The sequence below is a fragment of the Echiichthys vipera genome (genome assembly GCF_963691815.1).
Source record: "Echiichthys vipera genome assembly, chromosome: 15".
NCBI classification, from domain to species: Eukaryota; Metazoa; Chordata; class Actinopteri; order Perciformes; family Trachinidae; genus Echiichthys; species Echiichthys vipera.
This window is the reverse complement of record NC_139840.1, coordinates 1,390,818-1,462,706: the sequence shown is the minus strand read 5'-3', so window position 1 is coordinate 1,462,706 and position 71,889 is coordinate 1,390,818. Positions and strand designations below refer to the sequence as shown.

Sequence of the window (71,889 nt, the reverse complement as noted above, 5' to 3'; positions counted from 1 at the left end):
ACGGGGGGTTTTTGCGCTGGAATCAGACTTTAGATAGATAGAACGATAGATAGATAGAACGATAGATAGATAGACAGAGAGAGAGAGAGAGAGAGAGAGAGAGAGAGAGAGAGAGAGAGAGAGAGAGAGAGAGAGAGAGAGAGAGAGAGAGAGAGAGAGAGAGAGAGAGAGAGATAGATAGATAGATAGATAGATAGATAGATAGATAGATAGATAGATAGATAGATAGATAGATAGATAGATAGATAGATAGATAGATAGATAGATAGATAGAACGATAGATAGATAGAACGATAGATAGATAGACAGAGAGAGAGAGAGAGAGAGAGAGAGAGAGAGAGAGAGAGAGAGAGAGAGAGAGAGAGAGAGAGAGAGAGATAGATAGAAGGATAGATAGATAGATAGATAGATAGAACGATGGATAGACGGATGGATAGATGGATAGATAATGGATGGATGGATAGATGGATAGATGGATAGATTGATGGATGAGTCTGCTGCTGAAGCTGCTCTGAAGCTCGTCCAGGGTTTCATGGAGGGGATGAGAGACATCGTCCGTGGTCACCAGCAGTTTTGCATCCTGTGCTCCACCACCTCCTCCAGGGTGACGAGCACAGACCCGGCCTTCTTTATGAGTTTGTTCAGTGTGTTCGCGTCTTTTGCTTTGATGCCCGCCCCCCAGGACACCACAGAAGAAGAAGAAGATGGTGCTCACGACAACAGACAATAAATATATCGGTGGTTTCTGGGCTGGGTGGAAACATCGTATTGAATCATCGCTGAGGCCGAACCGGAATCCTTCAGGTCTGCGAAGAGACAGTTTCCAAACGCATCAGATGAGCCTGCGTCCTCTAATGCAACCTGCCCCTCCCCCACCCTGCGACCACTGAGGCACTCAAACAACAACACAAAAAGAGGCTGAGGCAGACGGGAAGAACCGCAGGCCGTTTGCTTTCTCTATGTTCGGAGGCAGCTTTTAGCCTCTCTCCACTTTGTCCTCTTGTCAGAGTTAAAGGTTAAAGTCTGAGTCAAAGTGTCGGGAGAGGAACCGGGCTCAAACAGACGCAGGTGATCCGTCTGTACAGCTGCAGATGCAACAACCACAAACCTGCTTCATCCTCCTCCTCCTCCTCCTCCTCCTCCTCCTCCTCCTCCTCCCCCTCCGTGAATCAGCCTCTTCAGTTCCCTCCACCCCCGCAGACCACTGAGTAATCTGCATAATTACATCCTCACAACTTCTTACAGTGTAATGTGTCTCAATTTGGTGACGGACAGCGAGTGAAATCTGCAGCGAGGGAGCTCAAAGGCTGATGGAGTGTTTGTGTCGGGGCGGAGGCTGTGGAGGTCGACCATCTGACTCCTGAAGCAAAACAGCAGCTTCAACTTTCTCTTACGTTCTGAGATCCGACGAGGAGCGTGTCAAGATATCACGGGATACCAAGCGTCTATCATTTTTTTATACCAGCGTCTGGAGGTCAGTCTCCACTCTCTACTGGTGGAACAGGAAGCTGCTGTGAAACACTGCACGCATGCAGCACTTCTGGGTGCCGAGCAATCGGCCCACTCAGACCAGGCTCTGCACTAAGGGCGCACTCTAGTTCCTTTGATCAGTGTGAGTGCAACCGTACCGCGTCTAGGAGCGGCACGCTTGCCGTCCACGGCCCGTTTGGGAGAGGTGGGCTTTAGTAAAGCACGTTTGCACGTGTACGAGCACGAGCGTGCGCACGTGTACGAGCACGAGGCCTACGGCGGTTCTGAGGTCATTTCCTGTGCGCCTGTTGGGACGTAGAAAAAAGAAGGAGGGACCATGCGCGGACATTTCAAACAATGGCGGTGAAAGGTTCACGTTGGTGTGATGCGGAGGTGGAGTGTTTACTGCAGATTTGGTCGATGAAAAGATTCAAAAACAGTCGACAAGACGCACAAAAACTCTGAGGTCTACGGAAAGATCTGGAAACAAAGCCACGCATCGCCATGACGTCATCAATGCGTGTGACGTGTTACGGCGTGATGATGTATAGGCAGCAAGAAGCATTCTCCGAGGCCCAGGTAGTGTGAGTACAAACAGGCCTGGAGGGGGGGACAAGGACCCTAAAGCACGGGGCACGGTACGCACGCACAGTGGGAGGGCGCCCTTAGATTCAGAAGTGCGTGCATCCTTCACGGCGTATTTCCAGTGTGAGGTGATTCACTTCGACCAACACAACTAAAGTAAGGACTACTGGATAATGAACACAGAGTATTTATTGATGTATTTTATAAATAGCGTTGTTAGCCATGCCAGTTTACTGACGGGACTTATTTCATTTCATCAGAAAACACCAAACATTATAAATCTACATGCCTTGATGGCGTCATATCAATAGTTTCTAAGCTCCGTAAACAGATGATATTCGAACGTGGGAATTCGTCCCTTTTGTCCGCACGTTGAACTCTTCCAGGACTCGTGGAGCGCCACCGATCTGTTAATGGAATCATTGATATGCAAAAGGGTGTTAATGAATTTTACGGCTATAGTTATTAAGACTCTGGTGTAAAAATGGGGTTTAATGGAATACTAATCTTGTGGATTATAACTGGCTCGGCCCCCGTGTTAATTATCACTTTGACTTCACTAAACGGTTCGAGTCCCCGGCTGCAGGCTGCGGACTCATCTGGCCCGTCACTGTGATTTCCCTGCAGTAAATCTGTGTTGTTTTTGTGGTGAAGTGCGGCGTCTTCACTGTGGAAGGCTCTTCAGAGGGTCTGCACACGGAGCCAAACACTCTGAGAGAGGCTTTTGTCCTCCTCCAGGCGTTTCTCACAGACTCTTTACGGCCTCTCTGCATGTTGGGACTGTTTATGAGCCCCGTGGACGCCGCTGTCAGGACGCCACGAGCACGCAACAGCCCTGTCACAACCTCCCACTGTTCCACCTCAGATACAAAGACTCATTCAGCTCCGCGGCCGGAACAATGCATTTAAAAACTTTAATTATAAAATCGATGCTTTTGGTTTAACCTGACAGCCTCTTTGTTTTCTACGGATCTTCTCGCATTTGCATTTTCAATTCCTAGCTCTTTATTTCCTCCTCCAGCTTCTCCTCTTTAATGAGCCTTTAACCTCATCCTCTCCTAACCCGAGCAAACGCATCAATCTCACCACCGCTGCTCTTAACGGCGCTGCGGAGAGGGAACGTTTCTCAGCGCGGTATTGATTCTGAAGCGGTGTCACAGGACGCTGTTCGATTAGATTTTACAGCTCTAGTTTGACGCGAGGCGGAGCCGTCTCCTCTGGAGGACCAGAGAGAGATTGAGCTCTCAGATGCCCCGGACTGAAACTGTCCCGCTGCGGTCGGGCTGCTGCTGCTGCTGCTGCTGCTGCTGCTGCTGCTGCTGCTGCTGCTGCTGCTGCTGCTGCTGCTGCTGCTGCTGCTGCTGCTGCTGCTGCTGCTGCAGGGATCAAACCTCAGTGGAGAAGCTCATTTGCAGTGATAAACAAACGGCAAAGTGCAAACAGACAGACGCAGTGAAGAAAGCCGAGGCCCAGACGGGAAAAGCTTTAAGTGTAACAGTGAGATCTACAGATAAACAGTCTGAAGCAATGTGCAGTGATGACGACGCTTCGGACTTTCAGATTGATGCCAATCTCATGCAAAGAGCCACAGTGACTATGAAAAGTGTATGAATGCATGAGTGTGAATATAATCAATGTTAACAAGACGCTATGCTAACAAAGCAATAGTGCTGTTTGGAAGGATTTAGCATACGAGGCTAACGACCAGGAGAAGGCCGAGCTGACGGAGCGTCTTAAAGATGGACGCCGGCGCTCTTTACAGTGGATTTAGAGTCAGTGAAGTTCTCGTTTTGACAACATTAAAGTATCAAACGGTTACGTCTGTACAGTTATCATTAAACAGGTGCTCCGCCACACGCTGTTGTTGTTATGCTAACTGAAGCCTGGAGGAGGCGTCTGTTTCTGCAAGAGGTCGTGATTTGTTGTCATAGCCACGTCCAAATATCTACGTTTATAGTTTATACATCGTGCCTCGACGGCTTATCTGATGAACGTAAGTGTCCTAAAAGACCATGGGATGATTTTAAGCTGGAGTTACACTTTAAAGCATCAATGAAAACTGTTGTGAGTGGCAGGTTAAAGTTAATGAGAATGAGGAACACGTTCAAACGCTGTGGTGAGTCTGCGGGAAAAAGCTCTTCTAACGTCCTTTACACGCCGTAAACATTCAGCCTTGGTCAAACCTGCTCATCTTAATCATCTGGATCCCAAACTCTGAGCCAACGCAGCGACAGATTTATGTTTGAGGGACTTTCAGAGCCTCCCGGCAGCTCCTCCCCCCTCCTGCCTTGTTGCTGCATTGAATGGACTCTCCCAAAGAGTCTGTGATGCGAGACTAATCAGGTCCCATTTCAATTCTGGGCACAGCAGAGGACACCAGACCCCCCCCCCCCCCCCCCCCCCCCGCCCCCCTCCCCTCCCCTCCCACAGCAGGTGATTTGCACTTGATGCATTTTAATTGGTGCAGATGCAGAGCTGTGAGTCTGCAGCTCCTGAAGCAGAGAGGTAACAGGAGCCTTCAGAGACGCACCCGAGTCCACCCCGGGCGGCTCCAGGCTCTTTGTCAGTCCGCGATCAATGAGAAGGGGGAAGCTAACCCCGAGAGCTGCGGCGGCTAATGGCTCCAACAACCAACCCTGCAGAGAATCTGAGCTCCTGAGGCTCCCAGGGACAAAGGCCGGGCAGAATAAAAGAAGCTGCAGACGTGCATACCAACACAGCGCAGTAAGGGTGATGTACGACGGCCGCAGAATTAAAACGCAGCAGCACTGAATTATGGATCAACTCCAGGCGTGAAAATATTGGCTCAATCAATTCCTGCAGAATAAATAAATGTATAACTCGGCCTCAGCGGGTTATTTTGTCATGAAGAATTCATCACCATCAGCGAGAAGCGGCTCTTTATCCCGAGGCCAATAACAAGAGTGACGGGACATAAAGACGGCGTTCAGTCTTCAGGACGGACTGCAGACGCTTCTTTACAGCCGCCGTATATTTTCATCAGGAACAAGAAATGTTCACGGTTCGATCTGGTTCTTAAGTCTGACGTTAAACTCCTTCAAAACTCTATTTCTGCTCCGTCGAACAAACAACAACGGCCGAACCTGTGAACCTTTCCCTTCTTCAGTGAGAGACCTTAACGACACATAACTTTGATCTGTTCAAACAACAGGAACACGTCACTGCAGCACCGCAGGAGTATGAGGCGTTGGACTTTTAAAGGGCGCTACGTCACCACTTTAAGACCCGATAGAGATGTGGTAGAGATTTAAGGCCTTTGTACACAAAGACCCTGTTTTAAAATTAAATCCGTGTCACCTTGTATCACGTTTACACGCCGACTCTGAAACATTTGTCCGTCATTAAAGTTTCCAGAACAGGTTTGAATTTCTGCGTTTTTTGGATGCGTCAAAAGCCGTTTGACCCCCCAGCTCCAGCGCAGACGCTAAACCCTCAGATAAACGACTGATTCCCTTTGTCTCTTTGAAACATTTTAAAACAAAGAGATGCAGAGTTAAAGGTATCATTTCATTACTCTTTGTGTTTTCAATTCATCAAACTTGATTGGATCATTTTGGTCACATATGAAATGTCTTCATCAGCATTAGGTTAGTGTTAGCTAGCTAGGGTTAGCGGGTAACTTAAGGGAAACTGCAGATCGCAGCTACCTGACTCACACCAGCCGGTTCAAAAATCATTAGTGTGTCTTTTTAGCTTTTAGCTTAGCGTCATATAAACGACAGATATAAACAGTCTGAAGCTGCTTAGCGCTTCTCCCCAGCTCCGCCTTCTTCTGAAAATATGGTTCAGAAAAACCAAGATGGTGACGGAGAAAATGACAAACTTGTGGCTTCAAAACGGCCGTCCACAAACCAACGGGTGACGTCACGTGGCTACGTCCATCTCTTATATACAGTCTGCGGGCCAATGGATACCAATAGAAACCAATGGATACCAATAGTTACCAATAGATACCAATAGTTACCAATAGATACAAATGGATACCAATAGATTTCAATAGATACCAATAGATACCAATAGATACAAATGGATACCAATGGATACCAATGGATACCAATAGATTTCAATAGATACCAATAGATACCAATAGATACCAATAGATTTCAATAGATACCAATGGATACCAATGGTTATCAATAGATACCAATAGATACAAATGGCTACCAATGGCTACCAATAGATACCAATGGATACCAATAGATTTCAATAGATACCAATGGATACCAATGGATACCAATAGATACCAATAGATACCAATGGATACCAATAGATACCAATGGATACCAATAGATACCAATAGATACCAATGGATACCAATGGATACCAATAGATACCAATGGATACCAATGGATACCAATAGATACCAATAGATACCAATGGATACCAATGGATACCAATAGTTACCAATAGATACCAATAGATACCAATGGATACCAATGGCTACCAATGGCTACCAATAGTTACTAGGGATGGGCGTGATTACTGGAGTACCTGAGTGCTCGTTGAAGTCACTGATCACGCTGCGTACGCTTTGACAGAGTGAGCCCTTTAAACACGATACTCTGGAAAAACTCTGTTCTCTCCACAGAGGTGAGGAGCAGCTGTTCCTAATCAGCCCTCAGTGAGCGCTTGTTGCTGTATGATCCATATACAATACATACACCTGTGTATAAATATATATATGTAACATATATGTATTATATATGTATCCTATCTGTCTGCACAGGAGCAGTCGGAGCGCCGTAAAACAGAGTGTCCGTAAACTCTGTTTTAATCGGTTTCCTTTGTGCTTGGAGGCGTTTTAGGGAGAGAAACTCATTAAAACCAGCCTTTAAATCACTTTTAAAGCTCTTTAATGGTTCTGATCTTTGCTCAGGTTGGAGGGAATATCTAAGAGCCAGCGTTTAAGGGGTTTAAGGAACAAAGGTCCATGAAAAATCTAATTTCTTTCAATCAAGTACAAATGTTCATCACGTTTTTTGGAAAATAGATTGTAATTCAAAAATTATAATGGGATTTATGCACTTTATACTACGTGTTAAAATGTATGAAAGGTTGGGCAAATAAAGGTAATAAGGATCTTTGAAAGTACAAATGTTCAACTATGGGTTTCTAAGGGCGCACTCACACTGTGCCTCCGTCCCGTGCCCAACAGGTTCCACGGCTAAAGTCTGGTTCCTTTGACCAGTGTGAGTGCAACCGTACCACGTCTAGGAGCGGCACGCTTGCCGTCCACGGCCCGTTTGGGAGAGGTGGGCTTTAGTAAAGCATGTTTGCACGTGTACGAGCACGAGCGTGCGCATGTGTACGAGCACGAGGCCTACGGCGGTTCTGAGGTCATTTCCTGTGCGCCTGTTGGGACGTAGAGAAAAGAAGGAGGGACCATGCGCGGACATTTCAAACAATGGCGGTGAAAGGTTCACGTTGGTGTGATGCGGAGGTGGAGTGTTTACTGCAGATTTGGTCGATGAAAAGATTCAAAAACAGTCGACAAGACGCACAAAAACTCAGAGGTCTACGGAAAGATCTGGAAACAAAGCCACGCATCGCCATGACGTCATCAATGCGTGTGACGTGTTACGGCGTGATGACGTATAGGCAGCAAGAAGCATTCTCCGAGGCCCAGGTAGTGTGAGTACAAACGGGCCTGGAGGGGGGGACAAGGACCCTAAAGCACGGGGCACGGGACGGAGGCACAGTGGGAGGGCGCCCTGAGAGGAGAACAAATCATTTAAAAGTCATGGATGATGATGTATTAAGGCTTGAGTTGGTTTGCACGATGGTTTAATGGGTTTAAGTGGTGAAAAATATCCAAAACATTAAAACAAAGTCCCGTCTGCACTGAAGCTTAACTCAGACGTGAGGCCCCTTGAGGGTGAATGTTCCGTTGGTGGTGTTTTATAAATGAATGCATTAAATCATGGACTTCAATAATAAGACGTTTATAATTGTCTCTCCATGTGGTTGAGGTTGAGCAGTAACGTCACGCCTGGCTGTAATTAAACTGCTTAAAACACTTATGACAGATTAAAGCGTTTTATATGAAACCATAAACATTGAAGCCACACCTGGACGTGAACGTGAAGCTCAAGGAACACATTAAAGAATAAAACACAACCGTCTGTGGGATTTTCCTCTGCACAGATTTAATGAGAAAGAGCGATAACTGCTTTTTCATTTTGTGTTGTCACTGATTCGTCAAGATAAGAATCCTCACATGATCTCAGTCTGCGGATATTTAGGAAGTCTTTAATGAGCCTCAGTGAACGGACTAAAGAACGCCGCCTGTTCCCGGGCTGATTCCAGAGGACGGGTTCTACAGACGGAGGAAACGCAGCGTGGAGCCCCGGAGCAGAACATGAGGTCGCGGTTTCGTGAGACGGGAAAACTGATAAACACAGAAAACGAGTTCCTTTAAACGCCCTCAGGACGAGCTGGAGCTTCCCTCAACAGACGGGGCGCTGAGCGTCTCATTAGATCAGTGCTTCTTACATTTAGAGCTGCACTGACCCGTCATTTTATTTCCTCTGCCAGGAGGTCGTGGCTTTGCTTTGTTTGTTTGTTTGTTTGTTTGTTTGTTTGTTTGTTTGCTGAATTACAGAAAAACTAGCTGCCCTGTTCTCATGAAACTGGTTGGACACTTGAAGCATTAACTCAGAATAACTAAATGAAACCTTGGAGTGGGTCCGAGCTACAGGACGGACACTAGAGCTCGACTGATAGAGGATTATGAAACGGCCGATAGAATAAAGACAGTTTTTTTCTGTAACTATTAAGGTAGAAATCCAGGAGAGATGCTAACAGCCGGACATGGCTAACAGTGATTAGCTCGGGGCAGCACGGTGAAGGCATTCAAAGGTCTTTTTTAACCACTAATGCTGCTGAAAATAACAGCAAACCTCTGCAGCAGCATGAGAAGAGTCCCTACACACACAACAAAGCAGTCCATCCAAAATTGTTGTTTTGACGGCTTAAATAGTTGTTTTTAGGCTAAAATTGTTGTTTAGTTGGTTAAAGTTGTTGTTTTGTTGGTTAATTCGTTGTTTTGTTGTTTAAAATCGTTAGCGTTAGCTGTCAATCTGGAGACACAGTTCTATTAGACAGAACCATGACACTGCCAAGATGGCGGCGGCTGGACTCATTTTGGCTCTTCAGAAACGACTAAATCCAGATGCTAACGGGCGCCTCAGTGCGTCGCACGTCGTTGTACACAAACCTCCTGAGAGGAAGCTCCTGATTCGACTGTTCGAGTTTAAAACTGAGGAACAAGAGGACGACTCTCTCCTGATCTTCCTCAGGGAGGCGCACGTCCCTCCTGACACCGGCTGAACTAACTGGACCCGTAAATGCTGCAGGAGCCGACTCAACGCGCTTCATCTGGAAGGTCAAACAAAGTCAGAGGAGCTGCAGTCAGAATAAATATCCTCTGGCAAACAGAGAGGATCCCCACGTATGGAGCAGACCACCTAATGTGAAGAGACGCAGCTGCAGCACACACCGCCTCGTCTGCGTGCACCCGCATCTGACACCAGACCTGCTCCCTACGCTCTCTTTGTGTTCGTCCTGACGCACAGACTCAGCTGAAAGGGACTCGCTAAAGTCTTTATTTGTTCCGACTCTCCTCGGAAATTATAATCCATGAAATGCAAAGCAGAAACAGAACCGCGTTTCCTCTGCGCCTCTGGTCCCAGAGGAGTTCGTCACCACTGCTTCCTGCAGCTGCTCCAACACAACAAACCTCTGGATTCACCGAAACCACGAAAAACATGCCGTTTGTTTACATTTGCTCTCAGCGGGAAGAGAGGAGTCACACACATCACACACAGCTGACGGGTCCACAGCTGCCGGGGGGCGGAGTCAGAGAGAGGAGGCTGAAAAGGTCGTTGTGTTTGTACCAAAGCCCAAGGAGGCCGAGGAGGCCGAGGAGCCGAGGAGACGAGGAAGCCGAGGAGGGCGGGGAGGCCGAGGAGGCGAGGAGCCCGAGGAGGATGAGGAGGCCGAGGAGCCTGAGGAGGGCGAGGAGGGCGAGGAGGATGAGGAGGGCAGGGAGGGCGAGGAGGCCGAGGAGGATGAGGAGCCTGCGGAGCCCGAGGAGGGCGAGGAGGATGAGGAGGGCAGGGAGGGCGAGGAGGCCGAGGAGGATGAGGAGCCTGCGGAGCCCGAGGAGGGCGAGGAGGATGAGGAGGGCAGGGAGGGCGAGGAGGCCGAGGAGGATGAGGAGCCTGCGGAGCCCGAGGAGGCAGAGGAGGGCGAGGAGCCCGAGGTGGGCGAGGAGGCTGAGGAGGGCGAGGAGGCAGAGGAGGCCGCGGAGCCCGAGGAGGCCGAGGAGGCCGCAGAGCCCGAGGAGGGCGAGGAGCCCGAGGAGGGCGAGGAGGGCGAGGAGCCCGAGGAGCCCGAGGAGGCCGCGGAGGGGGAGGACCCGAGGAGGACGAGGAGGGTGAGGAGGGCGAGGAACCTGGGTTTAATGAAAGGGGCACGGGAGGGACGCACACAGGCACAAGTTGTGTCTCCAAATGGATCCTAATGAGTCCAGAACCTTCAGACCATGGGGTCTGCACTTTCCCTCGGACACCACTGCAGACAAAGAGGACAAGACGTCCGACCAAAGACCATTTTACTGCAGAGACGTGCTGCTCCAAGAGTGGACACACTAATGCTAAGCTAATGATATCAGCTAAAGTGACCTGTGTGTGTTGATGTGCATCAGTCGCTCCACATCAAAGTACAGCAGGAGAACGGAAACTTCTCCATCCTTCCTTCATCCAGGAGAACGAGAGTTCAATTCCCGTCCGTACTAAACACATCCACGGCCTTTTCCAACCCTAACCAAGTGTTTTTCATGCCGCACCCTAACCGTCACATTGTGTTAGCTAAAATCCTTTTTATGTTGGCTAAAGTTGTTGTTTTATGGCTTAAATTGTTGTTTTTTGGCTAAAATTGTTGTTTTGTAGGGTAAAATTGTTGTTTTGACGGGTTAAATAGTTGTTTTGTAGGCTGTAAAGTCATGGGTTTGTCGGCTAAGCTAATGCTATTAGCTAAGTGACGGTGTTGACCTGCATCAGTGGCTGCGCACCAAAGCACGGTAGGTGAACGGAGACACAGACGCTGGTGAGACCAGCGTGAAACATGATGAATAAACTGGTTTCTGCTGCTGCAGAGTCATAAACTGTCGCTACATTTGTCCTTCAGTGGACAAACAAACTCTCTTAGTGGACGGGTGTTGTGTGTGTGTGTGTGTGTGTGTGTGTGTGTGTGTGTGTGTGTGTGTGTGTGTGTGTGTGTGTGTGTGTGTGTGCAGGTCCAGCTGGTTCACAGCGTTCAGACCGCAGATCCACTCAACACTGACACAAAAACATCAGCATCGACCGCAACGCCTCGATCTGGACCCTCTCCAGGTCACAATCGATATTAAAGTTCTGCTGTTTGTCTGTGGAGTCCTGAACTGGCTCTCTGCCCTTTACGTCACAGACCTCCTGACCCCCGCCTCCACCTCCAGGTCCCACCAGGTCCCACCAGGTCCCTGCAGGTGGGCGGACCCGGGGCTCAGGGGTGACCCTCCCTCTCAGACCCCACGGGCCTGACACCGGTCTGTGCATCTGTGCAGCATGTTTTTAAACGTGCTTTAGAAACACATTTGACATGATTTGACATGTTATAAACCATGTTTTCCAGCTGTTGATCTCCATAAACCAGTGAACTCTGTTGTGTTTTACTCTCAGATCAGTTTGGAAACGCACAGCAGAGAAAATCTGGAGACGTTTGAGCAGTTTGAACCACTCAGCGTTGGTTTGGAGGCGGATTTAAGTGATGAAACGCACGCAAACCCGACCTGATCCAGATACATTACAGCGGTAGCTCTAATTCTGTTAGCCGCTCACTAACTCTCTGTTCTATGGACCGGGCTTCTGAAACTGGGCCTTTGGCTCCTAGAGGACACTTTAACACACGTTTATGCTCCTAGAGGACACTTTAACACACGTTTATGCTCCTAGAGGACACTTAAGCACACGTTTATGCTCCTAGAGGACACTTTAACACACGTTTATGCTCCTAGAGGACACTTTAACACACGTTTATGCTCCTAGAGGACACTTTAGCACACGTTTATGCTCCTAGAGGACACTTTAACACACGTTTATGCTCCTAGAGGACACTTTAACACACGTTTATGCTCCTAGAGGACACTTTAGCGCACGTTTATGCTCCTAGAGGACACTTTAACACACGTTTATGCTCCTAGAGGACACTTTAGCAGACAGATGGTTTATCCAATCAGGAACCAGGATTTTCACCCCTTCACAAAGATCTTTAAACCAGAGTTCGGATGGATCTGAGACCATGAGAACCTGGAGACTCAACCATCTGGAGTCAGGTTAGAAACAAACAAACATGCTTAATTTTGCAGATTTTTGTAAATTTGTCAATAATTATGAGTTGTTTTTTGTGATTTAGTTGAATTATTGCCACTTTTGAGGTGTTTTACATCTTGCAGAATGTGTTGTAACATGAAGGGAAGTGCTAATACTTTCTATCCTGAGGTGTTTTTAGATTTATTTTCTATTTCATCTTCAAACACGGACGATTTTCGGAAGTGACGCCATTTGTGATGAGACCAACCACGATGTGTCAGTGCACACGGATCCTGTGGTGTTGTTTTTACTTTCCTCTTTTTATCGTTTTACATACAAAACCAGAAGAACAGCTCTCCGTCTTTGTCGTGTTCACCTTGTTTTCCCTCGGGGATGTTGTGATGAACTGTTGTGATGAACTGTTGTGAGGAACTGTTGTGATGAACTGTTGTTCATTGATTTTGTGGAAGTTGAACAGATTTCTATAATTTGGAAGAAAATGATTTTCCTCCGTAATTAAATATTTCCCATCTTGGATCCTAGAAAAATTAAATGTTTTTAATTAGGGACTAAAGACAGAGCATCGTTCCAGTGTGTGTGTGTGTCTGTGTGTGTGTGTGTGTGTGTGTGTGTGTGTGCCACCAAGACTAATGATTTTACCGTCACCACACTCCGGATATAAAGTGATTCTGCCTCCGTGGAAACACACTCTGCTGTTCAATGTGTGTCGATGTAGACCGATGCTACACACACACACACACACGCACGCGCACACACACACACACGCCCGCACACACACACACACACACACACACACACACGTATTTAGCATTTTAATGAGCCTATTTCTTTAATCAGGCCTGAGAAACCCGGAGCAGCGCGGCGACCAAGCTGCTCTAAATGTGACAAACGAGGCCTCTGCCACTTCCCTGCCTTCATAAAACTGCCATTCACTCCTAATCTGCGGAGCCATCGACGCGTGCAGGCTTCCCCCCGGCCCGCGCATTAAACCAATGTCACTGAAATCATTTTCCCGCTCTCAGCGAGGGGGCGGAGGCTGTCTCCCAAACTTAATCGTTCCTTTGGTGTGACGCCCAAAACGTCCAGGGAGATTAAGACGCGTTCAGGGACCGACGGGTCTGCAGACGCTGTTGGGACGTGTTTGTGTTCTCACCGCGTGCGTATGTGGGCTGTTGCCACACACACACACACACACACACACACACACACACACACACGAGACGTCCTGAGAGGTCCTGTCAGGTGTGATGTCTGCAGACGCGTTCAGGTGACGCAGCGCCCTCTGGAACCCTCAGGACACAGGTGTCGACACTGGAGGGGACACGTTATTTCTGCATTCAGGGAGATTTAAATGCACCAGGGTAGGCTGTTGTTGGGTGCAGCTACTGTAGGCTGGTTGCCAGGGTTGTCTGTTGTTGGGTGCAGCTACTGTAGGCTGGCACTGGGTGAAATGGAGTTAGCCAATCGTGCAGCTGCTTGGGAGCCTCAGTGAAGGGGGCGTTCTTTGTCCCAGCAGCTGAGTGAGCGGAGACGGGCAACAACCAGAGTCACTATAGGCCGAGCATTCACTCCATGGACTGAGAGAAAGGAGAGGAACGCCATTCAAACGCACGCCCACATGGCTACGCTGCGCCTGGATGCTAACATCACTTTCATCTGCACTTAGCTGGAACGGCTAACGCTAACAGCTAACGCTAACTGTCAGTCAAACTCCTCTAATCTTTGTTTTGATGCTGTGGTTTTCTGGAGGGGACGGGTTCAAACAGGCTCAAACAGACTCTGGTCTCCTGGAGCTACTGGGCCGGGTCTGACCAACCTGGCAACCCCACTGCTGGACTTCTTTTTTGTTGTTGAGACGATCTGGAGACTCTAGATGGATGCACCCTTCTAGTATTTTTGATTCTTGCTCTAATTTGCGGCTGATTTTGCAGCTTTTGACGTGTTAAGTCATCAAAGCGGCGCCTCAACATCTTCTTTCTGTGTTATTGCAGATTTAAACCGTTGCCTCTGACTTCACCAGAGGACTGCTGCGTCTGTGAGTCACGTTCTTGCGGATATTTCAAATCAAAGTCCTCAGTTCCATGTTTTCATTGGTGGAGACATGAAGTAAATGCGTTTGTCACCAGAGATGATGCCGAACCGTTTATACGTTAGCAGTTTGGGATGGAAACTGGGTTCAGAACTAAAAATCGTGATCGTGACTCATTAAGAACCAGAACCGTAACTGTGGTTAGAGTCAATAACTCTGAGTTCTGACATCAAACAATGATTCAAGACATCGAAACCTTAAAATAGAGGATCTTGGTGAGATGTGACGTTCTGTACATTTCACTTTGGTGTCACGGCGCTGGATGAAACAGAAACATTTATCCAGACTGAGAGCAGAAGAGTCGGCTCTGACGTGACGCAACAGCCTTTCCAGTTATTAAGCAACGACCTCAGAGGAAACACAAACTCAGAGAGGAGAGAAGCGGACCAGCTGCAGGTCAGTGGAGCCGAACCGCGCTGCTGCTGCCACTGCTGCTGCTGCCGCAGCCGCTGCTGCCGCTGTGGGAAACCTGGGGGCGTCTCCTGGCAACTTGTTGCAACACTTGGCAGCATCAAACCTGCAACCAGACCTGCAGAACGGCCTGCTGGGTAAAAAACGACCATGGCACTGGTCTGCTCTTGAGTAGAAGAAGAAGAAGAAGAAGGAGTCTCAACATGAGACAGGAAGAGGAACTGACTCCTCGCTTTACGGCACAGAAGAAGAGGAGAGCTCCAGAGTTTGGTCTTTATCATGAAGGTAATAAAACAAAAACGCGGTGGAACTGCAGTGGAACCAAGACGGCAAAGTAACCCTTTCTTCGTTGTCAGTGACAGCTTCCTTCCGTCTGCACGTGTTACTTGATGAGTGTGCACGTTTCGACTCTCGTGCACGTGCATGTACCGCAAAATTTTCGCTCAGCCCAAAGTTTGGCCAGAAAAAACCTGCATTTACGCGAGTCTCTCGAGCGTCCGTTTTTCTCCCCTGACAGAATCCCGGCTGCTCATTGGACGGAGCTCTCAGCAGGATGTGACGTGTGGTCGAACAGACGCCACAACAACACGGTGAAGTAGAGCCGACACTTTTATCCAGTGGAGAAGAAGAACGCAGCACAGAAAATGACCCGTGCACGGTCAACACACACTTTCACAGCGCCCAGAATCTTTAAGGTGGACTGTTTTCTTTCCTATTACTTGTACGTAAGTTGAGGTTGTGAATCATAGGTTCCACCTTAAATCAGACTGACACTATTCTGTATTTCTCACTTTGGTAAAGCCGCGATCCAAACCCGTTCAGAGCGACCCGTCACCTCTGGAGTCTCTAAATCCCTCTGGGGCCTTTTGTTTGAGAGGGCGTGGCCTGAAACTTTCTGAAGCGGACACGTTTGACCCTGATGGAAACACGCCACTGAGTCTTCCTCCGCCTGCGTCACTGACTCAGGGTTTCTGGGTCAAACTGGGATTCCTACAGTTACACTTTCTTACAGTTGTTTCTTGCTTTCAACAGTAGCCAGGCTGCTGCTAGTTAGCCAGGCTGCTAGTTAGCCAGGCTGCTAGTTAGCCATGTCGCTAACGATATGAACAAGTAACTGAGCTGGATCTGCGGTGATGTCACCACTGCCTTTGTGCCCTTTGTCTGTAAACAGATGCAGTGTGTCCTGTGTTGTAACATAATGACACAGAGGAAAGTGCAACTGACCTTTGACCCCTGAGCTCCTCTTTTCTCTGCAGACAAGAGGAAGTGAGGCGTCACGTTGCTACAGCCCCATAAATTTAATCTGAACTCATGATCAAAGAGGTGAATCAATCACACCGCCACACCTTCGCTCGGATGTCGTTTAGATTTTCATTTCAGGAGCGAACTTGTTCAGATGAGATCAGCTGCGTTTGAAGTGCTGACATCAGTGCTTGGTGGCGGCGCTGCAGGGTGAAGGAGGGGAGCTCGAGGAGAGCGGGGTGTCGGCGGCGTGCGCACCTGAGGGCCTGCAGGCTCCGACACACCTGCGGAGCTGCAGGATCACCTTCCCCCGAGTCACCGCGGCGGCAAACACATGGAGCGTGTGCGCCGTTGGAGTTCTGTGGGTCTCCCACACGGATCAGGTCTCTGTGTCCTTCTCCCATGACACCACAGAGCTTTACTCAAACTTCAAAGTAGCTCAGTTAGCATCATAAACAATACGCAGCCACTGCTTAAAAGTCTTATTAAAGAGCAATTCTCTTTTTCATTTTGCATAAAAATGACAATTAAATCTGAAGTTTTACGACTAAAAGGCAAAAAAGAACGATGTAGAACGATCAGAACGGCTCCATCTAGAGTCTCCAGGTCGTCGTCCCAACAACAAAAAAGAAGTCCAGCAGTGGGGTTGCCAGGTTGGTCAGACCCGGCCCAGTAGCTCCAGGAGACCGGAGTCTGTTTGAGCCTGTTTGAACCCGTCCCCTCCAGAAAATCACAGCATCAAAACAAGGATTAGAGGAGTTTGACTGACAGTTAGCGTTAGCCGTTAGCGTTAGCCGTTAGCGTTAGCCGTTCCAGCTAAGTGCAGATGAAAGTGATGTTAGCATCCAGGAGCAGCGTAGCCATGTGGGCGTGCGTTTGAATGGCGTTCCTCTCCTTTCTCTCAGTCCATGGAGTGAATGCTCGGCCTATAGTGACTCTGGTTGTTGCCCGTCTCCGCTCACTCAGCTGCTGGGACAAAGAACGCCCCCTTCACTGAGGCTCCCAAGCAGCTGCACGATTGGCTAACTCCATTTCACCCAGTGCCAGCCTACAGTAGCTGCACCCAACAACAGGCAACCCTGGCAACCAGCAACGCCCAACGCTGTTGGCTGCTACCATGGAAACACAACGGGACAGGAAGTCAAACCTTTACAATATTCATTCACACTAAATATAGTTTTTACTTTGATCCTCTTCCCTTCAAAACGCCCCGTGGGTGAATTATTATTATTGTTTAAATAAAGATTCAACCTTTAGATCTGACGCGTTGAGACTCTGCTGTCTCAGGAAAAGACACAAACATTCCTTCATACGTCTCATTTGTTTGAGTACTGTGGCTTTTACATTAATATAAATATAAATTCACAGTCGTGCCAGATTGAACACAATGGACGATTATCTGAGCGCTGCCACACTGGCACCGTCTGCGTCACAGCGGGACACTGTAACAGAGTACAGCAGCACTTCCATCATGAAAAATCACCAATAAAAGCTTTTCAGCGAGTGTTCGCACTTAAATATTCACTCACACACATTCGACTTCACTCAGACGGCGGAGCTTCACCCAAAGAGCACCTTGACTGCCCGCCGTGTTTTATCCTCCAGGCTTAATTAAACTCCAAGAACCGCGACGGATTTACAAAGTCCACATCCAGCCAGTTGACAAACACCTTTCACGGCCTCCTGGAAGACAATTAAAAGCATCTGTCGCCCCGCAGCGCTGCAGATAATTGGTTTGCCCTGAACTCATTCTGCAAAACCGATGCGTGGATAATTCCCTCTCAGGAGAGAGAGTGAAGGGACTTCAGTGGGACGCTCTGATCGGATCTGTCACCCACGCTCCGTCGTGGCATTTCATTATTTGGGGAAGCGTTGACAGGTGAGCGAGCAGGTGAGAGAGCACCTTCACTCCACAGTGGGTTTAGTCCCAGAGGCTCATTCAGAGTCCGGGAACCGAGGAAGATTCAATGAACGAGGATTCAATTTTCACGAGTCACCAAGAAAGACAACGTGGGGATACGCGTTCCCTGAACAGCCTCACTCAACTGAGGCTTTATCAACCGAGCAGATGATTCTAGGCACAATTAGATACCTGCAACCAATCAGAGCAACTACACCTGCAACCAATCAGAGCAACTACACCTGCAACCAATCAGAGCAACTACACCTGCAACCAATCAGAGCAACTACACCTGCAACCAATCAGAGCAACTACACCTGCAACCAATCACAGCAACTACACCTGCAACCAATCACAGCAACTACACCTGCAACCAATCAGAGCAACTACACCTGCAACCAATCAGAGCAACTACACCTGCAACCAATCACAGCAACTACACCTGCAACCAATCACAGCAACTACACCTGCAACCAATCACAGCAACTACACCTGCAACCAATCACAGCAACTACACCTGCAACCAATCAGAGCAGCTTCACCTGCAACCAATCACAGCAACTACACCTGCAACCAATCAGAGCAAATACACCTGCAACCAATCACAGCAACTACACCTGCAACCAATCAGAGCAACTACACCTGCAACCAATCAGAGCAACTACACCTGCAACCAATCAGAGCAACTACACCTGCAACCAATCAGAGCAGCTTCACCTGCAACCAATCAGAGCAACTACACCTGCAACCAATCACAGCAACTACACCTGCAACCAATCAGAGCAACTACACCTGCAACCAATCAGAGCAACTACACCTGCAACCAATCAGAGCAACTACACCTGCAACCAATCACAGCAACTACACCTGCAACCAATCACAGCAACTACACCTGCAACCAATCAGAGCAGCTTCACCTGCAACCAATCACAGCAACTACACCTGCAACCAATCAGAGCAAATACACCTGCAACCAATCACAGCAACTACACCTGCAACCAATCAGAGCAACTACACCTGCAACCAATCACAACAACGAAACTACACCTGCAACCAATCAGAGCAGCTTCACCTGCAACCAATCAGAGCAACTACACCTGCAACCAATCAGAGCAACTACACCTGCAACCAATCACAGCAACTACACCTGCAACTAATCACAGCAACTACACCTGCAACCAATCAGAGCAACTTCACCTACAACCAATCAGAGCAACTACACCTGCAACCAATCAGAGCAACTACACCTGCAACCAATCAGAGCAACTACACCTGCAACCAATCAGAGCAACTACACCTGCAACCAATCAGAGCAACTACACCTGCAACCAATCAGAGCAACTACACCTGCAACCAATCACAGCAACTACACCTGCAACCAATCAGAGCAACTACATCTGCAACCAATCAGAGCAACTACACCTGCAACCAATCAGAGCAACTACACCTGCAACCAATCAGAGCAACTACACCTGCAACCAATCAGAGCAACTACACCTGCAACCAATCAGAGCAACTACACCTGCAACCAATCAGAGCAACTACACCTGCAACCAATCAGAGCAACTACACCTACAACCATTCAGAGCAACGAAACTACACCTGCAACCAATCAGAGCAACTACACCTGCAACCAATCAGAGCAGCTACACCTGCAACCAATCACAGCAACTACACCTGCAACCAATCACAGCAACTACACCTGCAACCAATCAGAGCAACTACACCTGCAACCAATCACAGCAACTATACCTGCAACCAATCACAGCAACTACACCTGCAACCAATCACAGCAACTATACCTGCAACCAATCAGAGCAACTACACCTGCAACCAATCAGAGCAACTACACCTGCAACCAATCAGAGCAACGAAACTACACCTGCAACCAATCAGAGCAGCTACACCTGCAACCAATCACAGCAACGCTACTTAATCTACAACCAATCACAGCGACGCAACTTAGCCTGCAACCAATCAGAGCAACGAAACATGACCAACAACCAATCACAGCAACGCAACTTAGCCTGCAACAAATCAGAGTAACGCAACTTGACCATCAACCAATCAGAGCAACGAAACTTTACCTAAAACTAATCAGAGCAACGAAACTGTACTGTGTGGACTGTGAATGGAGCGTGGACTGGTGGCTAGAGAGGTGCCAGTTCATCTCCTGGGCACTGCCAAGGTGCTGTTGAGCAAGGCACCGAACACCCAACTGCTCAGGGCGCCGATCCATTTGGCAGCTCTGACATCTTTCCATTAATTGCATGGATATAGGTCCTGTTTGTGCACGTGTGTGTGTGTGTGTGTGTGTGTGTGTGTGTGTGTGTGTGTGTGTGTGTGTGTGTAACGTGAATACTATAATAACAGACTGAAAACATGTAATTTCCTCTTGCGGGATGAATAAAGGAATTCTTCCTCTTCCATCAATCACCTCTTTACTCGTCGGGCTGACGCCTCTTACGCTGGATTCATCCCTCAGGATCTGGACTAAACATCGTGCTCCCCTTCACACCTCCGTCCTGTTTCAGCGTTGTTATGGTTACCAACTCGTCCTCTAGAGGGCAGAGCCGTGTCACAAATTACCGACATGGACAATCACAAACATGGCGTCTGTAGAGAGTTCCTTTCTTTGGTTTTGCCGATGAGAGCTGGAGGATGAAAGGAACTTCCAATACTTCAGGATGTCCGTCGCTACTTACGATGATTTCCTTTTTAAACGTCCAGTTCCTCTTTTCTTCTTCGTGGATTTTGGCGAATGGTTGGACTGACTCTACTGTCGCCTCAGTTTCCAGTGGTGTTGCTCTGTTCTGATACGTGAACTCAGAGGCGACGGACGAAACGACCTCCGAGACCGGACGAAAGGGTTCGTATCCCTGTTCACCGTCGGGTGGGAATGGGCCTTTAGTCGATTCTGAGTCTCAGTCAACTCACATTATTTTGTTGATGTCAAAAATCTCTTAACTGGCACAAAGCAAACCAACAGGATCCTGACTGGAGCGATCCCACGAGAGGAAGAGGCGCCTGCAGAGCGTTTAGATCAGTCGAACCTTCGTGGAGGTCGACCTGCTGTGACTCTGCAGCTGCTGTCGGTTGTTTGTTCGCCCACGGGGCCCAGAAACCGGAGACTTCTCCCTCCATTCATCCACCTGCTGCTTTCCCAGCAGCCCGAGGGGCCGTCCTCCAGAGAACGACGACTCATCATTTATGTTACAACACAGAACTGAACCCCGACACAAGACCGCCTCCACTTTTCACCCCCGCATGGCGTGAAAAACTACGACGTTAACTGACTGAATCTGAAACCGCCCACTGATAATTACTGTCAAAACGCTGCATCACAATCTGAGATAGAGTTAGAAACATCTGTAGCATCTGGGGCTAACACCTGGAGGTGACTGAGCTGCAGCACGGAGACGTCACAGAACAGTCAGGCCGCAGTCTTCTGGTCAGTCGCTCGATCCAGATGGAAGCGCCCGGCTTTCCTCTGACCGCACACGGACACGGAAGCAGCCTTCTGTGCGTCCTCTGCGTCCGTCTCCTCCGTGTTTCTGTCCGTGTCCTGAAAGCTCACGGATGCGTAAAGATACGGAGCAAACGCTGCAGTACCACCTGAAACCGTGGGGGCAGTGTCGAGCACCGTGAACATCAGGAGCGAGCGAGTCATCGAAGCCCCGACGGACGTCCTGAAACACTGACAGAGACGCTGGTCGTCACTTTGTCTCATCTGTCAAACCAACGTGTGGAATTCTCCGTCCACACTCTGGGACGTCTTTAGCGTCTCACAGACCACCGCCGTCTACAACGCTGCCGCCATTTTGACTCAGGACGCTTCTCTCCTCCATCGCCTCCATCTTTGTTGGGGTCAAACTTTATTGGAGGAACTTTTGAATGTGAGCGACGCCCTCTAGAGGAAGTTTGGATCAACGTCCGTTCAACGTGAAGGAGCGTGAAAGCACGAGGACAGAGACGAGGAGAACCAGGAGAACACACGTCTGTGTTCACACACGGAGCAGGAACCAGGAGAACACACGTCTGTGTTCACACACGGAGCAGGAACCAGGAGAACGCACGTCTGTGTTCACACACGGAGCAGGAACCAGGAGAACACACGTCTGTGTTCACACACGGAGCAGGAACCAGGAGAGCACACGTCTGTGTTCACACACGTGCAGATTGACTTCAGTGGACTGTCTGAAGCGTGGGTAGAAGTTTTACGGCCCTGCTGCACAGGAAGGACGGTAATGAGACCCAGGACACTGAACCACAGCCTCAGACACGCCACATGTTTGCCACATGGAGGACAGAGGCTCATAAACATGTGGGGAAAGATGGCGTTAATGTCCAACATCCATCTCATTTGTTCTCACGGCGTTTTGACACCAGACTCGGACGGAACGTCGATAAACGGTTTCAGCCTGAAGAGCTTCACTGATAATTGTCTGTCCACTCTGGGCAAAGAAGCAGCTGTCACCACGGTGATGCTTTACAGTCTGACACAGACCTGAGGCCTGAACCGCACAGGCTCTTCAACATAACCAGCATCCGCACTGGTTATCTGGCTTCAATCGGCCGTCACACCGCAGTGGTCATCTGCTCGTATCAACCCGAGACAGGAGAGCGTTAACGGGACGGGACAGGAGCGCGTTCACGGGACGGGTTAGTGTTCACGAGACAGGAGCGTGTTCACGAGACAGGGGAGCGTTCACGGGACAGGAGCGTGTTCACGAGACAGGGGAGCGTTCACGAGACAGGAGAGTGTTCACGAGACAGGGGAGCGTTCACGGGACAGGAGCGTGTTCACGAGACAGGGGAGCGTTCACGGGACAGGAGCGTGTTCACGAGACAGGGGCGCGTTCACGGGACAGGAGCGTGTTCACGAGACAGGGGCGCGTTCACGAGACAGGAGCGTGTTCACGGGACGGGACAGGAGCGCGTTCACGGGACGGGACAGGAGCGTGTTCACGGGACAGGAGCGCGTTCACGAGACAGGAGAGCGTTCACGGGACAGGAGCGCGTTCACGGGACGGGACAGGAGCGCGTTCACGAGACAGCAGAGCGTTCACGGGACAGGAGCACGTTCGCAGTTCATATATTTGACGTGTTTTGTTGATGATTGTAAGAAGAATTGTCATTTTCAATCAGACGAAGCTCGACCCTCCCGTGATCATGTGACGAGCGCCCAGTTCCAGGTAAAGCTGTTTTTAAGAGACGCTGGCCTCAGTCACTGACTCTCTCACACACTCAATCTCATTTTGATTCTTTTAGCATCTTAAATATCCCTTTTTTCGGGGTAGAGAACCAGATAAGAGATGTGCCGTGCCCTGTTGGTGCGTCTCCGTGCGACAGATGATTCTTTGTGTTATTTTGTCTGAAAGGAGAGAAAGCGGTTTCAAACGTCTCTCTGGGGAATTCACAGCTGACGGCAGCAGCGCTCTCTTTTACAGTCAGTGAGTAACGGCGTCCTGTAAACGCTCGGCGCTTCTGCGGGGCTGCGTTTTGTTTCTGTGGGTCCGTAAACGCCTCCTTTTCTTCTGTTTCCTGAGCAACAACAGTCTGATGACGAAGGGTCTCGACAGGGTGACGGCGGCGTGTGAATGAGCCCGTCTGCGCCCGAATAACACAAAGGGATCTGGTTTGTTTAGTGACTTTAGGTTAGATTAGATTTCTTTACTTGTATCTGGAGGTAAACTTGTCTCGCAGTTAGAAACATTCAAACAAAACAACACAATAAAAATATAAAACAGTAAAATAGTAAAAGCTGCAGAATTCTTCATCATCCATCATCATCTACGCCGCCTCATGAAGTGCATTTCAAATGTAAAGTGGCTTCCCTCAAAGTGCACGCCACAAAGTGCATAAGTGACACTCATCTTCCTCCTCATCATCACCATCATCCTGGTTACCATGAACCTGACTCCTGACTTCCGCCTTGACTCGCCCTCGCTCCACTCAACCATCTGGGATCAACCAGGAGCGCCGGGCGGGGTTTTAGAGACATGACGTAGCGAGGAAACGACCGTGGCGGCTCTCATGGAGGAAGCAGGCGCCAACATGGACGCTAATGTTTCCCCCATGTTTCCGATCACAAGAATCTTTATCTTTAAAGAACACAAGAGAACGGCTCTGGCGATGGAAACGTCACTCTCGTCAGCGTCATGGGTCGGTTTCCATGGGAGCGGTTGAAGTACCGCGTCAATAAAGAAGATGGACAAGTGGTTTATCCAATCATATGCAAGGCTTTTTGATAAGGCCCCGCCTCCTGAATCACTTTGCTGTGGAGCAGGAGGAAGCAAAGTCACCTGGACAGAGTTGGGTTCGGTGCGGTGAACCTGCCCCCACCACAGCCACTTCCTGTCTGGTCCAATCAGGAAGCTCCGTCAGCATCAGTTCTCTGCGTGTCCACTAGGGGCAGGTTGTTTAGCTCATATCTCCATGACAACACTGAGGGGGAGGGGCTAGTTTTTATTTGATTGGAGGTTAAAGTTTATAAATAATTAGGGGCGTGGCCTCTTGAGTGACAGCTAGCCTCTGGCCCTCACTTCTCCTCGGAGGTAAACGTCAGCCAGATGGACGTACGCCCCTCCCCCCAGCGTCACATACATGCCCTTTTTTGGTCAGAGGAAATGAGGCGGAGTCAAAATCTGACAAGATGGAGACTCCTGTAGGCGAGGACGACTGGATCAAGTTAGAGAACGGACCTGACGGAGACGCTACGTCTGTTTATACAGTTTACGGGTGCGACCTGTCCCTCAGATGGTCCGTTTGTCGCTTCTGTCGCCCCCGGTGATCAAAGCCTCGGTCTTTTAAGTGTTTGTCTCTAGATGGGATGTCACGGCCCTCGGTTCCAGCTTCAAATACTGACTCCGCTTCGCACACGCGTCAGGAAGTGCTCGTATAGAACACTGGGTAAAGCGGGGGACTGCTGTTCTGTACTTTGGGTTTCGGTTTGGAGAGTCAGTGTGTTAGTTACTGCTGTTGTCTGTTTGACAGCGTTTGATGAATTACCTGAGAGACGGTTCAGGTTCACTTTAGTTCGGCTCTTTTGTTTCAGTTGGACGCCCCCCCCCCCCCTCGGGTCCATTTCTAACTGACGTGTTTCCCTTTTGTTACTTTTTGTATCAACAACAAAATACCAATTACATCTGTTTCTTTTAAGTACGTCGGACAGAGACTCCTCACACCACTCTGTGAAACCCTGCCTGTAACAGACTGTGTCGTCTGCATATTTCAGAACAGCTCTCTAACAAAATAACTAATAAAATCTCCCATGTCGTTGTCGCTCTGTCATAAAGACTTCTACAACCAAACGCAGCCCTGTGAAGGAGCAGACTCAGGGCGCACTCACACTGTCCTTCCGCACCAAAACAGGTTTTTCAGTGTGAGTGCAACCGTACCGCGTCTAGGAGCGGCACGCTTGCCGTCCACGGCCCGTTTGGGAGAGGTGGGCTTTAGTAAAGCACGTTTGCACGTGTACGAGCACGAGCATGCGCACGTGTACGAGCACGAGGCCTACGGCGGTTCTGAGGTCATTTCCTGTGCGCCTGTTGGGACGTAGAAAAAAGAAGGAGGGACCATGCGCGGACATTTCAAACAATGGCGGTGAAAGGTTCACGTTGGTGTGATGCGGAGGTGGAGTGTTTACTGCAGATTTGGTCGATGAAAAGATTCAAAAACAGTCGACAAGACGCACAAAAACTCCGAGGTCTACGGAAAGATCTGGAAACAAAGCCACGCATCGCCATGACGTCATCAATGCGTGTGACGTGTTACGGCGTGATGACGTATAGGCAGCAAGAAGCATTCTCCGAGGCCCAGGTAGTGTGAGTACAAACGGGCCTGGAGGGGGGGACAAGGACCCTAAAGCACGGGGCACGGGACGGAGGCACAGTGGGAGGGCGCCCTCAGGTACGGATCATCTTTCTCTCTGAGTCAGGAAGTTAAAGCACCAACCCGTGACCTTCTTCCTCAGGCTGCAGAACATTTGCGCTGCGCTCGGTGTGTGGACCCGCGGCGTCCTCAGAGGAGCTGGAGCTCAGGGTCCGTGAGGGAAAACGACAACAGCGTGAATAAACGATGAGCGAGGCGAGTTTGCTCCAGACGCTGCAGAGTGACAGCTAACACTCATTTACACCGCTGCTGTTTTCCCCGCTTCAATATTTAATAAACACTAAAGAGGGAGAGCAGGATCACGCCATGATTCATTTATGAAGATTAGATATTCATGCACGACGCAAACAGTGACTGTGATCCTGTCAGAATGAAGTGGTAGTTCTCTGTTGTTGTTGTTGTGACGTGCAGCTCTGACCTGTTCACGACCTTAAACCCGGGAACCACTTCAGGTTTCTGCACTTCCTGTTCCCTCGTCACTTTTTACTGCCGTTTAAAAACCAGACTCCCCTCTGGGTTCAGTCCGTACTCCCCGGTTATGACGGGGTCACGCGTCTGCACGTGCTCCGTAGCTTCTAACCTCCCCTCCCCACGCCGCTGAAGTGCTTTTTGACCTCGCAAAAGCAAAGATCAGGAAGCAATGGCGCCGAAAACAACAGCAACAACAGGAGCTTCACCTTTAAAGCCCCGGAGGACGTCACGATGGAGACCAACGTCACTACCAAGAAGAGACGTTTCTGTCCAAACGTGTTCAGACCAGAGCGCCACCTGCTGCTCGGAGGACGAGTCACTCATCAGACACAAGCATGAAAAGAAGCTGAACGCAGCAAAAGGTTGAAACGGAATTAAATCCATTCAGAGTCTGAGACACGGCCACGATACGCACATTATTAATAATAATAATAATAATCCCTATCATGATATATTCATCTACAGGGGCGTGCACAGACTTTTTGAAGGGCAGGGGCAAAAAGGATAGAAGGAGGGCACTTTAGCACACGTTTATGCTCCTAGAGGACACTTTAGCACATGTTTATGCTCCTAGAGGACACTTTAACACACGTTTATGCTCCTAGAGGACACTTTAGCACACGTTTATGCTCCTAGAGGACACTTTAACAAACGTTTATGCTCCTAGAGGACACTTTAACACACGTTTATGCTCCTAGAGGACACTTTAACAAACGTTTATGCTCCTAGAGGTCACTTTAGCACACGTTTATGCTCCTAGAGGACACTTTAGCACACGTTTATGCTCCTAGAGGGCACTTTAGCACACGTTTATGCTCCTAGAGGACATTTTAGCACACGTTTATGCTCCTTGAGGACACTTTAACACAGGTTTATGCTCCTAGAGGACACTTTAACACACGTTTAGGCTCCTAGAGGACACTTTAGCACACGTTTAGGCTCCTAGAGGACACTTTAGCACACGTTTATGCTCCTAGAGGACACTTTAACACACGTTCATGCTCCTAGAGGACACTTTAGCACACGTTTATGCTCCTAGAGGACACTTTAACACACGTTTATGCTCCTAGAGGACACTTTAGCACACGTTTATGCTCCTAGAGGACACTTTAGCACACGTTTATGCTCCTAGAGGACACTTTAGCACACGTTTATGCTCCTAGAGGACACTTTAACACATGTTTATGCTCCTAGAGGACACTTTAACACACGTTTATGCTCCTAGAGGACACTTTAGCACACGTTTATGCTCCTAGAGGACACTTTAGCACACGTTTAGACTCCTAGAGGACACTTTAGCACACATTTAGGCTCCTAGAGGGCACTTTAGCCCACACACTTTAGCACAGGTTTTAACAATTGAGCCACAAGGGTGGGGCGACTGCCCCCCCCTGCACGTCAGTGTTACCTGATAAACAAATTTGAATCTAATTAAATCCATATAAAGTCAAAGCATGAACACACTGACACACAGCTGCAAAGCCACAATAATAATAATAATAACAATAATAACAATAATAATAATAATCCCTATCATGACATAAACACTGGTATCAAAGGAGATTCAAGTCCCTCCAGCACCACAGCAGAATATGAATGTGTGTGTTTTTCACTCAGTAAAGACACAAGACATCTGATCCGCCTCCATCATCTGGATTCAGACTGATGATGAGCTGCAGAGGTCACACACACACACACACACGCACACACACGCACACACACAGCAGTCTTACCTGTGCAGTCCTTCCCTTTGCCTTTGCACTCTCCGCTCTGTGGGTAATAAGACGCCCGAGCCTCCGGCAGGTAGAGCAGCAGAGACAGCAGGCAGGCGGACACCAGGCACCGGACGGCCCCGCCGGGACACCCCCTCCTCCTCCCGGGGCCTGACACCATGATGATGAGGCTGAGGATCGATCCAACAGCCTCCGGACTAAAACAAAAAACCCTCTCGGTGGTTCTGTGTTTGCGGCGGAGCGGAGGCGCTTTAATCCGAGTCCCGGTGCGCGGAGGAGCAGCAGAGGGCGGAGAGGCGCGAGTGAAGATGGAGGAATGTGCGGAGAGAGAGCGAGGAGCTCGAGTCCGCGTTCAGGAAGCTTCAGAGGCGGTCCGGTTCGTCCAGGGAGGAGGCAGCGGCAGCATCCCCGCCATCCGTCCGTCCTCTGCGCCGTAGATCCGGGGTTATCTCACGGTGCTCCGCGGCTCTCTGTCTCAGTCTCTCCGTCTGCGTCTGTGGAGATCCTCCTCCTCCTCCTCCTCGTGGTGGTGGTGGGGATGATATCGCGGGCGCTCCGGCTCAGTTTGTCCGCGCGGTGATGAAGCGGAGGCGCAGCGGCGGGGGCGCAGCGGCGGGGACGCGGCGCAGGCGGCGGCGGTGCGTAAAAGAGAAGAAGAGAGCGAGCAGCTGCGAAAACCACAACAAAGAGATCCGGTCCGGACTGAGCCGAGGACGGAGGAGGCTGCTGGTCACGTGAGGGGATGCAACACTCCCCTCCACCTCCACGCCCCTAACGCGCGCGCACGCACACACGCACGCACGCACACCTTAAACACAAACCCTCCAAAAGAGAAAGAGCTGCAGCGGAGCGGCGGTCAGGCGTTTAACTGATGAGTCACGTGTTGTGCATCAGCATCATTAAAGAGGCTATGAATGAGAATAATGATAATAAACTTTATTAATGGAGCATCTTTCATACAAACCCCAAATCACACGTTGTGTAAAACGTAAATAAAAACAAACAATGATGTGTAAATCTTATTAAACCTGTGTTTTATTAAAAACACAGTTAAAGGTTTAATCTGTGGAATCTTTATTAAAGTTATAATTTTAATAATAATCCACCCACGGGCGTTTAGAGGGGTACAGAAGCTGTGTTTCCATGGCAGCAGCCAATAGCGTTGGGCGTTGCTGGTTGCCAGTGTTGTCTGTTGTTGGGTGCAGCTACTGTAGGCTGGCACTGGGTGAAATGGAGTTAGCCAATGGTGCAACTGCTTGGGAGCCTCAGTGAAGGGGGCGTTCTTTGTCCCAGCAGCTGAGTGAGCGGAGACGGGCAACAACCAGAGTCACTATAGGCCGAGCATTCACTCCATGGACTGAGAGAAAGGAGAGGAACGCCATTCAAACGCACGCCCACATGGCTACGCTGCTCCTGGATGCTAACATCACTTTCATCTGCACTTAGCTGGGACGGCTAACGCTAACGGCTAACGCTAACTGTCAGTCAAACTCCTCTAATCCTTGTTTTGATGCTGTGGTTTTCTGGAGGGGACGGGTTCAAACAGGTTCAAACAGACTCCGGTCTCCTGGAGCTACTGGGCCGGGTCTGACTTGCACTCGTTTTTAGCAGTTTTGCGTCTTTTTAGTGGTTTTTGCGTCTATTTTGATTGTTTTTGCACTTGTCTTTAGCAGTTCTGCGTCTCGTTTCCATCGGTTGGCTAATACGTCGTCTTGTCTCTTGACTTTCTGAGGAAAGACTTGAGTCACTTGAGTTTCTGTGTGGAAACGTTTACGGCCGACAGTCCTGAGAACAGGCGGTGGACGCGGTATCGGATCTGTGCGTAGACCTGAGTACTTTCATTAGAGATAAACCGATCCTCGATACTGATCCTCCTGATCTGATCTGATCTGATATCGGATCAGATCAGATGAGATCAGATCAGTGTCGGTACCAGATGGTAAACACTGGACGGGTGCATCTCTGGTCTGTTCCCTTGGTCCCCTCTGGTTCTGTGGCGTGTGGGCGGCGTGCTCGGCCTCCATGAACCCGCCCTGATGATGGAGAAAGCCTCTCTGTATGAAACGGGACCATGGGAGCGTCCGGGGCCCAGTGCCTTGCTCAGGAGCATCTCGGTGTCAGTGTGAGCTGAATCAGACTTCTTTATTGGTGCTGTGGTTCCTTCCAGCCCGTCTGGAAGCTCTCTAACCTCATCAGCTCATCAGCTCATCAGCTCATCAGCTCATCAGCTCATCAGCGTCGCCGTGAGCGATGGAGAACAGGCTCCTCTCCCCGTCTGGCAGCCGCTGATAGCACCCGGGGGGCGCGCCGGCGTGGAACCGAGCATGTCCAACTGCACCCTGAGGACTCACATCTGCTGCTGCCGCCTATAATGTGATGGAAGGACGACAAACGCACAGCAGCTGGATGAAGGGTGGGGGTGGGGGGGCAAAACGTGACGACTAGTCATTTTGCATCTTTTTGTTGTGGTTCTGCATCTATTTTTAGTCATTTTGCATCTTTTTGTGGTGGTTTTACATCTATTTTAAGTCATTTTGCATCTATTTTTAGGTGTTTTGCATCTATTTTTAGTCATTTTGCATCTTTTTGTGCTGGTTTTGCATCAATTTTTAGTCATTTTGCATCTTTTTGTGCTGGTTTTGCATCTATTTTTAGTCATTTTGCATCTTTTTGTGGTGGTTTTGCATCTATTTTTAGTCATTTTGCATCTTTTTGTGGTGGTTTTGCATCTATTTTTAGTCATTTTGCATCTTTTTGTGGTGGTTTTACATCTATTTTAAGTCATTTTGCATCTATTTTTAGGTGTTTTGCATCTATTTTTAGTCATTTTGCATCTTTTTGTGCTGGTTTTGCATCAATTTTTAGTCATTTTGCATCTTTTTGTGCTGGTTTTGCATCTATTTTTAGTCATTTTGCATCTTTTTGTGCTGGTTTTGCATCTATTTTTAGTCATTTTGCATCTTTTTGTGGTGGTTTTGCATCTATTTTTAGTCATTTTGCATCTTTTTGTGCTGGTTTTGCATCAATTTTTAGTCATTTTGCATCTTTTTGTGGTAGTTTTGCATCTATTTTTAGTAATTTTGCATCTTTTTGTGGTGGTTTTGCATCTATTTTTAGTCATTTTAAATCTTTTTGTGGTGTTTTGCATCTATTTTAAGTCATTTTGCATCTTTTTGTGGTAGTTTTGCATCTATTTTTAGTCATTTTGCATCTTTTTGTGGTAGTTTTGCATCTATTTTTAGTCATTTTGCATCTTTTTGTGGTGGTTTTACATCTATTTTAAGTCATTTTGCATCTATTTTAAGGTGTTTTGTATCACCCAGTAGTCTTTTGGGTCCTTTGTAGGTTTCTGTGAGTGTTTTTGTTGCGTTTACTTTCAGTCTTTTAATCAGACGCTTCTGAAACAGCAACAGTGAAAATACTCTGATCCAAACAAACGTTCACATCTGAACATTAATGAAACGTTTCCAAACGAGTCAAACATGAACAACAACAGAACGTGACGATGTGTCTTTCATTAAAGACGTAGAACTAAAGGAAGATTTCACTTCGTCTCTTTTTCTGGTGTTTTTCGTGACTGGAAAAGTGGTTTTGCAGTTTTTGCAGTTTTTGCAGGACGCGTTGGAACCCTGCGGTTCGAATCCGTGATAACGAGTAAATCTTTGTTTTGTCTTAATTTCCCACTAAGCTTCATCTGCTCTGCTTCCTGTTCGGGGTTTTAACCGCCGCTCGCCCGCTGGTGCGCCCGTCGCTGTCAGATTACTCCTCCCACCATATGTCTGCGGAGGAGAATTACAGATTATCACATGCTCCTTTAACGGGCTGAGGCTGTTACGGCGTGTGTGTCCTGCTCCTGTGCAGGAGACGTGGCAGGGCGCTTTGTTTTCCCATAATCCACCCGTGCACCTGAAGGGCTCACGGCTGTTTGGGGGGGTTTAGCTCTGATCCGGATCGTGGCGTGCACCATCTGTAGGTCGACCCCCGCTGATAACGAGGGGGCGGGGGGTCCAGTTTAACCCTTCAGTACCCGTCACACGGCCCTGAACGAGTCTCAGGGTCGGGGTTGCTACGGTGATGATGATGTTTTTGACGTAAAAGTCATGATTTAGTCAAATAAAAACACTTTTATAGTTAAAGTCGTGGTCGTTCTTGAAACAGGTGCTAATCGAAAAGTTAGTTAATTAATTAATTAATTAACAATATTTTTATTTTCTATCTGTGCGCCAACAAACAGCTCTTCTTGGTAGTGATGCTGGTTGCCATGGTGACGTCCTCCCTGGGTTTATTGTTGTTGTTGTTTTCACCTTGTTTTGGCGCCGTTGCTTCCTGGTTTCTTCTGTTTCCGGGTCTAAAGCCACTGCAGTGGAGTGGGGAGGGGGGGGGGGGGGTTCGAACCCACGGAGCACGCGCAGACAAGAAACCCGGTCCAGCTGTTAAATCGTGACGAAATGCCCTTTCAAAATAAGATTTCCGGCCCAAGCTTCGTATTTCTCCAGACACAAAACAACCACAAAAAGACACAAAACAACCACAAAGAGACACAAAACAACCACAAAGAGACACAAAACAACCACAAAGAGACACAAAACAACTACAAAGAGACACAAAACGACCACAAAGAGACACAAAACAACTACAAAGAGACACAAAACAACCACAAAGAGACACAAAACAACCACAAAGAGACAAAAATAATGGTAATCTTAGGGCCCCTCTGTGGCTCCACAGAAACCTCACCTCGTCAGGGTTGAGGGTTTGAGTCCCTGGGACACAGTGTTCACCTTCAGACCAATCTCTGGAACGGAGGACGACCCACTCTACCACTGAGCCACAGCTGCCGGACAGAAAAAGACAGGGTGAGGTGTTGGAGGTAAAGGACTGCTGTGGACGTCTCTGCCTCAGGATTCAAACCCAGACAATTCAACTTCAGGTGGGATTCGTCACATCGCAGCGCGCAGACAAATGACTCTCCCCTGCGTGTGTCACCGCACGCCGCGCACAGCTAATTGAAAGTTGAGAGCAGGGACCCGTTGAAAAGGAGCCACGTGTGCGTCTGCAGGCAGCCCGTCCTCAACACAATAGTCCCTCACTCCCAATTTAAAAAGTCATCAAGTCCTGAAGGATCGTTTATAACGGTTCCTTTGATTTCACCCTCAGATCGAATCACAGAGGAGGGTCCTCTGTAGCTTCCACGCCACGGTGACCGCGATTACAACAGGAGCCTGAAGAGGACATTCAGGGCGCCCTCCCACTGTGCCTCCGTCCCGTGCCCCGTGCTTTAGGGTCCTTGTCCCCCCCTCCAGGCCCGTTTGTACTCACACTACCTGGGCCTCGGAGAATGCTTCTTGCTGCCTATACGTCATCACGCCGTAACACGTCACACGCATTGATGACGTCATGGCGATGCGTGGCTTTGTTTCCAGATCTTTCCGTAGACCTCAGAGTTTTTGTGCGTCTTGTCGACTGTTTTTGAATCTTTTCATCGACCAAATCTGCAGTAAACACTCCACCTCCGCATCACACCAACGTGAACCTTTCACCGCCATTGTTTGAAATGTCCGCGCATGGTCCCTCCTTCTTTTTTCTACGTCCCAACAGGCGCACAGGAAATGACCTCAGAACCGCCGTAGGCCTCGTGCTCGTACACGTGCGCACGCTCGAGCTCGTACACGTGCAAACGTGCTTTACTAAAGCCCACCTCTCCCAAACGGGCCGTGGACGGCAAGCGTGCCGCTCCTAGACGCGGTACTGTTGCACTCACACTGGTCAAAGGAACCAGACTTTAGCCGTGAAACGTGTTTGGGCACGGCACGGAGGCACAGTGGGAGTGCGACCTCAGACGCTGGGGGGGGTTTAACCTGCACTCATGTTGGTTTCAGGTGGTGGTGATGGTTTTCCTCCTCTTGCGTCCTCTGTTGGTCAGGATCCTGGTCCTGTCAGACCTCGTCCCTCCTCCTCTTGTGCTGGTCCGTCTGTTCTTCCCTGCGTGCGTCTCTTCTCCGTGTGTTTGTCGGAGCTGGTTCGGCGCCGGCCCGTTTTTGGCATTCACGTGGTTCCGTGTCTCTTCTTGCTTTGCTCCCATTTAACTTAACTTAGTTTCCTCCATCCGTGTTCATTTGTTCGTTGTTTCCCGAGGTCCTGCGTCCCCGTCTGAACCCTCGCCTGCTCGCCTCCACCCGTCCGTGTTTTTCCTCCACCTCCTTGTTACTCCATCACCTTCACCTGGACCAGGACCTCACCCCCCCCCCCCCCCCCCGTTTACATCGTACTCTGTGTGCGTGTCTGCATTTGGGTCCTCTGAGTTACTCCCTGCCCCGTTCATGACAGAGCGCTCCGTTCTGTGACGGGCGAGGGAACGACTCGGCCGGAGCGGACTGACCCCGAGGAAAACAACGACCCGGGAGGGAAGTTTAACGGCACGATGACTGACTGCAGACTGTAAACTGTACAAACACGGGTGTGAATGAGTCCTGACAAAACAATTAAAACGGAGACCGTTAAGTGTAGACCACTAAAGGTGACGGTTAAGTTTAGTCTCTAAAGGAGATGGTTAAGTTTAGTCACTAAAGGAGACCGTTAAGTTTAGACACTAAAGGAGACGGTTAAGTTTAGACACTAAAGGAGACCGTTAAGTTTAGACACTAAAGGAGACGGTTAAGTTTAGTCACTAAAGGAGACCGTTAAGTTTAGACACTAAAGGAGACGGTTAAGTTTAGACACTAAAGGAGACGGTTAAGTTTAGACGACTAAAGGAGACGGTTAAGTTTAGTCTCTAAAGGAGACGGTTAAGTTTAGTCACTAAAGGAGACGGTTAAGTTTAGACACTAAAGGAGACGGTTAAGTTTAGTCTCTAAAGGAGACGGTTAAGTTTAGACCACTAAAGGAGACGGTTAAGTTTAGTCACTAAAGGAGACGGTTAAGTTTAGACACTAAAGGAGACGGTTAAGTTTAGACACTAAAGGAGACAGTTAAGTTTAGTCTCTAAAGGAGACGGTTAAGTTTAGTCTCTAAAGGAGACGGTTAAGTTCAGACACTAAAGGAGACGGTTAAGTTTAGACACTAAAGGAGACGGTTAAGTTTAGACGACTAAAGGAGACGGTTAAGTTTAGTCACTAAAGGAGACGGTTAAGTTTAGTCACTAAAGGAGACGGTTAAGTTTAGATGACTAAAGGAGACGGTTAAGTTTAGACACTAAAGGAGATGGTTAAGTTTAGTCACTAAAGGAGACGGTTAAGTTTAGACACTAAAGGAGACGGTTAAGTTTAGTCACTAAAGGAGATGGTTAAGTTTAGTCACTAAAGGAGACGGTTAAGTTTAGACACTAAAGGAGACGGTTAAGTTTAGTCACTAAAGGAGACGGTTAAGTGTAGACACTAAAGGAGACGGTTAAGTTTAGACACTAAAGGAGACGGTTAAGTTTAGTCACTAAAGGAGACGGTTAAGTTTAGTCACTAAAGGAGACGGTTAAGTTTAGACACTAAAGGAGACGGTTAAGTTTAGACACCAAAGGAGACGGTTAAGTTTAGACACTAAAGGAGACGGTTAAGTTTAGACACTAAAGGAGACGGTTAAGTTTAGACGACTAAAGGAGACGGTTAAGTTTAGTCACTAAAGGAGACGGTTAAGTTTAGACACTAAAGGAGACGGTTAAGTTTAGACACTAAAGGAGACGGTTAAGTTTAGACACTAAAGGAGACGGTTAAGTTTAGTCACTAAAGGAGACGGTTAAGTTTAGACACTAAAGGAGACGGTTAAGTTTAGTCACTAAAGGAGACGGTTAAGTTTAGTCACTAAAGGAGACGGTTAAGTTTAGTCACTAAAGGAGACGGTTAAGTTTAGACACTAAAGGAGACGGTTAAGTTTAGACCACTAAAGGTGACGGTTAAGTTTAGTCTCTAAAGGAGACGGTTAAGTTTAGTCTCTAAAGGAGACGGTTAAGTTTAGTCACTAAAGGAGACGGTTAAGTTTAGACACTAAAGGAGACGGTTAAGTTTAGACGACTAAAGGAGACGGTTAAGTTTAGACGACTAAAGGAGACGGTTAAGTTTAGTCTCTAAAGGAGACGGTTAAGTTTAGTCTCTAAAGGAGACGGTTAAGTTTAGACACTAAAGGAGACGGTTAAGTTTAGACCACTAAAGGTGACGGTTAAGTTTAGTCTCTAAAGGAGACGGTTAAGTTTAGTCTCTAAAGGAGACGGTTAAGTTTAATCACTAAAGGAGACGGTTAAGTTTAGTCTCTAAAGGAGACGGTTAAGTGTAGTCTCTAAAGGAGACGGTTAAGTTTAGACACTAAAGGTGAGGGTTAAGTTTAGACACTAAAGGAGACGGTTAAGTTTAGACCACTAAAGGTGACGGTTAAGTTTAGTCTCTAAAGGAGACGGTTAAGTTTAGTCACTAAAGGAGACGGTTAAGTTTAGACCACTAAAGGTGACGGTTAAGTTTAGTCTCTAAAGGAGACGGTTAAGTTTAGTCACTAAAGGAGACGGTTAAGTTTAGTCTCTAAAGGAGACGGTTAAGTTTAGACACTAAAGGTGACGGTTAAGTTTAGTCTCTAAAGGAGACGGTTAAGTTTAGACACTAAAGGAGATGGTTAAGTTTAGACACTAAAGGTGACGGTTAAGTTTAGTCTCTAAAGGAGACGGTTAAGTGTAGTCTCTAAAGGAGACGGTTAAGTTTAGACACTAAAGGTGAGGGTTAAGTTTAGACACTAAAGGAGACGGTTAAGTTTAGACGACTAAAGGAGACGGTTAAGTTTAGACCACTAAAGGTGAGGGTTAAGTTCAGTAATGATGAATAGAACATCAAAGAACATCAAAGTGAATAATTGAGTTTTTTGAATCTCTGCAGCTCAACAACAGTTGAATATAATATATTTAATGCTCATTGTTTATGAATATTAATGATTTAAATATAAATGATTTAAATATAAATGATTTAAATATAATGATTTAAATATTAATGATTTAAATATTAATGATTGAAATAATAATAATTTTAAACATCATCGTCCTGCTTCTTTTTCAAACCTCTCTCTTAAACACTTGAGTCCAGTTGAGCTGCAGCTGGAGCGGTCTGGGGTGGAGGGGCGCCCCCCGGTGGACACTCACGGTAACACACCTGTTAACCCCTTAATACAGTTACTGTTTATTATTTATTATTTATTATTTATTTAAATGATCAACAACTGACTGATACTTAACATGATGTTTATTTACATATTTATTTTATTTATTATTTGTTTGATTAATTATTTATTTTATTTATTATTTGTTATTTATTATTTATTTAAATGATCAAAAACTGACACAAACTTATTATGAAGTTTATTTCCATTTTTAAAAAAATATTTATTTATACTAAATTTAAATGATCAACAACATACTGACACTGAACATGTTATTAACATATTTATTCTTTATTTTATTTTTATTTATTTAAATATTCAATAACTGGCTGATTCTAAACATGTTTATTTACAAATGTATTTTATTTGTATTTATTCTTTTTTACATTAAATATATAAAACAGTTGACTGACTCTGAACATGAAGTTTATTTATTTTATTCATATTAATTTTATTTTTTTAATAAAATCTAAAACTGTCGTTTTATGAAGTTTAGTATTTTTCGTGCTTCACATCAAACTTCACTTCATCCAACAGCAGATTATTAATCTGAGTTATTTTAATCTCACTCTTTTATACAAACGTGTGTTTTTAAAACTACTTTAACACATTTAAAGGCTTATTATTATATTCATATATGTATTAATGTCTCCTCTGCGCTGTGGTGTAAATATAAAACATGTGGTTTATATTGTTTCTGTTTTTCTATAAAACTCTTTATTTCCTAGTTTCTTTTGATGCTTCTTTGTTTTTTATGTTAAACTTTTCTTTTCTTTGCAGTTTCAAACAGACACACACACACACACGCACACGCACACACACACACACACACACACACACACACACACACACACACACACACAGGAAAACTGAAATGTGTTGAGCAGCTGAAGCCGTTCACAGAGTTCTCGTGTGTTTAATCTGTTTAATCCTTACTTCACCTTTACTCACTATGAGGACATTTGTCTTTGGCTTCAACACATTAAACACATTCAATTCAACATTAAACACATTCAATTCAACATTAAACACATTCAATTCAACATTAAACACATTCAATTCAACATTAAACACATTCAATTCAACATTAAACACATTCAATTCAACATTAAACACATTCAATTCAACATTAAACACATTCAATTCAACATTAAACACATTCAATTCAACATTAAACACATTCAATTCAACATTAAACACATTCAATTCAACATTAAACACATTCAATTCAACATTAAACACATTCAATTCAACATTAAACACATTCAATTCAACATTAAACACATTCAATTCAACATTAAACACATTCAATTCAACATTAAACACATTCAATTCAACATTAAACACATTCAATTCAACATTAAACACATTCAATTCAACATTAAACACATTCAATTCAACATTAAACACATTCAATTCAACATTAAACACATTCAATTCAACATTAAACACATTCAATTCAACATTAAACACATTCAATTCAACATTAAACACATTCAATTCAACATTAAACACATTCAATTCAACATTAAACACATTCAATTCAACATTAAACACATTCAATTCAACATTAAACACATTCAATTCAACATTAAACACATTCAATTCAACATTAAACACATTCAATTCAACATAAAACACATTCAATTCAACATAAAACACATTCAATTCAACATTAAACACATTCAATTCAACATTAAACACATTCAATTCAACATTAAACACATTCAATTCAACATTAAACACATTCAATTCAACATTAAACACATTCAATTCAACATTAAACACATTCAATTCAACATTAAACACATTCAATTCAACATTAAACACATTCAATTCAACATTAAACACATTCAATTCAACATAAAACACATTCAATTCAACATTAAACACATTCAATTCAACATTAAACACATTCAATTCAACATTAAACACATTCAATTCAACATTAAACACATTCAATTCAACATTAAACACATTCAATTCAACATTAAACACATTCAATTCAACATTAAACACATTCAATTCAACATTAAACACATTCAATTCAACATTAAACACATTCAATTCAACATTAAACACATTCAATTCAACATTAAACACATTCAATTCAACATTAAACACATTCAATTCAACATTAAACACATTCAATTCAACATTAAACACATTCAATTCAACATTAAACACATTCAATTCAACATAAAACACATTCAATTCAACATTAAATCACAAAAAATTACATAAAATCGTATTAAATCAATAAAACGCCACATAAAAACACATAAAATTACATTAAATCAAATAAAAACACAAAAACTTCAACATAAAAACACATTAAATTACATAAAATCGCACAACAGCCCACATTAAATAAACAGCACGTGATGCAGCACACAGACACACACACACACACACACACACACACACAGACACAGACACACAGACACAGAGTAGAAACGTCCACAGCTCTAAATGTGCTGGACTGAGTCATGACTTTAATATCGTGACTCTGCTTATTAATATTTCTGGGTGTTGCATCAGCTCTGCAGCTGGTTCCTGAGGGGCAGGGTTTGAACCGTGGTCCAGGGAGCGACGTTCTGCAGCTGGTTCCTGAGGGGCAGGGTTTGAACCGTGGTCTAGGGATCGACGGGGATCAACAACAATCCTCTTGATCTTTCGTTAACCGCGGCTGAGAGACACGCCCGCCCAGCCAGGACCTGCCCCGCTGAGCCCAGCACCAATATTAACCTAGAGGGCCGGGAGAGAGGAGCTTTGAAGGGCTCTACAGGGGCGGGGAGGCCCAGGACCTGCAGGCTGACCCCCGCAGCTCCAGGTCCTGCTGCAGGATCAGGAGCTGCAGGCTGACCCCCGCAGCTCCAGGTCCTGCTGCAGGATCAGGAGCTGCAGGCTGACCCCCGCAGCTCCGGGTCCTGGTGCAGGATCAGGACCTGTAGGCTGACCCCCGCAGCTCCTGGTCCTGCTGCAGGATCAGGACCTGCAGGCTGACCCCGCAGCTCCCGGTTCTGGTGCAGGATCAGGAGCTGCAGGCTGACCCCCGCAGCTCCAGGTCCTGCTGCAGGATCAGGACCTGCAGGCTGACCCTAGCAGGTCCAGGTCCTGGTGCAGGATCAGGACCTGCAGGCTGACCCCCGCAGCGCCTGGTCCTGGTGCAGGATCAGGACCTGCAGGCTGACCCTAGCAGGTCCAGGTCCTGGTGCAGGATCAGGACCTGCAGGCTGACCCCCGCAGCTCCTGGTCCTGCTGCAGGATCAGGACCTGCAGGCTGACCCACGCAGCTCCTGCTGCAGGATCAGGACCTGCAGGCTGACCCTTTCAGCTCCTGGTCCTGGTGCAGGATCAGGACCTGCAGGCTGACCCTTTCAGCTCCTGGTCCTGGTGCAGGATCAGGACCTGCAGGCTGACCCTCGCAGCTCCTGGTCCTGCTGCAGGATCAGGACCTGCAGGCTGACCCTCGCAGCTCCAGGTCCTGGTGCAGGATCAAGAGCTGCAGGCTGACCCTCGCAGCTCCTGGTCCTGGTGCAGGATCAGGACCTGCAGGCTGACCCTCGCAGCTCCTAGTCCTGGCTCAGGATCAGGACCTGCAGGCTGACCCTCGCAGCTCCTGGTCCTGGTGCAGGATCAGGACCTGCAGGCTGACCCCCGCAGCTCCTGGTCCTGGTGCAGGATCAGGACCTGCAGGCTGACCTCCGCACCATTTTTGTGTACACAGCTTCATCCCTCTAAACGCGTCCCAGCCCAGTTTGACATCAACACTGATCCTGGTTCACATGAGTCAAGAGTCCAGAGTCCGCAGGTAAACAAGAATCAGTGTGAACCGCCCCCAGAACAACCAGAGCCCGCTGCTGAACAAACACAGTGCACTTGTTTAGGAGGTGTGTGTGTGTGTGACAGGTGTGTGTGGTTGTTTTTGTCTCAGCGGCGTCTGGAGTTACACCACAGTTCAATGTAATCTCCCGTAACCACGGCAACCTGCAGCTGCACCAGAGGCCGCAAAACCACCACGTCCTGGATCCAAAGCGTCCTGGATCCAAAACGTCCTGGATCCAAAGAGTCCTGGATCCAAAGAGTCCTGGATCCAAAGAGTCCTGGGTCCAAAACGCCCTGGATCCAAAACATCCTGGATCCAAAACGTCCTGGATCCAAAGAGTCCTGGATCCAAAGAGTCCTGGATCCAAAGAGTCCTGGATCCAAAGAGTCCTGGGTCCAAAACGCCCTGGATCCAAAACATCCTGGATCCAAAACGTCCTGGATCCAAAGAGTCCTGGATCCAAAGAGTCCTGGATCCAAAGAGTCCTGGATCCAAAGAGTCCTGGGTCCAAAACGTCCTGGATCCAAAACATCCTGGATCCAAAACGTCCTGGATCCAAAGAGTCCTGGATCCAAAGAGTCCTGGATCCAAAGAGTCCTGGATCCAAAACATCCTGGATCCAAAACGTCCTGGATCCAAAGAGTCCTGGATCCAAAGAGTCCTGGATCCAAAGAGTCCTGGATCCAAAGAGTCCTGGATCCAAAGAGTCCTGGATCCAAAACATCCTGGATCCAAAACGTCCTGGATCCAAAGAGTCCTGGATCCAAAGAGTCCTGGATCCAAAGAGTCCTGGGTCCAAAACGCCCTGGATCCAAAACATCCTGGATCCAAAACGTCCTGGATCCAAAGAGTCCTGGATCCAAAGAGTCCTGGATCCAAAGAGTCCTGGGTCCAAAACGTCCTGGATCCAAAACATCCTGGATCCAAAACGTCCTGGATCCAAAGAGTCCTGGATCCAAAGAGTCCTGGATCCAAAGAGTCCTGGATCCAAAACATCCTGGATCCAAAACGTCCTGGATCCAAAGAGTCCTGGATCCAAAGAGTCCCGGATCCAAAGAGTCCTGGATCCAAAGAGTCCTGGATCCAAAACATCCTGGATCCAAAACGTCCTGGATCCAAAGAGTCCTGGATCCAAAGAGTCCTGGATCCAAAACGTCCTGGATCCAAAGAGTCCTGGATCCAAAGAGTCCTGGGTCCAAAGAGTCCTGGGTCCAAAACACCCTGGATCCGTTTGTACTCACACTACCTGGGCCCCGGAGAATGCTTCTTGCTGCCTATACGTCATCACGCCGTAACACGTCACACGCATTGATGACGTCATGGCGATGCGTGGCTTTGTTTCCAGATCTTTCCGTAGACCTCGGAGTTTTTGTGCGTCTTGTCGACTGTTTTTGAATCTTTTCATCGACCAAATCTGCAGTAAACACTCCACCTCCGCATCACACCAACGTGAACCTTTCACCGCCATTGTTTGAAATGTCCGCGCATGGTCCCTCCTTCTTTTTTCTACGTCCCAACAGGCGCACAGGAAATGACCTCAGAACCGCCATAGGCCTCGTGCTCGTACACGTGCGCACGCTCGTGCTCGTACACGTGCAAACGTGCTTTACTAAAGCCCACCTCTCCCAAACGGGCCGTGGACGGCAAGCGTGCCGCTCCTAGACGTGGTACGGTTGCACTCACACTGGTCAAAGGAACCAGACTTTAGCCGTGACACGTGTTTTTAGACGCAGACGTGTGAGAAGTAACGAGAGCGTGCAGATGAATGTGTTTGTTTTTATTTGTTCCTTTCATGAAAACACTCGTTCATTACGTTGAACGCACAACGATAAATTCAACTCCCAATGACATTTGAACATTGACATGAAAGCAGCAGGTAAGAAGAATAAAGGTCTTATATTTTCTGCAGCTTTTCAAAATAAAACCAAACTAAACACTAAACCTTCAGAACAGTTTCTAACACACGCACCTGCAGCTGCTCGTCACGTTCATATGATTCAGTACGTTTAGTTAAATATAATCTTTTAAACTGAACTTTTATTCCTCCTCAGTTTTACTCCTTTAACACATGATTTGGTTTGATGTTGTTTTGCTGACGCGGACGTTTAAAGTCAAACTTCCTCTGGTTTTTAATCTCTGAGGTAAAAATAAACAACTTTTGTTTGTTTCTAACTTTAAACTTTAATCTTTAACGTCTGTGATTAAACCGTCCTGACTCTGGGACCTTTGTTCTGCTCTGTTCTGTGATATTAAAATATAATAATTATATAAACTATGATATATTTAAGCTGTAGTTGGGTTTCGTACTCGTGACCCTCGCTCCGTAAAGGAGAGAAACGTGTGATGGAAAAGGAAAGAGTGGAAAAACTAATCCCCTCTTTGTTCACACGGCCCGGGGTCACATTCCACCAGAGCCCCGTCACATGCTCCTGGTTCACACATGTGTCCCCCTGCACCCGTGTCCTCCTGCACCCGTGTCCTGCACCCGTGTCCTCCTGCACCCGTGTCCTCCTGCACCCGTGTCCTGCACCCGTGTCCTCCTGCACCCGCGTCCTCCTGCACCTGTGTCCTCCTGCACCCGTGTCCTCCTGCACCCATGTCCTCCTGCACCTGTGTCCTCCTGCACCCCTGTCCTCCTGCACCTGTGTCCTCCTGCACCCATGTCCTCCTGCACCTGTGTCCTCCTGCACCCGTGTCCTCCTGCACCCGTGTCCTCCTGCACCCGTGTCCTCCTGCACAGCATCTGCACCCGTGTCCTGCACCCGTGTCCTCCTGCACCCGAGTCCTCCTGCACCCGTGTCCTGCACCCCTGTCCTCCTGCACCCGTGTCCTCCTGCACCCGTGTCCTCCTGCACCCGTGTCCTGCACCCCTGTCCTCCTGCACCCGTGTCCTCCTGCACCCCTGTCCTCCTGCACCCGTGTCCTCCTGCACCCGTGTCCTCCTGCACCCGTGTCCTGCACCCCTGTCCTCCTGCACCCGTGTCCTCCTGCACCCCTGTCCTCCTGCACCCGTGTCCTCCTGCACCCATGTCCTCCTGCACCCGTGTCCTGCACCCGTGTCCTCCTGCACCCCTGTCCTCCTGCACCCGTGTCCTCCTGCACCCGTGTCCTGCACCCGTGTCCTCCTGCACCCCTGTCCTCCTGCACCCGTGTCCTCCTGCACCAATGTCCTCCTGCACCTGTGTCCTCCTGCACCCATGTCCTCCTGCACCCGTGTCCTCCTGCACCAATGTCCTCCTGCACCTGTGTCCTCCTGCACCAATGTCCTCCTGCACCTGTGTCCTCCTGCACCCATGTCCTCCTGCACCCGTGTCCTCCTGCACCCGTGTCCTCCTGCACCCGTGTCCTCCTGCACCAATGTCCTACTGCACCCGTGTCCTGCACCCGTGTCCTGCACCCGTGTCCTCCTGCACCCGTGTCCTGCACCCATGTCCTCCTGCACCCGTGTCCTGCACCCCTGTCCCCCTGCACCCGTGTCCTGCACCCGTGTCCTGCACCCGTGTCCTCCTGCACCCGTGTCCTCCTGCACCCATGTCCTCCTGCACCCGTGTCCTCCTGCACCCGTGTCCCCCCGTGACGCCTTCAAGTCCTCCTTAAGAAAATAGTTCCTCACAGTTTCTCTCTTTAAAGTTAAACAGTGGGGAAGTGTTTAAACATGTTATATAATCTATATAAACTATAATAGCGAGTTTATTGTTTTTATACGTTCTGTATTTATTAACTAAGAGTTTATGTTTTATCTTAAACTGTATTTTTTAGACCTCCCTCGTGTTTTTTTAAGCTGCTGGAAACTTCATTTCCCTGCAGATTTAATCCCAAAGGATCAAAAAAGAAAAGTCAAAGTCGAAGTTAATTCCGATGGAGAACTCGTTTTTCCAAATCTATTTCAGGAAGTGAACGCATCGTCCTGCAGGAGTAATGATGCACAGCAACACCTGATGCTTCTTCTCAACCCAAACACCCACAGTTCACCTTTAAAGATTGATTTCTTTACAACCACAACCTCAAAACATTGTTACCTTCCAAAAACGTGACGAAACCCTCGTTCCCGTTCTCTCAAAGGTTCAGTACGGAGCTTATTTTTGGGCAGAACCTTCCATAAAAACCTTTGGGATGATGTAAATGTTAGAACGTTCACCCAGGCTGCAGTAACGGCCGATGACTGGACAGGAAAGAGCGCGATTCCCCGGTTGGAAGTTATGCAAAATAACATAAACCCACGGTATTAAAACGGAGAAATATTGCACATGATGATGAAAAGGTAACGCCGCCCTGAGGGCATCAAACAGAATTCCTGACGGAGGATGTGGTCAGGATGACTAACGACCTTTCTGGCTTTCTGGATAACTCGTTTTCTCCAGATGGAGCTTAAGGGCGCACTCCCACTGTGCCTCCGTCCCGCACCCCGTGCTTTAGGGTCCTTGTCCCCCCCTCCAGGCCCGTTTGTACTCACACTACCTGGGCCTCGGAGAATGCTTCTTGCTGCCTATACGTCATCACGCCGTAACACGTCACACGCATTGATGACGTCATGGCGATGCGTGGCTTTGTTTCCAGATCTTTCCGTAGACCTCGGAGTTTTTGTGCGTCTTGTCGACTGTTTTTGAATCTTTTCATCGACCAAATCTGCAGTAAACACTCCACCTCCGCATCACACCAACGTGAACCTTTCACCGCCATTGTTTGAAATGTCCGCGCATGGTCCCTCCTTCTTTTTTCTATGTCCCAACAGGCGCACAGGAAATGACCTCAGAACCACCGTAGGCCTCGTGCTCGTGCTCGTGCACGTGCGCACGCTCGTGCTCGTACACGTGCAAACGGGCTTTACTAAAGCCCACCTCTCCCAAACGGGCTGTGGACGGCCCGCTGTCCGCAGTTATGCGCGGTACGGTTGCACTCACACAGGTCAAACGCACTAGGCTTGACCCGAAAAAACGGTTTTGGCCCGGTGCGGAAGGACAGTGTGAGTGCGCCCTGAGTGTGTTAGCTGGACTCCAATGATCTTCACAGATAAACCATAAAACCATCAAATAAAAGAAAATGTCAACAAGCTTTCAATAAAAGAACGATAAAAGTTTCTTAAAATGCTCTTAAACATTAAAAGAGTTCAGCTTCCTCAGTAGATGGACACGTCGTTCGCCCCTTTTAACACTGGACTCTGTGTTTGTGTCAAAACTTGAGTCTGGAGTCAAACACTGCACCTAAATACTCGTACGTCTCCACAATCTCTCCCTGTCCTCCATGAACTCTGCAGCAGAGTCAGGGGGCTCCTCCTAAAGTCAATGATTAACTCCTTGGTTTTTGCAACTTTTAACGTCGTCGGTGTAAAAACGCTCGGCTGTAGAGACTTCTGCTCAAAGTCAGGGTCCTGTTTCCTTTCAGCGTTTGTGGCGACTGCGGCTCAGTGAAAGAGCGGGTCGTCCTCCATTCGAGAGATCGACGGCTCAATCCCCAGGTCCACATGTCGGAGCGTCCTCGGGCAAGACACTGAACCGTGAATGGCTCCGCGTGCTGCGCATGGGTGTGTAAATGTGGTGTGAATGGTTAGATTAGTGTGAATGGGTGAAGGTGACAAGTGTGAAAGCGCCTTTATAAGTACAAGTCCATTCAAACAACCAAGTCCAGCTGCTTTGGACTGAACCTGCTTTGGGGACGACGACAACGACGACGACGACGTGGACAAACAAGAATATTCACAGGCGTCGGGAAGTGTTTCCTCACATCAGCAGGAATATTTGGACTGAATTCAACAGAGTTTTTGTCCCAAATGAGGTTAAAGAAACTCATTTAACGCAGATATGACCCATGCAATGACTTTATTCATACATTTAAACTCTGTGGGTAAAGTTCTAGTTAAGGTAAATATAAAGACACATCCTGATGAACACTATGAACCACATTATAAGATGATTTCAGTTGTTTTTTGACTTTTATTTGTGCTAATTTAATTTAGTAAAGTTCTGTTTTATTCAAATAATGAAAACTAAAATATTTAAACTACATCATTAAAAAAAGAGTGGTACCTGAGGAGGTGGGCTGCTGCTTTTTTCCCATTATGCAAATTGCGGCTCTGCATTTTCCCTCCTTCCGCACCCAACTGTTCCTGCAAGTCTCAGGCCGAAGCTCAGATCTCCGACGGTCCCTGAAGGAGACACAACACACCGCATCCTTCGTTAACCGGAGAGAGAAACCGTGAAGCGCCCGCACCGACCGGAGAGCACCGACCCCGGGACTCACCGTCACCGTACACAGGTAGAGGCTTGTTTTTGTTATTGTTCTTGTCGTTGTTGTTGTTTGTGAGGCGCGAGCGGAGCTGAAGCGTGCCCCTGGGCTCTGTTTCCGGGTTGGCCGCCTTTGTGCACACGGCACCGGGGCTGGTGCAGAGCGCAGAACCCCAACGTGTTTCTGTTTACCTCCAGAGTGTGTGTGAGTGTGTGAGTGTGTGTGTTTCAGACACACACACACACATCCGTGGGTAGGTTTTGTATCTTTACGGGTTTAAATATGTTTAAAGTTTGGCGGAGCAGCGGCCGCAGCGCGAGGCCCTGAGCCTGGGCCGCGAGCTGCCCGGAAGATGCCATCTGTCCGCATCATCACCGGGACATTTAACGACCGCACGGCGGCTAGCAGGGCGGCTAACCCCGGGTAACTCACCGCCACACACACCGGGGAAGGTGAGGGAGCTCCGGCCGTGTCGGTGTCACCGTCACCGGTTAATCCCGACCATCAAACAGTCAGGGATTCATAATAACGGCTTCAGGTTCCGGTGTCTGCGCCGTTCACCAGACTCCATCCAGAAAACGCTTAATTTTAATATATTTGATGGATTTTATCTCATAATGACTGATTTTTTTATTTTTTATTTTGTAAATCGATGAGTTATAAGTTGTTCTTTAATTCGGCTCAACATTAAACAAACCAGGCAACTTTGTTTTTTAGTTTTAATATGAAAAGTAAAGATTTAACTGTGATATTTGTGGTAGTTTTAAGCTAATGTTCTGCGCCGTTCACCAGACTCCATTCAGAAAACGCTTAATTTTAATATTTCTTACAGATATTATCTCATCATAAATTATTTTTTTATTTTTTATTTTGTAAATCGATGAGTTATAAGTTGTTCTTTAATTCGGCTCAACATTAAACAAACCAGGCACCTTTGTTTTTCTAATTTTCATAATAAAAGTAAAGATTTAACTGTAATTTGTGGTAGTTTCAAGCTAATGTTCTGAACTGTTCACCAGACTCTTTTCAGAAAACACTTAATTTTAATATCAGCTCACATCAAAGGACAGATATATTCTCACATTGACAAATTTTTCTGTAAAACAATGAGTTAGAAGTTGTTCTTTAATTCGGCTCAACATTAAACAAACCAGGCAACTTTGTTTTTCTCATTTTTGTGAGAAACTCTGGTTAATTAACTCGATTAACTGCAGAGTAAGTGATAATGTGACTCACTGGTTCAGGCTCAAACATTTCTGTGACGAAACGTCTCGTTTTCAAATGATTTTCTGTGAAAACGTCTCTTTAAGTTGTTTTGAAACGAGTTGTCTCTCGGTTTCTCCGATAGTTAAACGTGTTTTCTGTTTGTTTCCTGCAGAGACCATGTGGATGCTGATGTTACTCCTCGCCGTGAGCCTGTCCGGCAGCAGCGGGTCGACCAGCTCGGGCTGCGTCCCGTCGCCCACGGAGACGAGCGGCGCAGCACGTTTTCTGTCGGCGGTGGTCGACTCCCAGAGAGCCGAGCAGAGCCAGAGGCAGCACCTGGAGGCTCTGTTCAACAGGTGAGCAACACGCAACACGCAGCACCTGCTCTTTTTATAAAGTCACAATTAAAACACTGAAATGTAAAATCAGCAAATCTAAAGCAGCACTTGAAGCTTCGTTAACGTTTGACAATTTAGCAGTAAGACCTTTAAATGCCTTCACCGTGCTAATCACTGTTAGCCACGTCCGGCTGTTAGCAACTCTGGGAAGACCCAGGACCAGGTGGAGAGATTAGATCCCCACACTGGCCTGGGAACGCCTCAGGATCCCCCAGTTAGAGCTGGTTAATGTGGCCCGGGAAAGGGAAGTTTGGGGTCCCTGCTAAAGCTGCTGCGCCCGCAACCCGACCCCGGATAAGAGGCTGGAGATGCGATTTATTGTGTGTTAAATTGTAATTTTTCTGCCTTTTCACATCATGTTCAGGTGACGACAGATGAAAACGAGCCTTCTGGCTGATTCTGTCTTTTTAACCACGTGTTTTATGAAAATACACTTTTCCCCCTTTAAATAAACTAACGACCTAAAGAACTTAAGACCTAAACGATGGTTTTATTGTTTGACGTTTAATTGCGATGTTTTATCCGATTTAACAGATATGGAGAAAACGGCACCATCTCTCTGGCCGGTTTGAAGCGTCTGTTACAGAACGTGGGGTTGGATCGCATCAGGAGTGTTATGGTGCAACATCACGAGCAACCAGGCCACCACGATCACCACCACCACCACCACCACCACCACCATCACAACCACGAAGGCCCCCACCACCACCATCAGAAACGTGCCGCGCCCTCACAGACCTCTGGACAGGACGGCCCGCACGAGAAGAAGACCACGGCTGCGGCTCAGGAGGTCGGCACCACGGGGGTGCAAAGCGCCCGGCTGCTGGTGAAACCGGATGGCGCCAGTCATAAACAATTCGGCAGCCCGGAGACAGTCAGTCCTACAGGGGACGAGACCACGAGGGCGTCTGCTGCCAGGCCGGTCACTGAAAGCCAGACGCAGGGAGCGGCAGTCAGCAGAGGCGGCCACGGCCACGATCATGACCACGGCCACGGTCATGACCACGACCACGATCATGACCACGGCCACGGTCATGACCACGACCACGATCATGACCACGGCCACAACCACGATCATGACCACGGCCAGGACCACATAGACCAGAATCTTCCCTTCAACCGAAGTGCGGGCAGTGAAGAGGTACAACATCAGCTCAACCTGCTCAGTTCCTCTGTGTTCAAATCACATTTAATGTTTAAATTACAAAAATGTAACTGTGCCTCCGTCCCGTGCCCCGTGCTTTAGGGTCCTTGTCCCCCCCTCCAGGCCCGTTTGTACTCACACTACCTGGGCCTCGGAGAATGCTTCTTGCTGCCTATACGTCATCACGCCGTAACACGTCACACGCATTGATGGTGTCATGGCGATGCGTGGCTTTGTGTCCAGATCTTTCCGTAGACCTCCGAGTTTTTGTGCGTCTTGTCGACTGTTTTTGAATCTTTTCATCGACCAAATCTGCAGTAAACACTCCACCTCCGCATCACACCAACGTGAACCTTTCACCGCCATTGTTTGAAATGTCCGCGCATGGTCCCTCCTTCTTTTTTCTACGTCCCAACAGGCGCACAGGAAATGACCTCAGAACCGCCGTAGGCCTCGTGCTCGTACACGTGCGCACGCTCGTGCTCGTACACGTGCAAACGTGCTTTACTAAAGCCCACCTCTCCCATACGGGCCTGTTGCACTCACACTGGTCAAAGGAACCAGACTTTACCCGAAAACCTGTTTGGGCACGGTACGGAGGCACAGTGTGAGTGCGCCCTGAGAGAGACTGCGCCACTGAGCAGCTTTTCCATAGGAATGAATGGCCACCATTTTTCCCGTCCCGCGTCTGTTCTTTTTTCCATTTCCACTAGCGTGCCGTTAGCTCGCTGGCGTCTCTTTGCCAACTGCAAAGCTGCAGCTCCGACTGGACTTCATGGTGCATTCAGGTGCACCTTATTTTTATGGGAAAGCAGCAAAGTTTAAATCGACAACTGAATCGAAACGCGACCTCAAAACCGAAAGAACGTCCCTCGTTATAATTAGAAACATGTTAACCCGGTACTTTGTGTTCACCTTGTTGTCGTGGTTACTTAAAGGTTCATACGTAACTCCACAGTTGGTTCGATGCCGTGATTTTGTCGTCTCCTGAACGAGTTGTTGTGTTTTCCCTCCCCAGTGTCTGAACGCCACCAGCATCCTCTCCGCACACGGCATGTCTCAGGAGGTGGATGTGACCCTCGTGGATTTCAGCTTCCTCTGCCCCGCCCTCCTCAACCAGATCGACGGCGGAGCGTGTGTCCTGCACGGAGGCGCCGCAGAGCTCGAGGAGAGAGGTAGAGAAGGAAACCGCTGGACGAGGGCGATGTCTGTGCAGTGTTTGCGTGTCTGATAAAGCTTCACACTTCACACAGTTCATTTTTCATTTCTATTTCTAGATCATAACCATGGTCACGGTCACCACGGCAACCACAACGACTCGGACCACGGCCACGGCGAGCGCTCCGGCGGAGAAAGTGTCAAAAACATCACAATAGGTAAGACGGGCGGTGCCGGTGACTCGTGTTTGGCGTGGTTTCTGTGTCTGACGCTTCTGTGTGTTGCAGCGTGGGTCGGAGGCTTCGTCTCCATCACCATCATCAGCCTGCTCTCCCTGCTCGGCGTCATCCTCATCCCGCTCATGAACAGAGTCTTCTTCAAGTTCCTCCTCAGCTTCCTGGTGGCGTTGGCCGTCGGCACGCTGAGCGGCGACGCCTTCCTCCATCTCATCCCACACGTGAGGCAACACGCCGCCGTTTGTTCTCCACCGCAGGACTTTGATAACGTCGCAGCGCGTGAACTTCACGTTATCATCAAGTTAAAACGTTTAAAATCGAGCTCACGCTGCAGTTACGCTCACACGGTGACATTCGAGTTTGCGTAAAAGATTTTCTGTATTTACAGTTCCGTCAGGAGCCGTTTGACCACTCGGATCAAACGTCGTCATCCAAACCGTCAGAGTTCGACGGCAATTTGACAAATTGGCAACCAATCAGTGTCTAAACATGTAAAACACGGACAGTAAACAGCAAAAACACGCACGTGGAAATGAATAAATGTTTAATATTTGTTGCATGAGAGAGATTTAAATATTGCTGCTCCGGTCAGAAGCAGAAGCACAGCGAGTTTAAACAGAGAGTTAATGAAACGTGATGATCTCAAATCTGTTTTTCTTGCTTTGGACCAAAAAAAAGATCAAATATTTTCTTCTTATCTTGGTAAAAATGCTCTGAACCACCCATGAAATTATCTATTTTTCTAAAATTAGGATATTACCAGGTTATTTAATACGACTGCGTATTTGGGCCAAGTAGGAAAAACAGAAACAATGATGGTCCCGGGGGGGGGGGGGGGGGGGGCGGGGGGGGGTAAAGGGTTTCTAAGACTAAAGTTGCAAATCCACGTGAAAAAGTCCCAGATTTCTTTGTTTTGTTTCACCCTCCCTGTTGAACTCCGACACTTCAGAATCAACAGACGCTGCCGTGTGCCGCGCGGGCTCATGTGTGTGCCGCGCGGGCTCATGTGTGTGCCGCGCGGGCTCATGTGTGTGCCGCGCGGGCTCATGTGTGTGCCGCGCGGGCTCATGTGTGTGCCGCGCGGGCTCATGTGTGTGCCGCGCGGGCTCATGTGTGTGCCGCGCGGGCTCATGTGTGTGCCGCGCGGGCTCATGTGTGTGCCGCGCGGGCTCATGTGTGTGCCGCGCGGGCTCATGTGTGTGCCGCGCAGGCTCCCGTGTGCCGCGCAGGCTCCCGTGTGCCGCGCAGGCTCCCGTGTGCCGCGCAGGCTCCCGCGTCTGCAACAAACAGAAAAATACTGTTTCTGGAAGTTTAGAAAGAACGAAGGACGCCACGAGATCCGATGAGAACACGAATAATACGGCAGGGGAAGAAACGCTGCATTGGGACTTTGAATCAAATAAAACTGCAACTTTTCTCCTAGATTTACTACTTTAATCTCATAAATCTGCAACTTTATTTTCTTGAAATATTACCCCCTTCCCCCCGTGTCCGTAATTCATTTATTTTTTCATACGTGGCCCTAATACGCCGCCGTAATGACGAAGAGTGTTGGTTAATCTCAAAAATCAGCTTATACGAACAAAGGAAACTAAAGTTGGACTCACCTGAAACTCTTGGGTAGATGGTGGTGAAGAGTCATGTGTGTGTGTGTTCATATCTCAGTCTCAGGGGGGTCACCATCACCACCACAAGGACTCTGGGACGGCGTTGGCGGGAAAGCACGTCCACGAGGAGGAGGAGGAGGAGAACCTGGACGCGGTGTGGAAGGGTCTGACGGCCCTGAGCGGCGTCTACATCATGTTTCTAATCGAACACTTCCTGACGCTGGGGAAAATGTACAAGGACAAGAAACAAAAGGTCAGTTTGATCAAAATCACCCGTCACCATGGAAACATGAGGTGTAATATCGTGTTTGTGATGCAGTACGTAATAAAAACGAGGCGTTCACGGCGTCCAAACAGATCCAGAAGCAGTGGGATCAGAACGACAAAGGGGATCCAGAGAAGCAGCCGGCTCTGGAGGAGAGCGACCTGAAGCCGACTGAAGGTGAGACGCACACAGACACTGATGACACGGCTGTAACGGTCGCCACTCACCAAACCGACTAAAATCTTCTTAATTTCGGAGGCTCCACGCTACGTTGCGGGTAAATGTTTGTCCCCATGGTCGTGCAATAAATTATGCTGGTACAGAAAAACATTGTAGTGGCTATGAAATGTTAAATTATGACGGCAGCAAACGTTAAACCGGTGATTTGTTGTGTGTCGCACTGAAGTCGCTCCCCGACGTCACTGCGGTCGAAAATAGTTCCCCTCAGAAGAAACGCAGCGTCAGCGCTCTGTAAAAGTTTCGTAGCGTGGCTTTGATCCGAGCGCAGCGATGATGCAATGAGTATTATATTATTATAATATATTATATATGGATGGTGTCTGCTGCAGACGGTGATGAGGAGTTGTGATTACAGGTGCAGACTGGATCGGACCGCTCCCATCTGTGGTTCTGATGAGTCATTAATCAGTGTTTCCTTTTTCAGAGTCAAAGTTTTACATTTGCAATGTCTTGAAATTCAATTACTGTGTTCTCCGCACTATAAGTTGCACCTAAAACCCTTCAAATGTCTCCAAAGCCGACAGGGCGCCTTATAACCCGGTGCTCCTTATATATGGACCAATATTGAGCCACAACAGGTCTCCAACTACGGTGAGCAGCCGCCGACTCTATTTTCCCCGTAGAAGAAGTAACGCGCGGTGCATGTTGAGATATACGACTGCGTGAAGCGTGCCGTTTCATTTCCATGTGTGTGTTTGTGTAAAGAGCCTAAAATGGCTCCTGTTAAGAGACACGCTTACGACGCAGAGTTTACACTCAAGGCCATTAGTCACGCAGTAGAACACGGGAATAGAGCAGCAGCCAGAGAGTTTAACATGAACCAATCAATGGGGCCGAAGTGGAGGAAGCAACAAGACGACCTGCGCCGAGTAAAGAAGACTAAACAGAGTTCAGAGGGAACAGAGCGAGACGGCTGCAGCTGGAGGACAAACTCCAACAGTGGGTTGTTGAACAGAGAGCAGCAAGTAGAAGAGTCCGTACAATCACTGTTCCACTGAAGGCAACAGCGCTAGCACGCTAACTTAACATCAATGAGTTTAGAGGCGGTCCTTAACGTAACCCCAGCCTCCACTGTAGCGTCTGTTCTATGCTCCTTATAGTGCGGAAAACACGTTAATAATATTCAAATGTATTTCTAAATAACACTTTGGCCTCTTTTCTAAGCATGCGTTGCTCTTTAACACTGTTCTCTCAGTGAAAAGCACTGAAACAGATGTTTATGCAACAGACAGAGGCACTTTATTATTCTTTCATCGACCGCGCCCCTCAGCAGCTGAGACACAGAGTGAGTGTAGAGCCGTGACCGGAGGTGTGAAGGTGAAGAAACACATCCCAGACGTTAGTCAGCAAAACTAAGTTGAGCTCCAGGCTGTGACGTCTTCCTGCAGAAGAGTTTCACCCGTTTGACTTCAGTGTTACGCTCTTCCTCCAGACGTGGAGACCAACGGCGCCGGTATGTTCGGCGACCACTCGGGCGGCCCGCACGGCGGCAGCCTAGCAGAGGAGGAGCAGGTGATGCTGGCGCCACAGGTGTCCGTCGTCTCGCCGCAGGGCTACGGCGGAGCGTCTGGAGCTTCCGCCTACACCGCGGAGGACTGCGAGAACAAATGCCACTCCCACTTCCACGACACGGTCGGCCAAGCGGACAGCATGCACCACCACCACCACGACTACCACCACATCCTGCACCACCACCACTCCCAGAACCACCACCCTCACAGCCACTCCCACTCCTACTCGGAGCAACACTTCCAGGAGGCCGGCGTGGCCACGCTCGCCTGGATGGTCATCATGGGAGACGGGCTGCACAACTTCAGCGACGGCCTGGCCATCGGTAAGTCGTTTCCGTCAGAGTATGAAGTCACGTCTGGGGTTGGATGTGTGTCGTGTGTTATTCTGAGTGATGATCAGTGACGAGTGTGTTGTGTTCTGCAGGCGCTGCCTTCAGCGAGGGTCTGTCCAGCGGCCTCAGCACGTCTGTGGCTGTTTTCTGTCACGAGCTGCCTCACGAGTTAGGTAAGACCAACCTGAGAGGACGTCCTTACCCTGAAACTGATGTGTCTGACTGTACATTTTGATTTGTCGTGTGCACTTATGTGTCCGGCCGACTCTGTTTCCCAGGGGACTTTGCGGTGCTCCTGAAGGCGGGCATGACGGTGCGTCAGGCCATCCTTTATAACGTGCTGTCGGCCATGACGGCCTACCTGGGCGTGGTGATCGGTATCTTGATCGGACACTACGCAGAGAACATCTCCATGTGGATATTCGCCCTCACAGCCGGACTCTTCATGTACGTGGCTCTGGTGGATATGGTGAGTCAGCGCACACAACACAACACAACCTGCAGTCACACACCGGGTGTTTCTGCAGTTTCCCTCACGCTACACACCCGGCCACGCCTCCTTACCGCAGACGTATGGGCACCAAGACAAGTGGGTTCAAAAACAGTCTAATACTTGTTCTGTTCGTGGTGAAGGACGGAGAGGATCCGTTATTTGCTCTCAGGGCGTAGAGAGAAAGCGCTCAGCTGTTTCCCAGCGAGGCCGAGCTCCAGTCAGCAGCATCTGTTCTGCTGACTCAACAGGTCTTGACTGGATGTCAGAGAGCAGCAGCCTTCAGGACCAGCTGGCCTCTTCACACACACACACAGACACACAGACACACACACACACACACACACACACACACACACACACACACACACGAGAGCTGAGCTGCCACAAACCGCTGCTGTCTGGAAAACCCAGCGCAGCTTCACTTGTCCCGGGCCGACCTCTTGTGGTCACGGCCCTGAACTGCGCCCACACAGGAAACCGTGTCAGGGTTTCCCCCCCCATTATATTAAGGAGCCCCCCCCCCCACTTAAGTTTAAAGTCATTTAAATCAAGTTTTTAGTCATTTTACTTCAGTTTTAAGTCATTTTGCTTAAGTTTTTAGTCATTTTGCTTCAGTTTTTAGTCATTTTGCTTCAGTTTTAGTCATTTTGTTTCTGTTTTTAGTCATTTTGCTTCAGTTTTAGTCATTTTGTTTCTGTTTTTAGTCATTTTGCTTCAGTTTTTAGTCATTTTGCTTCAGTTTTTAGTCATTTTGCTTCTGTTTTACGTCATTTTGCTTAAGTTTCCACTCCTAACGGGGAAAAGGAAACTGAAACTTCTCAGAGATCCTTTATTATTTAGTTTGAGAACAAAAAACAACTAAAACAGAAAGAAACAAACTGAAATTCTTCCTTTACATGTTGATGTTTGATGTAACTGTGTTCTGGTTCTGTTGGAGAACTTTATTTGGACCTTTTGGACTTTAACTCTTTAAAGACAGGTTCTGATGCTGAGTCAGCTCATTGAGTCAAACACTGATTTACGCTGAGTTTGCATCGTGGCTGATTATTGCTGTAGAACTGTGATTTTAACACTTTAACACCGATTCATTTCTCCTTTAATACGAACCCGACCATTAAAGTGTCTGATTAAACACAAAAGAGCATTCAGGCGACAACGCTGCAGTGGAAACACAGGAAAACATGGATTCCTCTAAGTGTCTTTGTCTTTTCTCCAGGTGCCTGAGATGCTGCATAACGACGCCGGGGACCACGGCTTCAGCCACTGCGGCTTCTTCCTGCTGCAGAACGCCGGCATCCTGCTGGGCTTCTGCATAATGCTGCTAATCGCCATTTTTGAGCACAAAATCCAGCTGGACCTGGGGTACTGAAGGTCGCCCCAGAGCTCCACGTGTCTCCGTCACAAGTGTGGCGCCTTTCTTTACGTAGACCAGTCCAGTCACCTTGATTTAGTTAGTACTCCTTACAAACGCAGACGTCAGACGTAACGTAGGTCGTCACCGCGCTGACCCCTCTCCCTGTTGTTGTAGCTGACGGACGCAGACGCTCCGCGTTCACGAGCTGCGGAGGCGCAAAAATACCGGCGTTGCTTTTTCACGTTCAAAAGTCAAAGTCCAAACTGCTCTGATGGCGATCTCTCGGCCTCTTTCCCCATCAGTTTATTCAGTTTTGACCCCATCAAGTCTGTTTTTTACCATTTTATTTGCACATGCGAGGTGTTGGAAGTGTCTGTGTCGCTGATCAGTGTTTCCGTAGAAACCCAAAGTGCCCCAGTGTTCGTCCAAAACCCTACTTCACATTTAAACCACAGCCAAAATTAATCTCTGCGAGCAAAATTAACAGGATGACGGACTTATGATCATTTTACATGATTCATTAATCCAGTAAAATATAGTCACGTGTCGCTGAAGCAGTGAATTATTGTCGTTGCAGATCCATTTTCTGTCGACAGACGATTCTAAACGTCCAAATCCGCTCCACGTCGCTCGCACAGACTCGATCACTTGAGTGTGTTTCAACCCGCGTGGATCTTTAGTCCCACGGAGACGCAACGTTTCTTCTTCCTGGGAGTCCGGAAACGTCTACGCACTATTTTCTTCTGGTCTTTGCATCGACTCTGTAACCGCGATAGTCCGGTAAAAAGCAGGCGGCGAACACAACGTAGAGCTGCAACGATTAATCGCAGAATCCATTAGTTGTCAAGTATTTAATCAACTATTTTGATATAGATTTAAACATTTTGAGTCTTTTTTAAGGGAAAAAACTTCTTCAATTGAATATTTCCTGGTTTCTTTTCTCCGCAGACGCTAAAATGACAACTGAGGACGTCATCTTGAGCTTTTTCTGTCATTTTCCAGCAAATCAATCGAGAAAATAATCGCAGATGTGATAAAAACGTTGCTTCTGGATCGCTCACAGTTATCGGACGGTGGCGTAACTTGACCCACACGATGTGTTTTGACGTTCACCGCGCTGCTTTGAATATAAAAACCTGCAGGAAGTTCTCCTCTGACCCCCATCAGCAGATTAGAGTCCGTCTAAAGGGTCCGCTGATCAGCAGGTGTGCGGACATGAAGCCAACACCTGGGGCTCTTATTCAGTCGTCGGACAATCTGATAAAACCTCTGCTGGATGAAATAAAACATGGAAAAGTTTTGCTAAATAAGCAGAAACTTCATCCGTTAAACGACCCCGAGTGTCTCTGACGTTAAACCGTTCCTTTCCAACGTTCAGTCGCGTCTTTGTTCTCATCGGAGAGATTAACGTTTAGTTTTACGTCAGTTCAAAAACGACCAGAAAGAAAACGTGCACTCGCGCAAAGAACACACCGTGATCATTTTATTATATATTCCAATGAGATGAAGATGTGAAGATTATAATCTCATGAAGCGTTTTGCATTTTTACCGTTGCTCAGATTAACGGCGAGCAGATGTTTCCCTCAGCTTTACGTCAACGCGTTTCTCTGCGCCCTCCCACTGAACGCCGCGCGTTGTCTTCTCTGGACCGTTGGCGCTCGCTCACGACCTTTGACGTAGAAGCGCAGCGACGTGTCCGTAGAGGAACTGACAGCAACACAGAGGGGAAGCTCAGCGTGTAGGTCTGTCGTTGTAGAGCGTTTCTTTATTAGTTTTATTTTATTGTTACAGTAGAAGAGTTTGTCGCTGCCACAACTTTCAGAAAGTCACTTTTTAAACTTGTTCGTTGTCTGTTACAATGTTTTTCCTGTTCGGGCTGAAAGTGGACGTTGGTCCCGACAGAGGTCACACTCCATCATGAGCTTTTTATGTCTTTAGCGCTATGTTTCATAAAACATTATAAATGTTTAGGTCAAAGAACGGGCCTCATGAAGAACCAGTCGTACCATAGTTTTGTTGTTTTTGTTTGTTCTGAGGTACAAACACATTTCGTCGTAGAGGCGTTTATTTCACTAATGCAGAGCTAACACTGTAACAGTTGCTAGCTTCCCGTTTGCTAACATTTTGAGTAATTGGCAACCAATTGGCCTTTGGTGCCATCAGTGAACACTTCTTTGACATATATGTACAATTATATATTCATAGTTAAATATTTCTGTTACAGTCAGAGTCCAAACCTGACAAAGCTGCAAAGAACCTGAATGAAAAAGCACATTTGGCGCCTTTTCTACGTCACGTTTCGTCACTTAAATCCGCGTCTAAACCAACGCTGATTGGTTCGCTCGCTGCAAAACTTCTCCAGATTTCCTCCGCTGCACGTTACAGCGACTGATCTGAGAGTAAAACACAACGCACCCCCCCTGGTGTTTGCTGTGACTTAAGGTATCCCAGTGCTGTTAAAGGTCGACACACACCGACCTTTAATACATGACTGCAGAGGATTTTAAAGATCATCCGAGGGTCTTTTTCTGCACTTTAATCATCAAACGGAGAAATACGTTACTAGTTGTTACACAGTTGTTCATCGTGCTGCCCCGAGCTAATCACTGTTAGCCACGTCCGGCTGTTAGCATCTCTCCGTGATTTCGACCTTAATAGTTGTTACACAGTTGTTCACCATACTCCCCCGAGCTAACCACTGTTAGCCACGTCCGGCTGTTAGCATCTCTCCGTGATTTCGACCTTAATAGTTGTTACAGAGTTGTTCACCGTATTGCCCCGAGCTAACCACTGTTAGCCACGTCCGGCTGTTAGCATCTCTCCGTGATTTCTACCTTAATAGTTGTTACACAGTTGTTCACCGTACTGCCCCGAGCTAATCACTGCTAGCCACGTCCGGCTGTTAGCATCTCTCCGTGATTTCTCAGTTAATAGTTGTTACACAGTTGTTCACCGTACTGCCCCGAGCTAACCACTGTTAGCCACGTCCGGCTGTTAGCATCTCTCCGTGATTTCTACCTTAATAGTTGTTACACAGTTGTTCACCGTACTGCCCCGAGCTAACCACTGTTAGCCACGTCCGGCTGTTAGCAACTCTCCGTGATTTCTCAGTTAATAGTTGTTACACAGTTGTTCACCGTGCTGCCCCGAGCTAATCACTGTTAGCCACGTCGGGCTGTTAGCATGTCTCCGTGATTTCTTTAATAGTTGTTACACAGTTGTTCACCGTGCTGCCCCGAGCTAACCACTGTTAGCCACGTCCGGCTGTTAGCATCTCTCCTGGATTTCTCCGTTAATATTTGTTACACTAAAAAAACTGTCTCCGTGGATTATTTGATGATTAAAGTGCAGTAAAAGACCCTGGGATGATTTTACGCAGGAGTTATACGTTAATTATTTAAAATATAAGGCCACAAATATTTTCAGTTTTGGCATTTCTTCCTAAAAACATCATATTTTTGAGTTGGCTGTTGATACCGTATAACATAACAATGTTATTACGAACATCTCAAACTCCAGAACAGCTTCAAATGTACGATTCTTTCAGTTGTAGTCATCGGTTCTCTTATTTTGGCGGGATCTTCTGTATTTTTTAGTGTTCTTTCTCCTGTTCCTCGTCTTCATCAGGTTCTTTAACTTTGCTATAAATGATACACTCTCCAAGGATCTCTTAAAGTCCGATCAGTTACACATTTATTTGAAGTTAAGAGCGTTTGAATCCGACGCAGCACACTCGTGAAAATCCTCCATAGGAAACAAATGAAGAGAAAGTTGAGACGTAAATGTTCTTGCATGAGGCCCGGTGTTCCCTCACAGGTGGTTCTGTTTAAAAAACTGAAACAAGGTCCAGAAACACACGTCACTGTGTTTGTTACAGCTACAATATTATACCATATGTAATATTTATGTAAAACACTGGACGAGCATGTGTTGGTGAAGTGTGAGTCAAATCGTTTCCAACAGAAAGAAAGGTTGAAGTCGTTCTTTCATGTTTTTGTCTAAAACTACGTAAAACGTTAGAAATGAGTCGGTTCATGAAGATGTTTGATCTGAATTAATCTCTTTTTATGGGGAAAGTCGACTCGACTCGTGGTCGTGTTTGAGTCGAACATTTGTTTCGTCCGGCCCGATGAAACCGATGCACCGAGACGAGAGGGCGTCTTAGAAAACAGGAAGTCCGTGTCAAAGTGGAGTTGCGGTCACGAGCGGCGAGTTCCTAATGTTAAGAACAAACTTGTGAGGATTTCAGCACCAGAGCGTCTGCACATTAAATTCAATACCTTTATTTTCAAACGACCATTTCCAGATATTTCCAGACCTCCATTAAGTTCTTGAACTTAGATTAACGTACCGTATTTCCTGCACTATAAGGTCACCACATTATAAGGCGCACCTTCACTGAACGTCTTATTTTGAGACTTTGTTCATATATAAGGTCACCACATGATAAGGAGCATAGAACAGACGCTACAGTGGAGGCTGGGGTTACGTTCTGCATCCATTAGATGGAGCTGCGCTAAAGGGAACGTCAACACAACAGTCAGGGGAGGTCGTCTTGTTGCTTCCTCCACTTCGGCACCATTGATTGGTTCATGTTCATCTCTCTGGCTGCTGCTCTGTTCCCGTGTTCTACTGCGTGACTAATGGCCTTGAGTGTAAACTCTGCGTCGTAAGCGTGTCTCTTAACAGGAGCCATTTTGGGCTCTTTACACAAACACACACATGGAAATGAAACGGCACGCTTCACGCAGTCGTATATCTCAACATGCACCGCGCGTTACTTCTTCTACGGGGAAAATAGAGTCGGCGGCTGCTCACCGTAGTTTGGAGACCTGTTGTGGCTCAATATTGGTCCATATATAAGGAGCACCGGATTATAAGGAGCACTGTCGGCTTTGGAGACATTTGAAGGTTTTTAGGTGCTCCTATAGTGCGGAGAATACGGTAATCAAGTTGTAAAAGGGACTTTTGTGTAACTTTATCAAGCAGCCGTCGGTCGGTGGTTGTAAGTTTACAAACGTTAAATCCTGTTTTCACGTCCGCGACCCTTTCCCGGGCCACATTAACCAGCTCTAACTGGGGGATCCTGAGGCGTTCCCAGGCCAGTGTGGAGATCTAATCTCTCCACCTGGTCCTGGGTCTTCCCCGAGGCCTCCTCCCAGCTGGACGTGCCTGGAACACCTCCCTAGGGAGGCGCCCAGGGTTCATCCTTACCAGATGCCCATTGAAGCTAAAATATCCAATTTCTCACAAACTAGAGTTTAAGACGTTTAATAACCGGAGTACGAGTTAATCAGAATTTAACTCATCCCACAGAATGTTTCTGCTCCACAGGTGAAAAAGATTATAGTTAAACCGCAAATCCTTCACTAATGTTTCCGTAAAGCATCGTGTTTGTGCCGCGTACGCTGCGACCTCTAAACTCCTCATCTATCGTGTTAGTTTGTGGAAATGACCAGTTTTTCCTTTTTCTTACGTGATCCGATGTTTCCTCATTTACCACGAGGCTAATTTTACTTTCACGACATGTTCGTTCGCCTCACGTGCATAAGAATATTGCACTAACTGCCAGTTATTCACCTTTGTCTGTTACGACATTCATCCATAAAAAAATTAATTCATTCAGTCACAAAGTGATTCACGAGGTGAATGTTGCAAATTTTACACTTTATTTTGAAAATACACTCAGTTAAATGAAGCTCTAATCCTCCGTTTGTTCATTTTGTCACATTTCTTGTTTGACGGTTTTGATAAAACCTTATTTAGATCCTTTATTTCCGTCATCTCTACCAAAAGTCCCGCGGACCGACACTCGCTCGCTGCGTAAATCGCAGTTACTCCATCCGACCGTTGCCGATCGGAACAACTGTTTGACTCTTAAACTGACCATCGAGTCCAGTCGACGCCTGTAAACCAAACATTCAACCAACGGATGTTTTGCTGCTGTTTAAATGGTGTTCCTGTTATTCTGTCCACCCCCTCGGGCAGCTGAATCACTGTGCTCTTTGACATTCCTGAAATAAACTCTGTCACCTTCACCTCGTCTCTGTCGGAGCTTCTTTGGTTTTCAACTGACATCACTTTCATTTGTCCGGGTCGGTTTATCTGTTGGTCACGAGGTAAACATCTCTGTGTGCATGTGTGTGCATGTGTGTGTGTGTGTGCGCGTACTCCAGGAGACAGTAGAGAGAGGTGTGTGTGTGTGTGTACGTACTCTAGGAGACAGTAGAGAGGTGTGTGTGTGTGTACGTACTCTAGGAGACAGTAGAGAGGTGTGTGTGTAATCTAGGAGACAGTAGAGAGGTGTGTGTGTACTCTAGGAGACAGTAGAGAGGTGTGTGTGTGTGTGCGTACTCTAGGAGACAGTAGAGAGGTGTGTGTGTGCGTACTCTAGGAGACAGTAGAGAGGTGTGTGTGTACTCTAGGAGACAGTAGAGAGTTGTGTGTGTGCGTACTCTAGGAGACAGTAGAGAGGTGTGTGTGTGTGTACGTACTCTAGGAGACAGTAGAGAGGTGTGTGTGTACTCTAGGAGACAGTAGAGAGGTGTGTACGTACTCTAGGAGACAGTAGAGAGGTGTGTGTACGTACTCTAGGAGACAGTAGAGAGGTGTGTGCGTACTCTAGGAGACAGTAGAGAGGTGTGTGCGTACTCTAGGAGACAGTAGAGAGGTGTGTGTGTACTCTAGGAGACAGTAGAGAGTTGTGTGTGTGCGTACTCTAGGAGACAGTAGAGAGGTGTGTGTGTACTCTAGGAGACAGTAGAGAGTTGTGTGTGTGTACGTACTCTAGGAGACAGTAGAGAGGTGTGTGTGTAATCTAGGAGACAGTAGAGAGGTGTGTGTGTACTCTAGGAGACAGTAGAGAGGTGTGTGTGTACTCTAGGAGACAGTAGAGAGGTGTGTGCGTACTCTAGGAGACAGTAGAGAGGTGTGTGTGTACTCTAGGAGACAGTAGAGAGGTGTGTGTGTGTACGTACTCTAGGAGACAGTAGAGAGGTGTGTGTGTAATCTAGGAGACAGTAGAGAGGTGTGTGCGTACTCTAGGAGACAGTAGAGAGGTGTGTGTGTACTCTAGGAGACAGTAGAGAGGTGTGTGTGTACTCTAGGAGACAGTAGAGAGGTGTGTGCGTACTCTAGGAGACAGTAGAGAGGTGTGTGTGTACTCTAGGAGACAGTAGAGAGTTGTGTGTGTGCGTACTCTAGGAGACAGTAGAGAGGTGTGTGTGTACTCTAGGAGACAGTAGAGAGTTGTGTGTGTGTACGTACTCTAGGAGACAGTAGAGAGGTGTGTGTGTAATCTAGGAGACAGTAGAGAGGTGTGTGTGTACTCTAGGAGACAGTAGAGAGGTGTGTGTGTACTCTAGGAGACAGTAGAGAGGTGTGTGCGTACTCTAGGAGACAGTAGAGAGGTGTGTGTGTACTCTAGGAGACAGTAGAGAGGTGTGTGTGTGTACGTACTCTAGGAGACAGTAGAGAGGTGTGTGTGTAATCTAGGAGACAGTAGAGAGGTGTGTGCGTACTCTAGGAGACAGTAGAGAGGTGTGTGCGTACTCTAGGAGACAGTAGAGAGGTGTGTGTGTACTCTAGGAGACAGTAGAGAGGTGTGTGCGTACTCTAGGAGACAGTAGAGAGGTGTGTGTGTACTCTAGGAGACAGTAGAGAGGTGTGTGCGTACTCTAGGAGACAGTAGAGAGGTGTGTGTGTACTCTAGGAGACAGTAGAGAGGTGTGTGTGTAATCTAGGAGACAGTAGAGAGGTGTGTGCGTACTCTAGGAGACAGTAGAGAGGTGTGTGTGTACTCTAGGAGACAGTAGAGAGTTGTGTGTGTGCAACTCTAGGAGAAAGTAGAGAGGTGTGTGTGTGCGTACTCTAGGAGACAGTAGAGAGTTGTGTGTGTGCGCTCTAGGAGACAGTAGAGAGAGGTGTGTGTGTGTGCGCGTATGTACTCTAGGAGACTAAAACAGGAAAAGTATATTCAAAGAACTAAATGGTTTGGTAAATGCAGAAACATTAATGGCACAGAGCTCCAGCTGACAGGTTATGGCCTCCAGGTCAGCGTGAATATTACCCAATTAGAGCATTTGTGATCCCTAAAGAATGAATTAAGTAGATCTAGTGTCACCAGCTGGTTTAAAAGTATAACAAAGACTTAATGATAAAAGGAAAATACTTAATTCGAATCAGCCTGTTGATCTAAAGCAGGGAAGTCAAAGTCAAACACATCAGAGGGCCAAAAAAAAACAAATCTGAGGCCCGGACTGGTTCAAAGTTTATTAAAACATATTAAAATGATGCATTTAACCTGTTGAACCAAGACCTAACACAGTGAACTGTATTTTATTTAATGATCAAATGAATAATCCAAGATTTTCTTATGACCTTAGTTATTTAGAGGAAACATTTTCAACAGGCAAACAGCAAAAAAGAAATAAAACATGTTCCTTAATATCAAGATAAAGAAGCACAGCTAATCAAATATCATCCCGGGGGCCAAGATCATTCATTCAAAGTCAAGCGTTGACTTTGACACCTATGACCTAAAGTGGTAACGTAACAGAATCGCATTATATTACTTTAGCATGCTAGCTTTAGCATTGTTAAGCTCACTTTACTTGCATCACGTTAACATATTAAAGGCCACACCGTATTTTTGTTCTGGTTTGTACTGGGACGACAACATGGCCTCCAAACTCCACACGGTGCCGAGCTCTTCCCTAAAACCCAAAGAAATCTGTGACTTTCTTGACCCAACCTTTCTTTTCTTGCCTCTTCTGTTTTTCTTCAGACAATTCCTCCTCCGTTTTCGAAAGTTTGTCTCGTTTGGCTACTTTGGAGATGATTTTGGCTTTCTCCTTCATTGCCTCCAGAGACTGAATTCGAGCCTGGTAGCCGTGTTTGGCCTCGGACTTTTCCCCTTCGATCAGCATGTCTATGTACTCTGGAGTGGTGAGAGGGTTGGGCCTCAGGGCGATCTCTTGCAGACGGGTAATAGAGTGCGATGACTGATCCATTAGGGACACGATCATGTCTTGGAGGTTAGCAATCTCCTCCTCTTGCCTCTCAATCAATTCCTGAACCGTCATCTTTTCTCTAGTAGCGTTTTTGTACTTGTCTTTCAGTTCTTGCAGTGTCTGCTTCTCTCTCACTTTGACATAGTCCCAGCTGTACGTCTGGTTGAAATGCAAACTCCAAATGCATTTTCCAGGGCAGACAGTGCACATCCCTGTCCCGTCCATTGATGCACAGCCTCGTTTCTGATCATCCTCCGGTATCCCACAGGGGTAGTGGCATGTGACTGAACATTTCTGGCAGTTGGTTATGTACTCCCCTTTCTTTGTGAGCTGTTTTTGGATTGGCTTAATAACCTCAACCTCGATCTCAAAGTTCTCATTTGAAGTCATGACGGTTTCATGCTCTTTGATCTTTTCTTTGGTCGTCTTAATCTCTTCCAGTTTTGCTAATCCAGCTTTAACTTGCGGTTGCAAACCTTCAACCGCTGTTTCAAGCATCTTTCGTTCTTTTAGAACCTCTTTGGTCATGAGCAAGCTTTTGGTCGTCATTTTATTCAAAGCAGTGAAAAACTTATCCATACTTTTGGCACCCATGTTCCAAAACATTTCATCAAAGTTGTCGTCGTCCTCATCAGAATCCTCGTCACGGGCCCTGTCGCCGCCGCCTCTGTTGCCTGCAAACAATGCCGAGTTGTTGAACTTGAAGTGAACTGGAAGCCCCATTTCATTTTTTGGACATGGAACCTTAGAGACGTTTATTGCCTCAAGGACGGGAGGCTGCTTGCCGTCTGCAAAAGTCACCAGCATCTGAATGTTCTCTGCCACATCTTTGCCAAAAATGGAGAGCACCGAGTCAAACACATATCGCTGTGTTGCTGTTAGTCTTGCAAGAGAGCCCTGAGTAACGAAACACACTGCATCAATCTCACTGACTCCATTAGCAGAGGTGAAAAGCCTCCGGATCTGCTCGGTGATCTCCCTGTCTCTTCCAATTCCTCTTGTATCCCCAAACCCTGGTGTGTCCACGATGGTCAGGGAGAAGGGGACTTTAAACCCCTCTTGGTGGTTGATTTTGTACACGCTGACTTCAGAGGTCTGGCTCTCAGCTTGTGATCTCGACTGACCCTCATCAATCAATTTGAATCTGAACTGGTCCTTCCACTCGACACCAACAATGTAGTTGATCATCCCATTGATGAGAGTGGACTTTCCTGATCCGGTCGCTCCAAGAAGCATTACTGTTCGATTCTGCCTCATGCTTTCCTTGCCAAAGTTATACCTTCGGCATCCATCGACGTCCATATCTTCTTCTGTCAGAGGCAGTTTGTAAACGGAAGATTCAGAATGTATGCTCTTGCTGATATGTTTGAGAAATTCAGCAAGACGCGTAAACTCACGTTTTGTTGTGCAGGTTTTAACAGTGATGCTCTGTTTGCTCCTTCCAGCTGCACCACAGTCACATCTGACCCTCACAACATATTCTGTCTCTGACTGAAGCCCTGTAAGAATCGCCTTCTCAGCTCCTGACATCATTTGGTTCCACTGGAGGTCTTCCTCTTTCACCCCGTTGTCTGTTTTGGCGTACTTCAAGATGTAGCTCAAAATGTGGACGTCTTGTCCAAGCTCTGCAGGTTTCTCCCAGCTCACTGATATCTCACTTGAGTTTGGTTCAACTTGAGGTTTTCCAGGAGGGCTGCAAGGTAGGGTTTTAATGGGACCACTGACTTCATTGGCTGGCCCAACACCTGCTGAGGTCACTGCTCTGCATCTGAACACGTACTCTGTGTTCAGACTCAGGTCGCTCACTGTGACTTCTTCATCTTTGGATGCTGTCTTCTGTTTCCATCCATCCTCTCCACTGACACAGTACTCAACAGAGTAGGAGGTGACGTTCTCTGCTCCGAATCTGGGTGGAGAGACCTTCAGTGTCACGCTGTTGTGGTTTATGTCACTTACTGTCACTGTTCCAGGCTTTGAAGGAGGCTCAAAGTTCTCACTGACAGAAAACCCTTCTTTATAAAGGGAGATGCTTGAACCTTTCTGTGTCTCATTAGTTGAACCCACTGTCAAGAACTTAATGTTCTTGTTCTCCTTGTTGGCCTCTGCAAAGTCACTGAAGAGCTTTGCTTTATTTCTCAATGTATCTGCTTCTTTGTTTGAAAGGTACCATTGCTCCTTCTCTAGATCGCGAGTGTGTGCATCCTGAGCATCTTTTGTTCCTTTCAAGTAGTTTGATAAAGTTGAGAGGTACGGTTCAGCACTTCCCAGTGAGGTGAAAACAAAACACACAGCGTGTTCTGCACTGAAAACTTCTTCGTGGAGACCATTTTGAGATGGGACGATCTTGGTGTTGTTCATCATGTTGGTGAAAGACTTGACGATGCAGATTTCTCGCTCTTTACAGTCCATCCACTCGTTCATTTTTTTGCTGTTGAAAGGTGAAGAATGTCTGTTCTTCAGGATCTCTGCGAGCCCGGCCTCCTCTTCTCCTCCTCCTCGGATTGAGGGAAGTTTCTTTGCCAGGGTTCGTTGGAATTCCAGTTTGAACTCCGCGCACATCTGTTTGAAGGTTTTAATCTTTTTGCCAATCTGTGGGAACTGCTGTGCCGTGGTGCTTCTCAGTGCATCGTTGCACCGCATTTCCAGCTCATTGAAGTCCTCCAGGACATTCTGTGATTCTTGAACTAATCTTATACTTATCTGACGGACGAGCTTGGCACCACAAGAATCTAAGCTTGTCAGTGGCAAAAGCCAGACTTTCACTGGCACAGTGTTTTCTCCGTTGGCTCCCAGCAGTTTTGGCAGGCTTTGGTACACTTCTATTGCATCCTGAAAAGACACAGGGTTTTTTTCAAGAGAAAAGTCTCCATGGAATTTGCAGGAGAATTTGTTCACTTGTTCTCTGTCCTTATCTTCCATATTCAGGGAACCTTTACCTTCTATCGCAAAGAAGGGAATCTTCTTGATCATCACTTTCAAGTCGCCCTGAATCACTTGATGATCTTCCTTTTCGGACACATCACGGTCAAAGACAAAGAAGGCTTGTGCCCCGTAAAGGATACCTGTGACGACATGTGTTGCCAATCCTTTGTCAAAGACGTACGGATGCTTCACGTTGCCTCTTCCAAGATGATTCATCGACAGTTCGTGGAACTTTGTGGTAGCCTTGTACTTCAGTGTTACTCTGGCTTGATTTTTCGATATCTTCTGATCATTCAGGTATTTGGCTGATCCTTCAACTTCTACCAGTCCACACAAGAAACTCGCTTTCAAAGATGCTTCAACTGTGAGTGCTGAAGATTTATCCTCAATTGTTTCAGATGCGACCATCTCAAAGTCACTGTTAGGTTGTGGTCTTTCTCTTGTATCTTTTTCCAGGTCGTCACGGTCCCACAGTGTCATGCCTACCAGAAAGAAAGCAAGGAAGTTAAACTGCTTTTCCTTTATGAAGGTTAGGCTTTAGCTAGAAAATAAGAGAACAGGACCATTTTACAAATTAAGTGAAAACAATTGTTTCTTCACAACATTTCTTAAAGCATGCGGGTAATCACTTAAAAGGACAAAAGCAACACTTAAAGTATCTAACTGCTTATATGTTGGAAAATAATAAAGAAGCACTGCTCTGTTCTATGCATTTTTTATTGGATCAATTTTAACTATTGTTCTTATCTGCTGGAATCTTAAAGTGTAATTCTGGTGCAAAATCATCCCGTGGTCTTTTTTGGCACTTATATACATCAAATAATTCATCGGTGATTAACGGAGAAATGCGGGAGAGTTGCCAACAGCCGGATGTGGCTAACAGTGGTTAGCTCGGGGCAGTACGGTGAAGGCATTTAAAGGTCTTTTTTAACCAATAATGCTGCTGAAAATAACAGCAAACCTCTGCAGCAGCATGAGAAGAGTCCCTACACACACAACAAAGCACCAATGGGCTCCTTCCTTTGGGATTGACTTTGGTAATCCACTTGAATGGACTTTACTATGAGAGGAGCTGGTACAGGGGCCACTAGGTAAGTCTTTAAAACACTCTTTAATAAACTCTGGCTTCACGAACTACGCTGTTGCTGCTTTGTTGTGTGTGTAGGGACTCTTCTCATGCTGCTGCAGAGGTTTGCTGTTATTTTCAGCAGCATTAGTGGTTAAAAAAGACCTTTGAATGCCTTCACCGTGCTGCCCCGAGCTAATCACTTTTAGCCACGTCCGGCTGTTAACGGAGAAACCCGGGAGAGTCGATAGTAGTTTACACACGAAAAAACGGTCTCAATGGCTTATTTGATGTAGTGGCGCTGTGGCTTGGGGGTCAAAGTGCACGTCTTGTAAACAGATGATCCCGGGTCCAAATCCCAGCAGTGCCTTGTTGCTATTACTATTGTATCGTTTTGTTGTTGCTATAGCAGTTCGATCATTTATGTTGTGTCACTTACCATTTGTGTCTTTCCACTTTACTTTAGTAATGGCGCTTTGTCTTTTTCTATTCTACGCATGGGATAGTGAGAAACGCAATTTGGATTCCTCGTTTGTCTTGCTCATGTGAAGAATTAACAATAAAAATGACTGACTTTGAATAAGACCTTGGGATGATTTTGCGCTGGAATTACGCTTTAAGATGAGGAGAAAGACAAAGCTACAGACAGTTTTTATCACCTGCATAAATATGGGTCATAATAAGCTGCCACATATTGCTGTCTTGCGGTTGAAGACAGTCATTTCAGTTCATGTCAGATATAATTTGGCCCAGTGTTGTAGCCGGGTGGCTCCTTCTAGCTTGTTAGGGTTAATTTGCAGTATTGTTTTTTTTCTGGCTTGGAGCCTCAGCACATTTAGATAAACTTGGCTTTTTGGAGATCCCCACAAAGTACCATGATCAGCGCCGTAACGGTCGCCACTCGCCAAATACGACTAAAACCTTCCCCTGGCGACTCAATTTTGGAGGCTCCACGCCACGTTGCGAGTCTTCCCCGTTATTGTTGCCAGAGTATTTTGTATCGTCATGAGGAGTACCTCCAGTAGTTTCCAGAGCCTTGTCCTTGTGCAGTATTGACTCGTTTATGTTTAGATTACTTGAGTGTCAGGGCGCACTCCCACTTTGCCTCCGTACCGTGCCCAAACACGTTTCACGGCTAAAGTCTGGGTCCTTTGACCAGTGTGAGCGCAACCGTACCACGTCTAGGAGCGGCACGTTTGCCGTCCACGGCCCGTTTGGGAGAGGTGGGCTTTAGTAAAGCACGTTTGCACATGTACGAGCACGAGCGTGCGCACGTGTACGAGCACGAGGCCTACGGCGGTTCTGAGGTCATTTCCTGTGCGCCTGTTGGGACGTAGAAAAAAGAAGGAGGGACCATGCGCGGACATTTCAAACAATGGCGGTGAAAGGTTCACGTTGGTGTGATGCGGAGGTGGAGTGTTTACTGCAGATTTGGTTGATGAAAAGATTCAAAAACAGTCGACAAGACGCACAAAAACTCCGAGGTCTACGGAAAGATCTGGAAACAAAGCCACGCATCGCCATGACGTCATCACCAGTGAAAAGCACTGAAACAGATGTTAATGCAACAGACAGAGGCACTTTAT

The 71,889-nt window shown here is 47.4% G+C and overlaps 2 protein-coding genes across 4 annotated transcripts in view; one reads left to right on the top strand and one right to left on the bottom strand.

Moving 5' to 3' along the window:
• Positions 1–28,521, bottom strand: part of tmeff1a (transmembrane protein with EGF-like and two follistatin-like domains 1a) — a 65,703-nt gene extending 37,182 nt beyond the window's left edge. Inside the window, exon 1 of the mRNA XM_083928520.1 lies at positions 28,186–28,521. Coding sequence (XP_083784646.1) covers positions 28,186–28,345 — 160 coding nt within the window. The 5' untranslated portion in view covers positions 28,346–28,521. The remainder of the gene's footprint in view (positions 1–28,185) is intronic.
• Positions 28,522–47,289: 18,768 nt separating this feature from the next.
• slc39a6 (solute carrier family 39 member 6) lies at positions 47,290–63,336 on the top strand. 3 transcript variants are annotated; one of them, XR_014593520.1, is made up of 13 exons: positions 47,290–47,389; positions 48,738–48,921; positions 49,498–50,104; positions 51,126–51,282; positions 51,385–51,483; positions 51,553–51,722; positions 53,167–53,361; positions 53,466–53,550; positions 55,046–55,447; positions 55,549–55,629; positions 55,735–55,925; positions 57,166–61,675; positions 61,740–63,336. XR_014593520.1 is itself a non-coding variant. In XM_083928515.1 (12 exons), exons 2-12 carry the CDS (start codon positions 48,743–48,745, stop codon positions 57,316–57,318), a joined length of 2,319 nt encoding a protein of 772 aa, XP_083784641.1. In that variant the 5' UTR covers positions 47,290–47,389; positions 48,738–48,742; the 3' UTR covers positions 57,319–63,336. The 3 variants fall into 3 exon arrangements, 2 of the variants coding, with proteins under 2 accessions (XP_083784641.1, XP_083784642.1); XM_083928515.1 differs by having other exon boundaries at positions 57,166–63,336; XM_083928516.1 differs by lacking the exon at positions 47,290–47,389 and adding an exon at positions 47,770–47,811 and having other exon boundaries at positions 57,166–63,336.
• Positions 63,337–71,889: the final 8,553 nt, after the last annotated feature.

Coding starts and splice junctions, on each gene's coding strand:
- slc39a6 (XM_083928515.1), top strand. CDS start 48,743: ATGTGGATGCTGATGTTACTCCTCGCCGTGAGCCTGTCCGGCAGCAGC. Junction 50,105..51,125: donor GAAGTGCGGGCAGTGAAGAG/GTACAACATCAG, acceptor TTCCCTCCCCAG/TGTCTGAACGCCACCAGCAT. Junction 51,723..53,166: donor TCCTCCATCTCATCCCACAC/GTGAGGCAACAC, acceptor TTCATATCTCAG/TCTCAGGGGGGTCACCATCA.